Source organism: Cibotium barometz, chromosome 27 (assembly GCF_041138505.1).
Source record: "Cibotium barometz isolate CiBa-2024 chromosome 27, ASM4113850v1, whole genome shotgun sequence".
Taxonomy (NCBI): domain Eukaryota; kingdom Viridiplantae; phylum Streptophyta; class Polypodiopsida; order Cyatheales; family Cibotiaceae; genus Cibotium; species Cibotium barometz.
The window spans coordinates 28877216-28949304 of record NC_141072.1 but is presented as its reverse complement, the minus strand read 5'-3'; the positions used below and the strand labels follow the sequence as shown (position 1 = coordinate 28949304).

The following is a 72089-nucleotide window of genomic DNA, read 5'->3' as shown; positions in this document are numbered from 1 at the left end:
GTACTGGAGAACTATCTTTATTTGTAATTCACCATAACGTAAGAGGCGTTGCCAAAGGATGATAAAGTCGTCATGTTGCGGTGAATCAATTCACCATAACGCGAGCGAAGGTCCCATAGGAAGCACAATATTCCTCCTCGCATTATGGTGAATCGATTCACCGTAACGCGAGAAGAGGTCCTTGACTTAGCTGCAATTTTATTTGCGTTAGGGAAAATAGATTCACTACAACGCGAGGAGGAATACCTGGATTCCTCTGGCATCTCCTCTCGCATTATGTTGAATCCATTCACACCACACAGAGATTTGTTGTTTAAGATCGACTGTCTCTTGATTCATTGCTTGAACTAATATTTTCCATGTCTTATCTACACCCTTGAATTCAGCCATGGTGCAAGTTCATCAAGTCGAGTTTGATGTGGATGAAGAGATTAAAGAAACACCTGCAACTCTATTATATGACTTCCTCTACAAATGTCGACATCATGATTTGGACCGTGCAATTTCGTTGATGTTCAATTGCAATTTTTCTCTGGAGGATACATTTTCTAGCCATCATGGATACTTTGAAGAGGCAAAGCAAGAGTTTGACGAGCTCACAAATGAAGAACCAATGATGATTGATGGGAAAAATCACATTCATTTTAATCTCAAGGTGTCGCCCGGAGAAGAAGCAGAGGTTAAACAGGGATTGGCACAAGGTGCCATGTGATAAGAAGAGAGCTTTGCTATGCCCTTTTCACAAAAGAAAATGCCGCTTGATGGAATACTCTTATGCCTTCTTATGCTTCTTGCACATGAACGTGCAATTAACAGATGAAGAATGTACAGAGCCGCATGCAACAAATGAAAGTGAAGACACGATTTCTCGTCAGGCTAGTCCCACCGTTGAGGATGTTGCTGAAGAGGAGGACACTCCTCATGTGATTGAGGAGTTCAATGTTGAAGAAGAGAGGAAGCTCAGTTCGGCGGTTGATATTGAGGCAGTTAGAGAACAAAACAGTGATATAGGTCAGCTTGTGATTGAATCAGATGACTCCTCCCCCATTCCAACGCCATTACTCCCCTCCTACCAAGTAGGAGATTCAGAGTATATATTGCTGACAGACATACAACATGTATTTAACTTAAGGGAGGACCATTGCATAGCTTTCATAGCCCAAAATCTGGAGGTCGATGACAATTTCGTAGATGATGATGGGATAGACAAGTACTTACTAGTGGATAGCCATGTGAAAGACACCGAGTTCCTATCTGCCTGCAGCAGCAACACTAAAGATGATCTATGCTGATGCCCTTAGATATGAAGGAAAAGATGCCACAGAGGAAGAGCTACAAGAAGCAAGGGACAGACTGAATATCACCAACATGGGAGGGTTTAGGGATGTGCCAAATAAGTCAGTGGAAACCGTTCCTAGTTCGAGCACTAATTTATGGCAAGACGCCTTGCTTGAAGCAGATGAGAACCAAGAGGTTAGTTTTTTTTTGTTGTGGATTTGGCTTTATCAACTTTGTCCTGAAATGTTTGGTGATGTTGTTTCTGGCTAATGCTCCTTTATTTTTTCAGTTGGAAATATATGAAGACACATTCCTCAAACGTGCTTCAGGCAAGCGTATGGCAGGATTGGGCCACGATTCGACACTAGGAACATATATACATCGCCTAAAATTCCCTCAAATTGTGATATTTCACGCTAGCTTCTCTAAGGACAATGCCAGTTTTCCTCTGATGGCGATAAAGACTCTATCCAGGTATTTAGGTGGCTATCACTTAAGGCTGAATGCAAACAAGGCAATACTTCTGGAGCGGCAAGCAGCTGTTCGAATTTTTGGAGAGGGACCTGGAGTATATTCGTTAAGATGTAAATATTATTTAACATATGCTGCTTACGGGTTGGCATGTGGAATCACAGATCCTAATCTGTTGAGTGATTGCAGGAAGAAGCATCTTCTTAGAACAGCAAGGCCAAAGGTCCCTGTTGTGCCATTGATAGAGGATGAAGAAGATGATGCAGAAACGTCATCAAAAAAGGCTCGGCTGGGGGAAGTCTCTGCTCCAAATTAACAAATTTAGATTGTTCCAGTTGCTAAGAAGTTTTGTCATATTTCTCAATACTCTTCTTGTTTACCATTACAAACTATGAAATGTATATATATTGGAAACATTTATATGGGACATAGATGAAAGCTCTTGTTCTTTTAAAATCTTTCACAGTTACATCATTGTTTTACAATATATATTTCAATGATCAATTTTCTTCCACACTCTGCCCTGTCTTTGTCGTTGTCTTAGCCATTCAGCATGATTCTGCTTTCCCTGTGAGTGAGGAGACATATATTGAACGTCTCCATTCAGCCTGAACCTTTCTTATTGCACATGACACAGCTGATTCAGCATGTTTGATCTTCACACGAGCCCTCACTTGAATCCACCTATACCACCACTGACATAGTTGCTTCATGGGATTACTTTTATTTATTCCTCCTCCATGTTGAGTGGCCCTTTGATAGGCACAACGTGCTTGCCAATGAGATCTTTCCATGCCTTGGGTAGACCAAATCCCAAGGCTTCCAAACTCTTCCGCAAAAAAGGTTCCATGTGCATGCAAAATGTGCTACAAATGCTCAACAACAACAAGACATTTAGTATCGTACAATATTTTTTGAACAACAAAAAAAACTCAAAGCTGTAGGTTTTCAAGTAATAACCATGTATTGTGTCAAGTTTGTCGCACCCCATGCCTTTTCATAGCTAGTGTAGAACTCTGTCACAACTGCCTCAAATTTCTCAACATCCCCATCTTCAAACCTTGCTTTTTGCAACAAAGGTGCTAGGCGATCAAGTGCCAACCACGCTTTGGCCTTTGCCACCCTTGCTTGTCCTGAAGAGCCTCGATCAGGTACAGCTGCATGAAGCTTCCTCCACACCTCAAAATCTGTACCCAGATGACCTCTCTGGGTATGATTAGATAAAAACTTTTTGGCTTTTGTACCTCCAAAACATGGTTTGCTAGGAACATTTCCGGTCTTCCCTGATCTTCTCAAGTCCTTCTCAATCTTCACTTAACCACAATGTAAACCTGCATCTGAAAGCACTTGCTCTATTTTTTTAATATTTCTTTCACTCTCTACTGCTGGTTTCATATTCCATGAAAATTCGATGTACATGTAGACTAGTTTCTTAATTATCCTAACCAGCGCATGCAAAACACAAATATGAACTCTGATCAAAGGGATAGGAAGAATTGGATCCCAATTAGGATCCACTCCTGGAGCATCAGGATTTGGGGGTTCACGCCTATTACTGATTGCATTTAGGCATTTCCATTCTCTCTCTTTTCCTCCTTTGGAGACACCTCGTTCGGTCATACAATACAGGCAAGGATACTTGGCCATTGCTCCTTGGGAAATACCAAACATGCATTTCAAGGTTTTAAGATCTGCAGCCAGGTGCCATTCAACCTCATATTCACCATATCCTTCTACATAAAGCTTTTTGCCATTCGATTGCTGGATAGTGGAAGGAAGCTCAGTCTAGTTGAAGTACCACTTCAGAATTTCATGGGTCTCTGTTGGAACCTGTTAACAACAACTGTTAGATTGTCTACAACATCATAACAAGAGGATAGCAACATAATATTCTTTTTTTAAAAATGGATAGCACGTCACCTCAAATGCAGCCAGCCACCAAATCTCATTTTCGGATTGTACACTAAAGTGCTTCTCATCAGCATTACTGATACTTGCATCCAAAGCTCTATTCATTAAAGTAATGCTAACCCTTTCCAGCTTCTATCCTTTAATCACCTCACTCTCATCAAGTTTCAAAACAAATTTCAGCCTTCCATTGCACTCATGTACACTGATGTCATAAAATTTCACCATAGCCATTTGTAATTTCCGAACATCCATGATGAAATTGTTGAACTCTGTAAGCTCTATAATTTTCTGTTCCCCGCTCTTTTTAGTCACTGTCAATGAAATTGTTGAACTCTGTAAGCTCTATGATTTTCTGTTCCCCGCTCTTTTTAGTCACTGTCAATGTGCTAGACACGTGACAAGGCTCTCCAACAAGTTCGACCATTCCCAAGTTGAGAATATTTCGAGCTTTGTTCACGTGAAATGGTTTTGGAATGGGAATTACTATTTTTTTTCCAAGCTTACAATTGAAACCCTCTTTAACTTTATTAAACAACATCCTGTAAGACTTTGTGCTTATACCAGCCATGTCACATATACCTTGTGCATCTGCAGGCGTGAATGCTTCACTCACCTCCTGCAAGGATTGCTTTGCTATGTCTGATCGAAGTCTTGCAAACTTAGGATGCTGTATTGCTAACTCCACGATGTCTTTTGTCAAAACTTTGCCAAATATATCAGAACCTTGCTCTTTTGGACCCACAACATCTGTGACCATCCTGAAGCAACAACGATAGCTATTTCAGTCCACCATTCATCTAACTATACCACCCCCACACCCAATCCCCCATCTCCAAAAAAGGAACTAAAGATGAAAATGAAAGTGAGTGCTCAAAGAAATTTAAGCTCAAAGAAATTATAGATCCCAATACCTGCAAGCTTTTACACGACGCTTCCATTGGCCACCTCCAACATTGAGTTCTTCCAATGGTTTGATCTGTCTCTTGCGTAATCGAGCACCCAATGGCGTGTCTTTCAAATATTGCAATTTTCTGTTGAACTTTTCAAGTTGTTTTCGAAGGTGTGCATTCTCACTCTCCAATGTGAAATTGTTGATTTCTCGAACTGCCAAAATTTCATTCTTCTCCTTAATAGTGTCCTGCATCTTACAAATAGTCTGCTGCAAATGATCAAACTCTTTTTGTAACCCAGCACAAACTTTTGCTTTGTCCTCGTTTGAAGCTTGCAAAGCTATTGTGATCGATGCCAAGTAAAAATTCACACCTTCAAGCATTTTTATCCTGGCATCTTGTTAAAACCCTAAGATCTCTCTAGATAATTGTTATGCATAAAACATGCATAGAACAGGCATAAACTCAACCACCCAACCACCCCCGAGCCCAAGGGATGCACACATGAATAATGAATGAAATACATCATACCTCTACCTTGATGTCCCATACCATCAAGAGGTATAACACAATCCAATAGCATGTAGCTATAGTGTGAAATGGTAGGTGAGAAGATATGGACCTCTACACAAGAGACCATAGCATAAGCCTCCAAGCCTTCAAGCCTCCAAGCTCCAAGCCCCCTTGAGTGTGCCCCATGCCCCTATTATATAGGAGGGCCCTCAAGTGACTCTTGACTTTCCATTCCTCATGTGTGACCCTTGGATGCCTGACCCTAACCTTAAACCTTAAGGTTAGTCCTAACCCATGCTCCACTAGAGCTTGTTCCCATGCTCCCATGCTCACAAGCCTAATGTGGGTTAGCCTCCTAGTATATGCACACATAATGTGTATATAACATAGCACACATAATGTACATATAACATACTTCCCCTCTCTCAAAACATTGCACTCTTGCAATGAAAAGAAGAAGAACTGCGCTGAACAATCTCAACCGACTCCCAAGTCGAATTCTTAATTTCCCTATCTTTCCACCTTATTTTAACCTCAGGGATTAGTCAACTACAAAGTTTCCTTTCCCTGAATTCAAGTACCTTATCAGGTTCATGTGGAACATAGGATAATTCATCGACTTCTACGAGTTCTTGAGGAGTAACTGTGTCATCCTCACCTCCCAGTTTCCCTTTCAATCTATCGATATGAAAGACTGGATGAACCCTAACAATTGGAGGTAGTCTTAGTTCATACGCAACCGTGCCAATCCGATATATAACTCGAAATGGACCACAATATCTAGGAGATAAATTCGAGCATTTTCCCATTGACAAAGTCTGAAAATCTTTAGGAACATTAAAATAAACCAACGCTCCTGGTTCAAAAGACCGAGATGAGCGTCCCCTATCAGCATAAAACTGTGCCCTATCATGAGCACTCCTGATAGAATCCCGAGCTTCGGTCAGAATTTCCTACATATCACGCAAGAAATCCCTCGATGCATCAAGCTCGATGTCCTTAAGACTGACATCAATAGGTGCCCTGAGTTGATACCCATACATAAGTATGCACGGACTAAAATAATAGCCGTAAATTTAGAACTGTCATAGGCAAATTCCATCATTGGAAGATATTTCCCAATATGATGATTTTCTAGAGACATGCACGAAGCATATCCTCTACAAACTGATTCATACACTCTGTTTCAGACTACTGCGGATGATCAGAACAATTCACATTCAAAGTAACTTCCTCGTTGTAAACCTTTCGGAATAAAGTAGGAAAACATGGCATTATAACAGCAGAAACCAGGGATTCATCGGCGCCCCGACATACCCACATCTGCATATGGAATAATCGACGTCTCGAGTTACCCATATCAACATAGAAAGTCATCAACGTCTCGATGAGTTACATATGTCCATCCGTAAAGCTATCAGGTTGATTGTGTAAATCACCTAAAGTACGGAACTAAAGAAAGAAATGCCAACAAAGGAAGAATCCAAATTTCCTTATCCAAACACAACAAGATAAACTTGTTTGAACTCTAAAGAAATAGATTTCAACAAGTGAAAATGCCGACGAGATTTCCCTCATCAAAACATGCAGGCTATAAATAAAAGAAATTTATTCAGAGAATTCCCACAATATAACTTCTAGTGAATTTAGAAAATAAGATTGTCTTTGAATGTTGAGTTCAACATGCTAAGTGATGTAAGCAAAGCAACAATCTTGAGCCCAAATTATCCCATAAGATAATATATGTGAGGGATCCCTAGCGTCCCATACCACCATGATACCACCCATACATACCTTAACAATTTGAAACTCTCTAGTATGCCGTCTAGGAAAATATAAATAAATTCCTGTGTAAAAGGAATAAGATGGCCTTATCCAGACTTTCACATACTAAACCTGTCTCTATATACTTGAGACTACATCAAGGAATAATTCCTTATGAGTACATCATTAGAAAAGAAATTGAATTATTGGCGCCTTTCTAATGATAACTACCCAAAACACAATAAAGTTAGGGTAGAAAAATAACTCACCTAGATATATAAGCAACTAGGTATCCGAGTTGGAATATGTACAAGAGTATAAGAAATATACTCCAAAATTATGTGCAAAAAACGAAGGCAAATGCTACCTTCAAAGCACATGTAATATTCAAAAGATCAAAAGATCCTTCTAAAACCATGGATAAAAGCATAGAAGCCCCTCCAATCCATAAACACCATAGTTGATCATAAAAGTCAATGCATACCATCTAATGGACATAAATCATGCCAAAAGAAGCATTAAAATTGGTGGCCAACTCATCAATCCAGAGTATATGAACGTTGTGTTGTTCAAATAAAACTCCAAAGTAAGAAAGTGAAACACATGTGTGTAACACTCAATAAGAAAATCCTAGACATAAGTGATCTAGGCAAAACCTGATGAGTCCATATAAAACTTGGAAAACATCCAATAAAAATCCACCAAAATAAACCGATCAACTAACCCATGATAGAGGCTTAAGAAATTAAGCACAAGCCACACTTAAATAAGTGCAAAATAAATTATCATGGAAAAGTGTCAAAGGGTGAAACACACTTTGAACAAAAATTATAGCCATCAAAAGAAATTAAGGAATATGTCCAAAAAGAATGGCTAAAAAATGGTAAAAAATCATGAATACATCGTTTAGAATTAATCCAAACATAATTATCCATTAATACGAGATATAATCGTATTAATAATATGCGATTAACACGCATCTATCTAATGTCAGCACGAGTAAACGTACTTCAACATTAAATAACTCTCGAAAATTTTAAATTCTCGAGAAAAAGAATTATCATGATTTTTTCTAATTTTCCCAAATTTTACAGGGCCTCAAAATATAATAATTTTGAATTCCACCAAATCATGGCATTCCAAACCTATATTTTTCCAGAAAATTTTTAGCAATTTAATTTGCCAAAATACCATTGATATTTTAAAAATACCAAAATTTTAGGATTTCTAAATATAATATCTAGAATATTCCTAATTTTCCCTGAGAATCCCATCGTTCACGAAATTTCCAATTCCGCCCGATAATTCTCAAATCCAAAAAATTTTCAATTTTAATGGATTTTTCTAATTTTCTGGGTCAAAAAATATAATTTTAAAGGAATTTGAATGGTCACGGGCGCCCGAATGGACACACCACATGCCAAACACCAATCCCACATTTACCCGAAATTTAAAATAACCTTTGTCTAATTTTCCACTAATTTTCAGGAATTTTTTGAAATTTTTAATCAACCCCGAACGCATTTAGAATACGAACGGTCAAAAAATTTCGAAATTCCAACGGTTTTCCCGGAATACGGAAAGCCAAAAGTTTTGGGAAAATGAAAAGACAAAAAAAAATTCGGAATGTGAAAGGTCAAAGGTTTCCGGAATACGGAAGGTCAAAAGTTTTTCCGGAATTCGGAAAGCCAAAAGGTTTTGGGAAAACGGAAAGCCAAAGGTTTTCCGGAAGATGAAAAGCCAAAATTTGTCAATAAGAAAATTCCAGGAATTTTTCAGAGATTTTTTTACCTCAAATTCCAAATTTTCTGAATTTTTCAGGCTTTTTTTTCAAGCTTTTTCCTTGAAAAATATCAAAAAGCTCTTTTTTTAAAATAAAAAACTCATTTTTTTAAAAAATGAAAAAAAATAAGCTTTTTTTTTAAGCTTATAGGATTTTGATTTTTTAGGGGGGGGGGGGGGCGATTTTTCGCCGGCGGCTGCTGCGCAGCCCCCCCCTCCCGTCGTCGCCTGCTGCGTGTAAGAGAGAGAGAGAGATGAACTTCTCTCTTCTCCCCTCTCTCCTCCCTTTCCTCCTCTCCTCCAATCTGTCCACTCCCATCTCTTCACTCTCTCTGTTAATTACAGAGATTAGCTTAATCTTTGATTAAGCTTTTTAATTAAACTTAATCATAATTATGATTAATTATGATTTATGCTTAAAAAATATCATTTTAAAGAGATTTTTCACAGAAAAATGAAGGAAATATCAGATTTGAGAGGCGGAGAGAACCCCACGCACACGGGAGAGCAATTCATGCATCAACACGCTGTCCCCTACTGAATTTCAGTAGAAATTGACAGAAATTTGATCGCATTTCCGCGGAAAAACCCGCAAAAAATGTATAAAAATACATTTTAAATCAAAAAAATGCTCAAAAAATTCCTAAAAAATTAGGAAAAAATTTCTAAAAATTCTAGAAATTCAGGGAATCCATCCTACAAAAATATCCACCATAAACTTTATGGTATTTTTGTAAAAAATTCCATTAATGCTTGATTTTAACCATAAAGAATAGGGAAAAATAGCATTAACTCACGGTATTCCCCCGCAACGTCGATTCGTCCATTGAATTGTAGTTACACACGTTCCAATCACCATATCGATGATCCACGTGCAATCCATCAACACAAATCAACAAAAAAATAACATTTTATTAGTAAATATTAAAATTTACTAAAAAAATCAACAACAATTAAATAGAGATTGCTCTGATACCACTGTTAAAACCCTAAGATCTCTCTAGATAATTGTTATGCATAAAACATGCATAGAACAGGCATAAACTCAACCACCCAACCACCCCCGAGCCCAAGGGATGCACACATGAATAATGAATGAAATACATCATACCTCTACCTTGATGTCCCATACCATCAAGAGGTATAACACAATCCAATAGCATGTAGCTATAGTGTGAAATGGTAGGTGAGAAGATATGGACCTCTACACAAGAGACCTTAGCATAAGCCTCCAAGCCTTCAAGCCTCCAAGCTCCAAGCCCCCTTGAGTGTGCCCCATGCCCCTATTATATAGGAGGGCCCTCAAGTGACTCTTGACTTTCCATTCCTCATGTGTGACCCTTGGATGCCTGACCCTAACCTTAAACCTTAAGGTTAGTCCTAACCCATGCTCCACTAGAGCTTGTTCCCATGCTCCCATGCTCACAAGCCTAATGTGGGTTAGCCTCCTAGTATATGCACACATAATGTGTATATAACATAGCACACATAATGTACATATAACACATCTCTATCACTCAAATGTCTTTCAAAGATACTTTGACATTGGCCAAACAGTCTTTTGCAATACCCAAGCAATCCATTTTCACCCTCACACACAAACTTGAAGAAACTTGTCAACCCAAAGAATGATGGAGATTGAGAGGAGGTTGGATCTGGTGGAAATACTACCATCCAACCATAGGTCCATATTTTTCTTTCCTTCATTTCGAAGCTCAGTAATGCGGGTTTCGCATGCTGGCCTAGACCAATTTCTCTTACAGCAGCAGGGAGCATAATCGGGTTCTACTTGGAAGTGGATGTCCACCTTTTTCCTCTTTTGCTGCACAGGTTCCATTGCATTGTTCTGTGCTTTAACAACACCAAAAAGCATCATGAACTCACACTTTAACCAAAAAAAACCAAAGATATTACACTTATCTCCCGTGAAGAAGATTGCTTCATTAAAACCAAAAGACAACATCACTAAATAATACCTCCTTGTCCATCAAACAAACTTGTTGGTATCCTGGATGAACCAAAATGTACAGAGTACTTGTAAGCACAACCCTCACTTGAAAAAGGTAAGAAATGGGATTGTTATTCATGCACGACATGAAACATTAAATACTTCACGACGTAAATGATTTATATTTCACGGTGTGAACTGTTTCAGTGCATCTCACGACGTGAACCAATTTCCTTTCATAGTGAACCAATTCCACTTCACGACGTGAACTAGATAGGAGCTCTCACGATGTGAACGGTTTCCACTTCATGACATGGGCTATTTTTGGTGTCATGATTTAACTAGATCTAGCTCACGAGCCTAGTATTATCAGATTAAGGTTAAGGAAGTGCTTGAGACTAGTAAAAATTATAACAAGGTAATGTGGATTTCTGAGTCCAAAAGCAAAAATTTGTTCACGACGTTCATGGTTCTCTAACTTTTCATGCCGTGAACTGTTCTCTGCATTCTCACGGCCTCAGAAAACAAATCGACAGTATCTTACCAGAATTTAATTAGGAACACCATATTAGATAATTTGATTTCCATTTGAAAAATGGGAGCATGGTGAAGTTGTCCAAAAGTTTGTCAAAACCCCCTCATGTGATATATCATCGGAAAGAGAGTAGAATCTAAATCTATGATCTCTGACAAATTTGGAGTTAGTATGTTTAAGATATGTCCAAAACTATATGGGTAATTAATTCCCAAAATGTGAGATTTTTCCCAAATTACCTAATATTGACTTTAGGGTAGAAAATTAGCTTATCAAATCATATTCACATGTACTTGAGATCTAGAAAGCTCATCGGAGGACAACCTCACTCCTGAGTGATGATAGTGCATCAAATCACCCAGGATCTTCTATCAAAAAAGTGTTGGTTCAGGCCGATGAGCACTCAATTGAGTGTCTTAAGGAATCCAACCACTGTCAAGACTAGTAGTGAAGAATCCATGGAAGAAGGGCTACGATACTCTGGGTTTGGGAAAGAGGAGAAACCACCCTCCCCTACCAGATCTAGTGGTATCATTGGTATAGCCCATGGATTTTTTGGCCTCTAAACCAGCACAACGATGAGGAGACGCAATCCATGAGCACAGGTCTGTCAACCAGTGTGCTAGAATTGGTCCAAGGTAAGAATTACCAATCTAGCCTTCAGATTCTAGGCTGTTGAACACTGGCACCCCCCGAATGAGAAGGGATGTGGAAAGCGCAACCCAGGATAAGTCAATTATTCTTCCCAACCTCAAAGGAAGTTAGATCTGAAAAGGATTGAAGAAGAACGACACCTATGAGAATTGAGCTTAAGGAAATAAGAGCTCAATACTCGAAGGGCTAGGGCGGCCGAACAAAAGGAGATGGGAAATGTGAACCTATTTCAATCACATGGCAAAGAGCTGGAAATAGTCATGGGCAGGAGTGAGGGAGAAATTCCAAACTTAGAGCCCATTAATGAAGAGCCAAGAGCGGAGGAAGGGTTTGTAACCCAAGATGAAGGGGATAATCTACCAAGGGAAACGAGTGAAGTAGAAAACCACATGTACACCAAGAAGGACATCGAGCAAATGATCAATCATCCCACATTCTTATAAGACATGGAGCTCTTAATTCTACAAAGGCGTACAGAGGCGACTAATGATGAGCCAATCCAGAAAGAAGTGGCCAGACCCTCCTATAGACCGGAAATACCTAGAAGAGCCAATGTTGAAAGAGGATGAGGTCTAGGTAGGGGGGAGTAGCTCCTCAAAGACCAAGGTCAGATCCAAACATAGATCTTAATGTGGCCACAAGGACGACCTTGTTGAATATGGCTGCGGAAATAGGCCAAAGAATGGTTGAGGAACTAGGTACTGCTCTAGAATCTAGACCATCCCAAATGAAGCCACACATCATTTCAAAGCTCATACAAAAACTCTATGGGGATGGGGAGCCGATTCAACATGTAGAGATCTTTAAGTCCACATACAAAACCTGTGGGCCAGTAAGTGATGTAACCATGATTTATGCCTTCTCAGTGACCCTAGAAGGAAAAGCTCATTAATGGTTCCGAACCCTCAAGCCATAAGATAAGATTAATTTCACATAGCTCAAGAATGTGTTTATGCTAAGCTTTGCTAGAAGGAGTCGATGCAAAACTATGTGCCTCGGCTAAAGCACAAGAGAGTCTAATTGTTGATGATCAGTTATTATTGCCTTGCTTTCGGAGAGGAGTACGAGACCACAAGATGCATGATTATCTAGTATTAGCCTGATCGGCTACTCTGAATGCATGTTGTAAGCTAGCAATTGAATATGAAGACAATCTACTGGAATTGCCACAACCAGAAGATGTCAAAATATCTTCGACATCAATGACTTCGCGAGTTTTGAGTCACCCAGAAATTGGAACTCAGAGTAAGCAAGTTGGGAACATGACTGTGGATGTACTCATAATGCCATACTAGAAAAATTGAAGGTGAAGGATGGAAGAGAAACATCTGGGCATGGGCATACCCATCTTTACCCTCGTAGAGATTTGGTGTGGTGTTCTATGTGCAGATTGAATCACACTGCCAATGAATGCCTATAGTTAAGAGCAAGACCATTACTCTATTGTGCACACTATATAAAATTAGGGAATCATGACATCTCCATGTGTAGGTATCCATGGTTCCAACCCGTAGCACAGCTGCCTGCCGACACCTAAAGCCCCACTAGCCTTACCAACACCACCCGTGCAAATCACTGCAGCTCTGCAGGACAACCAAACCCTTCCTATTTACCTATTCCTATTTACCTAGGGGGATGTTTTGGGTACAAGACACTTCATCTCTTCCGCCACCTGTTCTACCACCACAACCACCACAGGCTAAAATCAACCAAGTATTGATTGAAGAGACATTAGAGGATATGGATATAGTGCGTGAAGTAGAAATCAATGGTGAGTACTATGAGGAAGCTATGGAGATTGCACCATAATTTTATGTCTTACAGAATAACACGCCAGTACCTGTGTTTCAAACCACGGTACAATGGAAGGGTAAGGACACAAATGCAAATATGAGGAGAGGACCACTATAATGTTTTGGTTGCAGTGGACCACATCAAATTGCTGAATGTCCTAACAAGAATGTGGTTCATACACATCAACCTCAACAATTGACTGCACCACCGAATGACATACCAGTACTTACTTGTACTAAATGTGGAATTGATCATTTGATCAAAGATTGTCCATACTACGCAAGTGATTTGACTTTCATGTCTAACGTCTAATCAGTCCATCATCCGGACCATAAGTGTGCGAGAAGTGTGCAATGTGGAAATATCATGCCACTCAATGTCCTAACACGAGCCCAAGCCCAATTAGGGGACAAAGGGAAGAATCCAACATCTGCAACCACTTCTAGAACTGGCAGGAGAAGGAGGGTGAAAAAAGTGGGTAAGAGTGACACCAAAGTTATAATTCAAGATGGATCTGAAGAAGATACGATTGACACCGAATCCACTCAATCAAGAGAAGAGAGGGATTAAGCACTCAAACCAAATGAGCATAACCAAGAAATGCAAGGGGAAAGACCATCAACTCTTCAAGGAGTCGGTGAATACCCAAATGCTGAAGAGGAGATAAGGAATCTTGAAGAAGCTAGGGCCCTAGAGTAGAAGAGTGCTCAACAACTTCACGAAGCCAAGTTACGGGCTAATCGGGTCAGAGATACAATGTATCCAAGAAACAAACCAACAAGGGAAAGGAAATTAGACGTACCTACTCCAATTCCAAAAGAGTCAGAAGAGGGATTGCAAAGGAAACATGATGTCAAAGATTATTTGAGGAGGTTGCGCAGGATGAGTCCATCCATTCATTCCCTAGGGATGGATACAAGATGCACACATGGAAGGAACTCTCAATTGCCAGAGAACCCAAAGACATAGGCAGTCTCATAGTTGTACTGCGCCCACTTCTGTGCAAATGCCATTGGGGAAACTACGTCGTTCACCAACATTGTGGGCAGATGTTAATCAATTGGGGAGTTATTAAGAAAGTCCTAATTCATCATAAAACGAATACCAAGCACTGGCTATCCTAGATGGTGGGGTAGGGGGGTTAGCATCATCACAAAACAATATTGGGAAAATTGGGGAAGACCCAATCTAAAAAGAGCAGATCTTATTGTTAAAATGGCAAACGAAACATCTTCAAGACCCATTGGGCTTTTAGAGAATGTGTGACTCAAAATCTTTATGTTTCACTACCATCATACATTTGTAGTAATGGACTTTTGCACCAACCAGACTTTTGCACCAACCAGACTCATATGACATAATATTAGGGAGACCCTTCATGAGGAAATCCAAATTAGTGCATGATTGGGCATTAGAACATGTGTATGTTCACAGGGATTCACAAATTCTAAAGATAGATCTGAGAACATGGAAAGCACACCCCATGGAAGGGCAATTGTTCGGTAATGATTTGGTCATAACAACCAAGCGAACCACATCCATACAAATATGCCAGCCCATGGTGAAAATTTCCAAAGAGGAAGAGGAAACGGCCTCTGACAAAAAAGATCCATGTTACATGGATCGAGAATCCAAGCACTCTCATTGGTTGGCCGTATTCTATTTTAATGGGCTCTAAAAGGGCCCATTTGGAGCTCGAATTTCCCCTAATACATGGGAGGAGCTACAACAAATCTACAAGGCCATGGAATAATTGGAGCAGCTACAGAAATCAAACACCATTACACTTTCATCAAGGGAGAAGAGGGTGTTCACCCCCTATACGTGGTAGAGATCTTTAGACTACAGGTTGAAGGAGAAGGGGAGATCAAGCCAGCCTCCAATAAAGAAAACCTTATCAAGGAGTTTGGTATGTTGGAAGGTAAGGCCAAAGAATTTAAAATTATAAGAACTCTAGATGAGGATAGGTAGAAGCATATGTGCTTCCTGGTGGAGATAATCAATCTCACCCACAAGCCATACTGCATGTCTAGGAAAGCCTTCACATTGGTAAAGGCAGCAAATGTAGGGATGAAGGTGGCTTGGGCGCAGAGGTGCTTTACAATAACCTAAAAGACCAGATCGGGAAGGTCACTCGCCCAAACACCAAGACAAGGATCGACCCCTTCCTAACATCACTTTTAAAAGCACAACCAGAAGCTAAAAAGGAGGAGGAGAGCCAAAAGAAGGAGGCAAGCATCAAAGAAAACACAGGATGAAGGAAGGAGATAGAGGCAAGATCCCAGCAAGAAGAGAGCTCCAGACAGGACAATGTTCAAAAAGAAGAGGATTTTTTAGTTTGGGGAGAAGAAGAAGGGCACAAAGGGGAGGTTAGTGGAAGAAAAGAGCAGCAAGAAGTTAAAAGAGGACTTTGCCAAAATTAGCAAGTCAATACTCACACAGAAGGTGGAAACAACAACCTCGAAATGCCAGCAGCCCGAACAAACGCATCAAGAGGCCATAGCAACAAAATGCCTACAACAACTAGGACAGGCACCACAAAAGATTGTGGTCATGGAACCACTGCAAATTGAAGCACAAGTTGAGCTCCCTGCACCCCGTTCTGTAAGTTTACTGGAGTCCTTTAACACAGACTGGTGCAGGGATGCCTCAATTATTTGCAAAGATGTATGGAAGATGGGCTAAAGGAAATCACTAAGCTGTAGGCAGTGATCAGGGAGGAGCAGGATGCAATCATCCAGACCATGAGGAGCCAGTCAAAACCTTTGCAAAAGAAGAATTAAACAGAATGAGGAGACAAGCAGGCAAGGTTGAGGAAATACAAAGACAACTATTCGGCTCCAAAAAGAGGAAGAAGGGACAAAAAAAGACATGGCGCTGGTAAAAGGGACTCTATCTAGGAACGAGCAGCAAGCCAACAGGGAGCTAAAGGAAGTGATGGACAGGGCCAAGGAAATACAAGCTAGGGCAGAGGGCCAAATCCTCTTGATCAAAGAAGAGCACATCATAATCATAAGCGAGGTGCAGGAGAGAGGTGCAGGCTAGGATAGATAGAGACAAAGTGGAGCTAGTCAAGGCAGCATCTCGACTAGCAGTCTTATGCCCCGAGGAGTTCCCAGAAGTTTATGAACTGGAATCAAAAAAATGAAACAATGGGAAAGCCACCCCATGGAGGACCTAAAGGAGGTGTGGGGTGGATATCTAGAAAAATGGACAGCACGGCAATGCATTCCCCCACACCTACCTACAGGAGGCAGATAGTTCCAAACATAGGAAAGATGAAAATTTGAAGGGAGGATTCGAAAATCCAAACATAGGAAAGCTAACAGGAGTTGTCCCTACTACAAGAGTCCTAGAGACTGCTTCCCACAACCAAGGAGACAAGGAGGCAAGACACAACAGAGTAGACACCAATAAGGAAAAGGAACCGCAAGATCAAAATGACCAGCTTAAACTGAAAATAGAGACATGGAAGAAAAACTTCACCCAAAAGGTGATGGGAAGAGGATGCAGGAGCAGCTTGAGAGAAAGGGAAAGGAGCTAGTATTATACAAAGGATCGTCAATGGATATAATCCCGGATGATGAGCTGCGAGAGCATGCCTGGGAAGCCACAAAAAAGCTAGAAGAAAGAGTTGGAGATGAGGCTGCTCTTAGAGCACAAATTGAAGAGCTAGATGGCCTGGTGCCAAAGTACAAGGAGCAACAAAGGCAGGATGGGTTGACAATAGAAGCCCTCAAGAAGAAGATTGATCCCACAAGCCATGCCAAGAACACAAGAGGAAAAGGGGGGAAAATGATGGTCAATGAGCTAAATGTTGCCCTAACAATAGCCCATGTCAATCTAAAGAAAAGGCAAGATCAGCACGATGCCACAAGGAGAACACACACGCAGAAGAGATAAAGGCATCTAGATCTAAACTCAGGAAAAAGACAAGAGCAGGTGGAGACCATAAGGAAGGCCCATGCTGCCAAAATGTAGAACAAAGATAAAATGATTGAAGATTTCTAAGGGTGGGAAAAATACAAGAGCAGGTGGAGACCATAAGGAAGGCCCATGCTGCCAAAATGCAGAACAAAGATAAAATGATTGAAGATTTCTAAGGGTGGGAAAAAAGGGGGTGGTCAAAAAGCGAGCCAAGAGCAGCGAGCACAAAGCAATGAGTAGAGCTCATGTTCTTGTGAAAGTGAGCAGGTAGGGGCATGGTATGATGTTAAGCGAACATGAAATGTTAAAGAGAAGAGTGGAACCACAGTGCAATTCTGTAGCAATCAAACAAAGAAGACATGAAATGTTCTAAAATGACCATTGCAATAATTTTTTTTTCGAACCAATGGTGCAGATAAGAAAAATCACTATTAAACCCATATTGCTTGGTTCGCTAAAAAGATATTGAATCTATAGTATTCACAATGTTGGAGAGCCATTAGCAAACAAAAGACAATAGACAGGAAAATTTATAAAATAACCAAAACATTTCCAAAACAAGTACTACGGTTCAGCTGGTATGAGATGACCCCCATACATATTTCAACTAAAGTGGGTTGCAGGTTCCTAAAGCTGTTGAGGATGACTTCTAATAGACTTAGTTAGCATGTCTTTTACAATTCTCTCAGAAATACAAACTTGATGAATATTCATATTGTTGTTCACATCCTGTCCAAGAATCATTAAGAACACAAAGTATATGTGCTTGCATGCAAGATATGGTCTTTTCTTGGCCACTCTATCTCTGAACTCCACACATGAACACATTGGATTCTTCTGAATAGTGACCTCTATCAGAGGTGTGTCTTAGCTCCCATTGGTCAATCGATTAATACTAAATGTTTCCTTTACCCCTTCTATATATATATGGCTGCCTACAACTTCTGCATGCATATCTAAGGCTGCAGTGATTTGACCAAATGCAGCCTTTGAAATTCCTCGTCGATATGGAAATTGTTTCACCTCCTTGTTTGTCTCGCTAGTGCCTTTTGCAAGCTCCTTTTCTAGAAAAAACTCAAGAGGAATACCAATGTCATATCCTGCTCTAATAAGCTTGCAGGCTTCTTTCACTTGTAACTTGGTACCTTTAGCAATGGGCCAAACACAAGGGACATCCTCTGGTGGATGTAATATTGTCTTTGTAATTTTCCAAGTGTGCCTAACATCTGTATTACAAAAATAGCAATACTTCTCCTTTTCACAGGAGGATAGTTGACAATCACTCCAAAAACAAGGACTGACATCACCCCCTCGCAACCTTGAGCTACACTTTTTCCCTGATGCCCAGTGGTTGCACTCAACTCGATTCACTGTTGGTATCCTCCGCAAGGCCCACTTTGTATCATGCACATCACTTTCAAGGCTCTCTAAAACTTTGCATTGCTCATCGACCTCTATTGCAGGCTCTAACCTCTCTCTTGTCACATAGTTAAACTCAGGCCTATGGCTAGAGTTGCCAAAGTTTTCTTCTGTCGAGTCGTGTAGTGACCTTTTGGCTCGAATAGTTTTATTCTCACCCTTGAATTTTACCCTATTTGAAAACATAGGGGTCCCTGCCCACTGCATCATCCACTGCTCGTGAGGTAGCTATTGGGGATGGACTTGCTTTCTGTCGAGAAAGAGCTCTCTCAACCAAAAGCTCCAATGTAGGCCCACAACCTGTGTATTTTCCTTCCAAGAAAGCCAGTTGTCTGGCACATTGGAAGTAAGCATTGATTAGATCTGTCACACAAGCATCATAAAGACTAATCTTTTGCCTATACCCCTCCCCTGCCAACCAGCTTGCATGCTTGGTCTCTGACATATTTTTCCTTGGGACAAGAGCATTGACAATAGGCTCTCCATCCTACAAGAGAGTGGTAGAAATTTATTAAAAACAATGCAGTGCACATAAGTAGAGGCACACAATAATACAATGAATAATCTCTTACAAACATTACCTTTAAAATGAAATGACCCCATCGACTAACCCTATAGTGCCACCAACTCAACCAGCTAAGAAGCTTAGGGATGTTTCTATCAGCTGCCTTGCCAGTTGCCCACCGTGCTCGTATCCTGCAAAATTGCTGAAGGGCACTTTCTTTGTTTGGGGCAGTCCTCCACTTCTCACACATCTCCCTGTGCTTTTCTTGATGTGGGCTATAGATGTACCTCTACGTGTGGACACGAAGGTTGTCTTCCCAATGCCATAAACATGACCTTTCCCTTTCAATCATCTCCTTTCCGTCGTTGAAGACACGTCTCACTGTATTCCAGTTAGCGCCAGCCTCATCCGCCATAAACCCAAAAAAATTTGCTACCTTCCCTGTGTGCTCCACCATTACCAAATTCATATTTTCCCAAAACATGACTTGAGCATCCTCATCCTCTTCTCTAAATTCACAAGTTGCTATTGTCAATAGCTCACCAATCCTGCATGCCACAAATGGAAACAGAGTTATATTAAAGACACAAATTAAGCAATGCTCTCTACCGCTTGTAACTTACATGTGGTCATAAACATGTGCTCCATGCCATCCAGTATCCACTCGATGCACATGATCAAAGCAGACCCATGCTTGATTAAGATTTCCATTACCATCCTTTTCCATTCGCCGAACAATGTCAATCCCAGAACCAGGTCCAGTAGTAGACATCTTAAAGATAAAGCAATGCTCAGTAGTAGTGGTGGCTTGCAATGGAAATCGAGAACCATGGAAGAACTCAAAATGGCATGTTCTTTTTAGATTAAGAATGGCTTCATATCCTTCACCCAGAGGCCGTGTTGTTTTTCGTGTTTGCATTACCATCTGCTTCACCCTGCATTCATAAAGCATACTTAGTGTATTAAAGATGATAATTGCATACTATTCTTTGCTAAATTGCACTTCCTACGTACTTTTTGACATTTATCAAACTTTGCAACTCTTGCGACATCTCCTGTAGCTCCCTCTCTGTCACATGAATTCTCCCTATGCATTGTCACATCATCAGTGAATGCTCTTAGAACCACCTCCCTTGCCACAATCATTTGTACCTTTCTGGGCCCAGCGTTGTGGTCGATGCCCACTGCACGTGCTACAAAGGCCTTGATATTTCGTATCGATGCTCGGCACATTCCCTTGGAAACCATGTGTGTATGTTTGCCATAATGAATAAATAGTCTGCTATGCATTGATTCTTTTGGCATAAAATAATAGACACAGGCAGGACATTCTTTAAGACACATTGGCACATGCTTGCAGAAAAAACACTCAAGGTTCCCAAAGCTCCCAATTGCTAAATTCCCATATTTTGGAGATTTTATCAGCTGCCCATTCCAATGGAGTTTGTTTGGTTGATTCATGTTACCATATTATAGTAGTGATGTGTGTGAACACACTTAGGACCGCCGGGGCACTTTTTCCCTCACTAGGAGGTTTTTTCCCCCGTGCATTGTATATACGCCCATTATCTTCTAGGGCTTGTTATCTTTCTTTTTTGGCACTCATAATACACTACTGTGTTGTGCTCAAGCTTCCTCATCTTCTTGAAGTTGTGTGTGCATTCCTGCAACCCTAATTCCAACAATTGGTATCAGAGCAGGCTTCCTCCTCCCGGGCAGCATCACCGGCACCTGCCGCTTCATCTCCTCCGATTGTGACGAGGTTTCACGAGCGTCTGCAGGTTAGTATATGCCGTGGGCGAGCCCGTAGGGCTCGGTCATTTCAGAATTTTGATCTGACGTCATTTCGCCCTCCGTTTTTGCATTCCAAGTACTGCGCAGGCAAAATCGTCCTACTGTGCAGATTTTCTGTCAAGATTAAAATCTGCAGGACAGGTGCCCATTCGTCTGTTTTGGGCTGTGCTACATAGCACAGGTCGATTTTATACAGGTTTACCTCTTACAGACAGCATTTACATCTAGTAGTACAGTCATTGGCCATGGCTGACAACAATGATGTATTCCGCATGGTGGCTGCTGAGGATAAGTTGGATGGCACCAACTATCCATTGTGGGCATATATGATGCGACATGTATTGGTAGCAAAGGGGTTATGGAACATTGTGCAGGGTATTGATGCACGTCCTATTGTGGCTGGGAATGCTGCAAACACATCAGAAACAGGTACTGTTGATGATGGTGCAGGCACAAGTGCTGTAGCAGCTGTTCGAGAACCACCACTTTCAGCAGAGCAGATTCGTTGGGATGGTAGAGATGCGCAGGCTCATGCCTTGATTGCGCTATCTGTCAAACGTACCATTATCCCACATATTCGCTCTTGCAGGACTTCTAAGGATGCTTGGGATGTACTTGCCACATTGTATCAGGCAAGAAATGAGGCTCGTGTTGCTTACCTCCGAAAACAGTTAGAGAGTGAGCATATGAACGAAGGTGATTCTATGGATAGCTTTTTGACAAAGATCAAGGATTTCAAAGAGCAACTCATTTCTGCAGATGAAATCCTGTCAGACAGTTCACTTGTGCAGACTGTTTTGAATGGTCTACTAGATTCTTATCAGGGTTTTGCTTCCACTCTTCGCTTGATGATGAAAGGCAATCCCAATGCCTTATCATTTGAGGAGTTAGTTTCTGTTTTGCTGCAAGAAGACCAGTCAAGGCAAAACAGGAATATTATGCGTGTCGCAGATCAAGCTTTCGTTGCTAGTCAGAGAAGCGGGAAAGGTAAAGCTGGCTTTTCTTCTAGTAAGCAGAAATCTGCAAATGCTGCGTAACCAAAGAAGGAAGACAAAGATGAGAAGAAGGGTGACAAACAGAAGACATTTTGCAAGTACTGTAAGGGAAATGATCATGTCATCAAAGCGTGTCCTAAGCTGGCTGCGAAAGAGGCTAAGAAGAAAGAGGCTGGTATGGCTGTTGCAGATGCCTCTCCTTCTAACAATGAATCTGCTAATGTTGTGCTAGATACAGAATGGGCATTCAATGTGCAGTGCAGTTATGACCCATCTTTGCATGACACATGTATGTCTGCAGTAGATTCAGATGTATGGTACTTTGACAGTGGTGCCACTAAGCATATCACCTCGCAGCGCAGTTTATTCACTTTCCTTGAGTCTGCTCCCACAGGGAATACTGTCACTTGTGCCAATAACTCCTCTTATCCCGTTGAAGGAGTTGGACAGATTGTGCTGAATGTTGCAAATGGCAACACCTTTACACTTTTTGATGCATTGTATGTGCCAGGGATCAAAAAGAATCTTCTGTCAGTCTCCGCATTTGCCAAAACAGGTTTGGTTGTAAAATTTGTGGATGACAGATGTACTGTTCATGATCTCTCTTGTGGTGACATAATTGTAGCATCTGGTTCACTATGTCGAGGGCTGTATAAGCTCAATATGGATGGCAAATGTGTAGAGGATTCAGCATGTGCTATTATGGATACGCAGGCTATTTCAAATGCAAAACTGTGGCATGCACGTTTTGGTCATCTGAATTTTGCAAGTTTGCTGCGCCTGCAGAAATCTGAAATGGTGTCTTCTTTGCCTAAGCTTGAGGCACCTGTCAAGCATGTTTGTGAGGGCTGCATATTGGGTAAAATGCAGCGTGCTTCCTTTCCCAAAGATGGATCAGTGAGAGCTGAATGCCGATTGCAACTTGTTCACAGTGATGTTTGTGGTCCCATGCAAACTCCATCATTTGGAAACTACCTTTACTTCGTGACTTTCATTGATGATTTTACCAGGCATGCATGGGTATATCCTTTGAAGGCAAAGTCCGAAGTGTTTTTGTGCTTCAAACAGTTTTTGGTTATGGCTGAAAATGTGTCAGAAAGTAAGATGGGCACCCTCCGTTCAGATCGAGGGGGGGAGTATATGTCTTCAGAATTTAATGCATTTCTGGCTGAGCGTGGGATAAAACACCAATGTACAGTGCCGTATACACCACAGCAAAATGGTGTGGCTGAGAGAAAAAACAGGTCTCTCATGGAAATGGCAAGATGTATGGTTAAGAGTCAAAGTCTACCACATGGTTTTTGGCTTGAGGCTGTCATGTGTGCCACTTATGTACTAAACAGGTGTCCCACCAAAGCATTACAGGTTGTCACTCCATATGAGGCTTGGCATAGCCGCAAGCCATCTGTTGGCCATTTACGTGTTTTTGGTTGCCTGGCATATGCATTAGTGCCTGTGCAACATCGCAGAAAATTGGATGACAAAGCTGTCAAATGTATTTTTGTTGGATATAGTGCTGAGAGCAAAGGCTATCGTTTGTATCATCCACAGACAAAGCGCATTTTGGTTAGCCGTGATGTTGTATTTGTGGAAGATGCAGTTCAGCCCTTGGTTTCATGTACTAAGGAGACAGATATCAGCTCACGTGATGTCTATGATACATTGTTGCCTCTTTTCAGTGGTGCACAGTCAAGTGCAATACCTCATGAGGCAGTTTTTCAGCCTATGCAGGTTTTAAATGATGGCACAGATCAGCCTATATCTGATGCAGATGTGCATGATGCACTTGAGGATGAGAGACAAGAGATTGAGGGCTCTAGGAATATGCCTAGATGGCTGGTGCAGACTTTGCGTGACAGCAAGTTGGATGCCCCTTTGTCTAGTCGCACTCGTTCTGGCTCTCATGGTGCCTCTTATGCGTCAGATTGTTATGCATTGGCTGTTTCTAGTATGTGCGATGAAAGTGAGCCTGTTTCATTTGATGAGGCACAAAGTTCAGAAAATTGGATGGCTGCTATGCAAGCAGAATACGATGCTATTATGAAGAATGGTACATGGTCTTTATGTGACTTGCCCCCTGGCAAGAAGGCCATTGGCACTAAGTGGGTATACAAATTGAAGCGTAAGCCTGATGGCACAGTGGATCGCCATAAGGCTAGGCTTGTTGCAAAAGGTTATGCTCAAGAGAAGGGCATTGATTTTGATGAGACTTTTGCTCCCACATGTCGTATGACCACTGTTCGTAGCATCTGTGCATTAGCAGCTCATAATGGTTGGAATGTACATCAGCTGGACAATGATAAAGACTGCGTTCTTAAATGGAGATTTGCATGAGGAGGTGTATGTATCGCAGCCTCGTGGTTTTGTTCAAAGAGGGCAGGAAAACAAAGTGTGCAGGTTAAAAAAGGCTTTATATGGTTTAAAGCAAGCTCCACGAGCTTGGTATGAAAAAATACATGCATATTTGACTGCACATGGGTTTCAGAATAGTCCAACAGAAAGCACTTTGTATGTTAAACGTGTGGATGGTGTACATCTAATCATTGCTCTCTATGTCGATGACATGCTGCTCACAGGACCAAATGAGAGTCATATTGCTGATTTTAAGGCTGATTTGAATGCCTCTTTTGAGATGTCAGATTTGGGGCATTTGCATCATTATTTGGGGATACAATTTAAGCAGTGTGATGGAGGTATTGCTTTGTGTCAGACAAAGTATATTGAAACATTGTTGCGGAGATTTGGCCTTGAAGACTGCAAGCCTATTACTACTCCAATGGAGACAGGTTTGAAGTTGAGTCTTCATGATGCTGGAGATCACTTTGATGTCACACTCTATCAGACAGCTGTTGGTTGCCTCATTTATGTATGCATTACGAGGCCAGACATTCAGTTTGCAGTCTCACAGGTGAGCAGATTTATGCATAGCCCAGGCATTAAGCATTGGCAGGCAGTGAAGCGTATCTTTCGCTATTTGAGTGGTACTCGGCATCTTGGGTTGTTTTATCCCAAGGGGGGATCATTGCCGCCAGATTTACATGTTTTTTCAGATTCTGACTGGGCTGGTTGTTATGACACACGCGTGTCCACGAGTGGTTTTTGCTTCATGCTTGGAAGCTCATGCATATCATGGTTGAGCAAGAAGCAGCCTACTGTGGCCACTTCTAGTTGTGAAGCTGAGTACAGGGCAGCTTTCACAGCTACGGTTGAGTGTGTGTGGCTCAGACGCCTTATGGCTGATTTGGGTGTTGGGCAGCCATCTGCCACCACCATCTTCACTGACAGTCAGAGCGCATTGGCAGTTGCGCGGAACCCAGTGTTCCATGCTCGTACGAAGCACATTGAGGTGCACTACCATTATGTCAGGGAGAGACTCTCTGCAGGAGAGATCAGTTTGGCTTATGTGCCAACACAGGATAACCTTGCAGACCTTTTCACAAAGGCTCTGCCTCGTGAGAAGTTCGAAGCTTTTCGCAAAGCTTTGGGCTTACTCCCTTTTGTGGATTCGTCCACATAGCTAGACACTTCCCTATACATGAGTGCTAGCTCTTGTTCACCGCATCACTCCAGGGGGGATTTGTTACCATATTATAGTAGTGATGTGTGTGAACACACTTAGGACCGCCGGGGCACTTTTTCCCTCACTAGGAGGTTTTTTCCCCCGTGCATTGTATATACGCCCATTATCTTCTAGGGCTTGTTATCTTTCTTTTTTGGCACTCATAATACACTACTGTGTTGTGCTCAAGCTTCCTCATCTTCTTGAAGTTGTGTGTGCATTCCTGCAACCCTAATTCCAACAATTCATACGTGTCCTAAAGGAGCAGTGCTCATTCATGCACTGGAAGGTTCCCCCGCCACCACAGAAGCTCTTCCTAAGAACAAAAGTTTTATTGGCCCTAGTTTGCGTTTGTGGCTTTGTCCAAATGTTGCCCTCGTATTTTTGCTCCATCCCTTCCATACCTTTCCCACCTTCAAGCTCATATGTACTGAACTCTGGGTACACCTTGGGAAGCTCTTTTACCTTGCCTTTGTAATCACAATCATGGATTAAAGTGTGCAAGACATCAGTAAGAGGTAACATGCGGATTATTTGAAAGTAAGAGACTGCAGTATCAAACTGAACATCTTCCTCTTCCAAATGTTGAAAGCACTTTTCCACAGGAGAGACCTCTATCTCCTCTTGCAATGACCCATGTGCTTGGACATTGATTTCTTCTATCTCTTCAGTGTCCAAGTCACTATAAAGCACAACGCTCTCTAATTCAATGCACAATGCAAAACAGAAAATGTCAAAGTCAAAGTTAATGCCACTTACATTGGAGTACTCTTTCGAGAACCGGGAGGAAATATAGTTGAGGGGCCTTGTTCTGGGGTCTCAAAATAATTCTCTGATTTGGCAATATATACAGAGGACAATGAATGCTCCAGGATAAAATATGCCTCGTCTCCAATCCCTGCATACAAGTGTAAAGGACAAATGGGCTCATACTCTCCTCCAATTTCAAGTAAGGCCTCCACATTTATCCCACCAATAGTTCCAAGCTTCCCCCGGATCATGTTGATTGACACAAGACATTTGCCATTCAAGAAGGGGACTCGGATGCATGCACCCATTGTAGAATGGAGGAAAACACGAGCCTCCCTGCATAATGCAATCACAGCAACAATTAAGGAATTTACATTGAATATTAGCCAAAAATATTTTAATACTAGATGTTCTTGCTCTAATCAATAGCATATACTAGCCATAATACAATTTTACCAGGCTCATTTTAAGACTATGGGTAGAAGCAAATAAAAATATTTATTGTAAAAATAGTCATAATGAAGGGTATCAAAAAGAGTACATGTATATATGTATATATGTTTGTGTGTGTGTGTGTATGTATACACACACACACGCACACACACACACACACACATATTTGCTTTGTGTTAGTTCTTGCGCTTTTTCATAATCTCCTGTTAGATTTCAAAAACTCTACCAGTCGGATGCCATAGCATAACTATGCTATAGATTTAAAAAAATCGGAAAAATATTGACCAAACCCTTAAATTTTAGTGTTGAAATTCATTAGTGTTAGGATAAAAAAATTTGTCCAGTGCCTAACTTAGGGTTTTTAGTAGTCGGCTACTTCTTATGAAGCAATTACTTAAGGCTTTTAGTCGTCCTCCACACAGAAGCATCTTCCCTCGAACACACACGCAGAGAAGCGATCATGAAGCATCATACGTCTCCCCAGCAAAGAAACGCTGATCTCATGCGTAGGGCCCTCTCCCCACTCCAATCTTTCTCCCCAACAAAGAGACACAGAAAGGTATCATCATCCATGAATTTGTGCTATCTTGCCTGAATGAATTTGTGCGCTCAGCGCATAAAATAATAGGATGTTTTGCTGCTGCCACACTCCACACACAGTAGTATGAGATGTGCGGCGTTACTTCTTGCTATTTTTCTTGAATGAATTTGTGCTCAGCGCACAAAATAATAGGATGTTTTGCTGCTGCCACACTCCACACACAGTATGAGATGTGCGGCGTTAGCTCTTGCTATTTTTCTTGAATGAATTTGTGCGCTCAGCGCACAAAATAAGAGGATGTTTTGCTGGCTGCCACACTCCACACACAGTATGAGATGTGCGGCGTTACCTCTTGCTATTTTTCTTGAATTAATTTGTGCGCTCAGCGCACAAAATAATAGGATGTTTTGCTGCCGAGCATTGAAAAAATCATCATGATTTTGAGTTCGTTTAAAGCTTCGGGGGCACTGCCCCCGAACTCCCCCGCCAAGGGGGGCCTAAATGGCTGCCGCCGCCGCCGGCCCCCCTTGGATCCCCTCGGCGGCAAAAATTTGGAGAGAGTAGTGTAAGAACATGCTATCTATATGGTGCTGTCTCAAACACATTGCATAGACTGTCTCTCTTACTACTGTCTATATTATGCAGACTTTGTGTATACAAGAAGCTCAAAAAACTCACATTTGATGTCTTCTTGGTTGAGAAACGGCTCACACAGTCGAGAGAGGAGACCAGCAAACATGTGCATCTAAAGAACAATAGCACAAAAAGAAAAAAGTTTGTCCTTAAAAAAGTGTTGGATTGCGAAATATCACTTCTAAAGTTTATTAGTACTCAATATTGAATGCCTTCAGATTTGGGCTACCGAATCTTTATATATTTTCCAATAAATTTGAATGCCTTGAATTGAACACCTGAAAAGGGCTCCGTAAATATTTTCCAATGGAGATTTTTTTAAAGTATTCAATACGGCTTTGAATGCCTTGGAATTTGGGCCAAAGCACTCCATATGATAATCTCAAAGATATTCTGTTCGTTAATGAGTTGGCCGTTTTGTTGGATAGTGAATGTGCCACCTTTGTTTGATGATTGTGTTGCAGTACTGAATTTAATCTCTTTAGTGAATGTGCCACCTTTTCTTTAAGTTTGTGTCGTATTTCTGAATTTGCTATTAAAATAATCAATTAATAATTATACAATACGAGTAGAATACTATTTGAAGATTTGTTCTTGTATTTTTGCATGGCTATCTGGTTTTCAAATGAGTTCGAGTCATTTCACTAGAGCATCTTGCTTGAAAGGTTCTTGTTGTGCAACAATGGATGAGTTACCTCTTGCTAAGCGGAAAAAGAGTGTGCAGGTTGGCCCAGGTGAGAGCTCATCGAGACACACAAGGAGGCAAGCTGATTTTTCTAGCACTTTGGAGCAAGCCGCCTCCTCAAACCCTACTACAGAGCATGCGGTACATATCATAGATGACACTAACCTGGAGGTGGATATGGATAGGCAGCATCTACATAGTGATGAAAGAAATGAGGAGGATGGACAAAATGTAGTGGGGGCAATTGAGGAAAATAAAGGTGATCAAAATGAGGGTGAGAATACTCAAGGTGGTGATAATGAGGATGAAGGTGAGAATACTGAGGATACCGGGAGAGAGATAGAGGGGGAAGAGAACACACATCCACTAGAGGATCAAGAAGAAACAATTGTCACAACCCAAACTGAAGGAAGCAAGCAGAAAAAAGTTAAGGTTGATATTTTTGGGAAGATTCTTGAGACATCTACTCCACAAGCCTTTTTAGATAGGATAGGAGTCAAATTTAGGTCTCCACCTCCACGTGTTCCTCTCTGTAGGATGATCCAGACGGAGGCAATCCGAAAGGTTTCTCCCTCAACAGATAAGTCTCTTACTCGAAGCTTCAAAAAACTAGGTGGGTACATTGAGAGCATGGGAGCTTTCACAGTATCAATTATGGACTTGGAAGGGGAGGAGACACCATTGACACAAGAGAGGGAGGAATCTTGGGATGAGCATTGGAGGACTGTGGATCAACAATTTGAGGAAACTCTTGCACTTGACCCCGATTGGGGTCCGTACTTGAGCCGAAAAATGGTGCATATTCTTGATGGTAATAATCAACACAATGCTTGGATGGACTGCATTTCTACAGGTGAGTTCTCATTGGGATGTTATAGTTTCTTATGCTTCTTTGTCCTTCCTAATTTTGTGTTTTATTACAGGGTTTCAAGGGGATTTGTCCATGCATTGTTGTGTTCTCTGTAAATTTTATGTGTTCGAGCGGAGGGATGTGGGTGAGCTTTTGTTTTCATTGTCCAGGTTGAACAAGTAAGTTAATTTGTTATCAGAGTCTCCTTCTATGTCAAGTAAGTTGTTTGTACTCAAGAATATTAACATATTTTTTCTTTTTTTGTAGGACGCATGATTATGCATTTGTGCCAACCACATTTGGTGATCGTCTATTTCAACTAAGAAGATTGGGAGAGTCCGACCTAACAACTCTCATGGCACATTTGGACAATGAGGACAAGCTATGGGTTGAGAGAGAGATGCAGAGTGCATCTACCAGAGGAAGGCCTAGTTGGCTTCATTTGCCAATCCAGATTATGACTTGGCTCTTGTTCAAGGATGAGATGGAGCGAAAAATTGATGAGGCATCAAATGGACCACTTGCCGAGTCTGCTAGGGAGAATGTGCCGTTTTGCATGTAGACCCCACCATGGATACTATCCATGGAATTGCTTTGCCGCATGGTCATGTTGGCGTGTCCATAGAAGATGTTGAAGTGGGAGAAGTTCCTCTTCCTTTTCCCCTCCAAGAAAGTGATATCAACAAGTTAAATCAAACCAAAGGATACTATCCATGGAATTGCTTTGCCGCATGGTCATGTTGGCGTGTCCATAGAAGATGTTGAAGTGGGAGAAGTTCCTCTTCCTTTTCCCCTCCAAGAAAGTGATATCAACAAGTTAAATCAAACCAAAGGATACATCATTGTGTGGCCAGCCAGAGATTGTATAAGTCTTATTTTATCTCTCTCCAATTTTCTAATTATGCTCTTTTTTAGTTTTTTTTTAGAGAAATATGTCTTGTATATGTCAATGTGTTTAGATTGTTACAAACACATCAAAGGAAACCCCAAATCCAAAGCGTGCAAAACATGTGGAGAGCACACCTGCCCACAGGCAACAAAGCCAAGAAGTGACAAGTACTAAGAAGAGGAAGAAAGTGCAAGAGGAAGATAATGATTGGACTTTTACATCATTATCTTGGAGATTGTCTACTAGTTCTATTGCCTTGTGAGGCAACACTCATCAAAATGTATTATCTAGACCTGTAGAGATGGTCATGAAGCCTCTTCAAAGGAATCCAAGTCAAGTTGCTAAGTCTTCAAAGAAAGGTGCTTCTTCAAAAATCATTAAAGAAACTAAGGAAGTAGGAGAGGTGGACGAGGAATTGAAAAAGAAGGCGAGAATGAAAAGAGTTTCATGGTGTCTCCTGCGACTCGCTTGTGATTCGAATTCCTACAAGACATTCTTAACAGAGTGAAGGTAATTCTTTTATCAAATCTTACATAAGGTCTCTTTTGAATTACCAAGCATAAGGTGTGTGTGTGCGTGCATTGAAGGTGGTGAAATCCACTCCTTTGCGACCTATTCCCTTGTGTAGACTTGTACATACCTAACCCCTCTATATGAAGAGTGCAGTTTAGGTACAAGAAGCTCAAGGGAATTTTATATGAATGGCTATGTTGCCAATAGATGCAGGTTCATTTGCTCTATCTCCTCATCCCATAATCGTGTTAGGGAATTGACTCAAGATTATGTTATTGACATCAAGAGATTGAAAAACGAGGAGTTTGAGGATATGATCAAAGACACAGAGTTAAAATTTATGAGCAACAAGATGTTGTATGCGTGGGGACGGCAATCATCGAGTTGTGGCATGGATGGAGGAGATTAATAAATGTGAGTCTACTTAAATTGCCTACTTTTTTAAATGCGGTCTTTTGTTTAATAAAATAGTTTTGGGACTAATTAGATTTGTACTATCTAACTGTAGCATTCAAGAATGTTGCATCGACATCATTGTGTTGAAGCTATCCTTATTGAATTCAATGAGGATAGTGAGGGGGAGGTTCTCATCACAGTAGTGATCGCTCTCTTAAACAGGTAAGAGAATATATGTTTTAAGACTCTTTGAATTAGGAATATTCGACGTGCTATATTTCAATCTTTCATCATAACATTAAATTTTGTTATCGTAGGATGAATGAAGTGGGCTATGTTTTTTCTTCCCTTGTGGACAAAGTGTGCCTCATTAGGGCACTTGGGCTGGCAAACAAAGAAACAATTATGAAGTACACTAGAGAGATGAACAAGGCATGGATGAACAAGCATATCTCGACACAGAAAAACAAGGGCCACCCATCTTGGTATAACTGCGAGCTTTCAAAACTGTCCCAAATAGTATTCCAAGTAAACCTCCAATCTTTAGACACTTGCAATATATGATAAACATTTTCATATCATCCACTAATGTTACAATTCGTGAATAATAGGATGAGTACCATGCAGCCACCCGAGATATTGACCCCCTAGTAGATATTGACCCCCTAGTAGATAGTTTGTTTGCGCACAAGAGTTTGAAGAGATATGGAGAACATCATTTTATAAAGAGATATGGAGAACGCCATTTTATAAAGATGAAATAAAGTGGAGGCATGCTACAAGGCGGCTAGCGGTGATTGGAAACCTTGCACAAGGGGGCGTTTTCTTTGAGTAAGAAATCCTACACTATTTCCTCTGTTTATTTCGTAGGCAACAACACTTTATGGTTTTAATGTTGTGGTTTAATTATGGTGTTGTGTTGCAGATGACTAGTGAAAGTTAGTTGGGACAAGAAACCAGATTGTTTGACAAAGGATAGGCTATACAACTTGGCCGCTAGCTCATTGCCAAATGACCACAAAGCACAGATTTTGGATATTTTGATTGAAGGTGATTTGCAGAGACTAAATGATTCACAAATCCCTAAAAGTATGTAATAATAACTTTTCCTATCTTCTTGATCTTTACAAAGTTCTCTATTTTGTTTGAATAACAATTTCAATGCAGTAAATGCAAGTTTATTCAGGGACTGGATTCGAAGAGAAGTCATATGGCATGAGATTGGAGCACAGGGTGTAGCCGTCCTTGCACAGAAATATCAAAAAAGTACAAGAGGTAATTTTTTCATATACATTCCTTGATGACCTTGCCAATCTTAAGATAATGTAGTTTGGGAAGCTTTTCGAGAAAGTGGTGGAATCCCTAAAGAAACAAGGTGTGGTAGCTTCGAACCCTGCTGTCGTGAAGGCCACCAAGAGACAGCATGGCGAGGTATGGAGTTAACTCTTCATGTGCTCCTAAATAAGGGCCTTACATTTTTGGATAGAATTAAGAGATATTTTCTTTGCAGGTGGATCTCAGCGTGGATATGACTTTTCGGGATAGCTTGTTGAGCCGTCATGCAAGTGTTAGTAGAGCTTTATGCTAGATATGGAGATTGTGCTATGGTAGCAAAAAAATAGGCATGAACATTGTTGTATTGACCCCGATGAGGATTTAGTGGAGAGTGTCTTATGAAGATTTCATTGTAGTGCAGTAAACATATTTATTTGTGAATATTCAAGTGACTAGGTCATGATCTTATTTGTAACAATTGTTTATGATTTTGTCATGATCTTATGATTGTGTCAAGAGAAAGAGGGCGAGAGCAATGCATGTTGGTTTTTTGCAACGATGTTTATATACGTACAAACCGATAAAGAATCGACATTTTATGTATTGTGTGGATGAATAAGGTAGTGACGCGTTTGTAGACTCGAGGATCTGTACACAAAACATAAGCTAAGTAAGCTTTGTTGGAAAATGAGAAAGAAATATAGAGAGACTAAGCAAAGAGAAGGACACAAAGAGAGAGAGAGAGAGAGAGAGAGAGAGGATAAAGAGAGTGAGCAAAGAAAGAGACTACAAGAGTGAGAGAGAAGGGTAGAGAGGAAAGATAAAGAGAGATCTTGTCTTCTGAGGAGGTTCCTAAGCAACCAAGAACAAAATGAGGAGTTTGAGAAAATGAGAGAGAGAGAGAGAGAGAGAGAGAGAGAGAGAGAGAGAGGGGGGGGGGAGGTGAGAGTGAGCAAAGAGAAGGACTGAAAGAGTGAGAGACTCACAGAGAGAGAGAGCTTTTAGAAGGGTAGAGAGAGAGGGGGGGATGCGAGAGTGAGCAAAGAGAAGGACTGAAGAGTTAGCAAAGAGAAGGATAGAGAGGGAGAAGGAGAGCCAAGAGAAGGATAGAGCGAGAGTTAGCAGAGAGAGAGAGATGAATAGAGAGAGTGAGCAATAAGATGCATAGAGAGAGAGAGATGAGGATATATAGAGAGCGAAAGAGGGAAGGAGGATATGAGGTGAGAGAGAGAGAGAGAGAGAGAGAGAGAGAGAGAGAGAGAGAGAGAGAGAGAGCCAAGAGAAGGATAGAGAGAGGGGGAGGACATAGAGAGAGAGAGAAAGAGAGAGAGAGAGAGAGAGAGAGAGAGAGAGAGAAGGATAGAGAGAGTGAGAAAAGAGATGGATAGAGAGAGAGAGAGAGAGAGAGGAGGTTATAAAGAGCAAGAGAGGGAAGGGTCATAAGAGGTAAGAGAAAGATAGAGAGGGAGAGGAGGATATAGAGACCGAGAGAGGGAAGGAGGATAGGAGGTAAGAGAAGGATAGAGAGGGAGGGTGGGAGAGTGAAAGGGAGGGAGAGAAATGGACGGTGGTAATAGAAGAGAGAGAAGGATGGAGAGGGTGGGAGAGGGAAAGGGAGGGAAGAGAGAGGGGGAGGGAAGAGGGTGGGAGAAGGAGAGAAAGGGAGGGTGGGAGAGTGAAAGGGAGGGAGAGAGAGGGTGGGTGGGAGAGTAAAAGGGAGAGAGAGAGGGAGGGTGGACAAGGAGAGAGGAGGATCTCCTAGAGAGAGTGAGGGAGGGAAGAGAGAGAGTGGGAGAGGGAAGAGGTTGGGAGAAGGAGAGAGAGGGTGGTGTGGGCTGGGCTGGGTGGTGATGGGCGGAGATGGTGGTGGCAATAGTTAGAGAGAGATTTTTCAAGTAGAGACAGGGAAGCCAAGAAAAGCTCCTTCCACCAAGCTCACTCAATGACCATCCCCGTGAGGTTGAGGTGGCATGGGAAGACGAGGAAGTCCAAGAGAGCTTAGTGAAGTCTTTAAATACACCTAATCTGGACGATCTAACTTGCATTCATGTGCATTCATATAGCTCTTGTGCATAATAATAATGTTTTATAGGTTGAGGATCCAATCAATATGGAACTTAATGAGATCATTTTTTATGATGTCATGTGTGATAAAGATGTGATTGCATTAATGTGCATTCATGTAGCTCTTGTGCATATAATAATGCATTAATGTGCATTCATGTAGCTCTTGTGCATATAATAATGTTTTATAGGTTGAGGATCCAATCAAAATGGAACTTAAATGAGATCATTTTTTATGATGTCATGTGTGATAAAGATGTGATTGCATGTAGTGACATGATTTATGATGATGCCTATAATGCCATGGCATAGAAGAAGCAGTGCATATGCCTATGTAGCTAAAATAATCTCTATGCATAGAGAAGCATGTTGCATGGATATAGAACATGGATAGAGAAGTCATATAGAGAATACCCAAAAAAAAACTAAACTCATAAAGAATGCAAAAAGCTGTCTACGAGCTCTATTCATGCATAGAGATCTCTATGAGCTCTATGCATGGATAGAGAGCTTAGAGAGAATGCATAAAACTCTCTATGAATTCTATCCATGGATAGAGAATGCATAGAACTCTCTATGAGCTCTTTGCATGGATCAAGAGCTCTATGCATGCAAGGCTTTCTATGAGCTCTATGCATGGATAGAGAGCTATGTTGCATGCATAGAGCTCTCTATGAGCTTTATTCATGCATAGGTCTTTCTATGGGCTCAATTAGGGTTATCATAGAGAGCATGCATAGGGATCTCTATGTTAACCCTAACCAGCAAGCTCTTTTTTTTGGAAGTCTATCCATGTCTAACCATATGTCGTATGTGTGATGTAAATCATGTCAACACTCCTATTGTCCCATAATCGTGCCACACTCACTATCTCGGGATATGATCTAGTTCCTTTTATCGTGATGGCGTGAGCCCATGACACAGGAGGAGAGGCAGACCTTGGTATTTTGCAATAGGTCTCTACGAGGGAGGACGAGCTTTTCCTTAGACTTCTTATCAGGAAGCTCATCATGTAATAGCTCTTGTATAGTAGATCCAGCCCCTACTCATAGTATGGGCGCCATGTCGAGTCTTGCCCACCTTCACCCTCCCCACCACCTGGTGATTGGGGTCATGGTTTGTCGGTCAGGAGGCAGTGGTAGTGCTTAGTCAAGGCATGCGTGAACGACACCATGTCTAGCATATTCTCATAGTCAGGGTTATGCTCAGGCATGAGGCTCTAGCATCCCACACTTGCCACCTGGTGCTCAGATACAACAAGAAGCTAGACAACACCTTAGTGAATATCAGAGTTGTGGGAGGTCAAGACTGACCTGGGAGGATAGCTAGTGGAGTCAGGTGAATCGGTTTGTCACCTGCTCCACACACTCCAATGACACCTTTGGTGCTTATGGATTGGATTTTGATTTTGATTTTGATGTCAAGCCGATAGGATGTTATTATAGTATAGATAGGAGCACCGGTAGTGCCATATTACAAAGGCGCTCAGCTACATTCAGGCCTGAAACTTGCAATGGGCATCAAAGCCATTTTAGCCTTCAGGTGAAGGCTACTACTAAAAAAAATCTTACAAATAAAGGCCATTACAACAATTTTTCCATAATTGTGGGCTTCAAATGAAGGCCAAGATAGCACTTAGGCCTTCAATTTTGAAAATTTCGAAGTCTAGGGTAGGGTTGCAAATTTCAGGCCTGGCTACATCACAATGTAATAACGTGCTCATGAAGGGGGGAAAAAATATTAATATGTAGATTTTTCAAACCCTGAAGGGTGGAAGTTATCACATCAGAGATCTCTCACCTATGGGGCTATCGCAAGAGGAGAAGGACACTCATTACAGATTAGCTAAAAGAGGGAGATTCGAAGAGCTAGATAAGTATCAATAGAAAAGAGATGCTACTATTGTGTGACAACAAAGAGTGGGGCCGAATCGGTAGGGGGCAAGGGTTGGTTCAAAGCCCATTTTGTCAAATACTCTCGTCGTAGCAATTTTGACACCAAATGTGTTTATTTTTTTAATACCATGTTGAAAAGAATGTGTTTTATTATGATAGAAATCCATTGCACCACACCACTCAAAAGCTCTTTTTAACAAGCTTGAGGAGGAGGAGGGTGTACCTTTGCATGAGAGCCTAAACTTGTGGATAGATTTTCCCTAATTTGAGGAGGAGGAGGGTGTACCTTTGCATGAGAGCCTAAACTTGTGGATAGATTTTCCCTAATTTGAATTGCTTTTTGTTTTTGCATATACAACCAAGAGGGCGAAAGGAGACAAACAGGAGGCTAAAGAGATGAGCAAGAGGCTGAGGATGAAGAGGCGTCTGGGGATGAAGAGGCGTCTGGGGATGAAGAGGGGCCCGGAGAAAATATGTAGATGCATAGAAGAACCTCAACATAGTGACACTTGCTCCGCCACCATTGGTGTCATTTTGTAAAGCTTGGATTTTTTATATATATATTTTTTGTAAATCTTGGTTTTTGGATATACAATATTTATTTATTTAAGTCCCCTTAATATGAATTACCTTTGTTTCTTGGGCAATCCCTCTTGGTTACATTTTAAAAAAATGCATCCAAAACCTACCTAGGCATAATGGAATAGGCTACAACTTCTTGTTTCATTCTACCCAAAATAATAATAATAATAATAATAATAATAATAATAATAACTTACGCATCACAATAGTCGATGTTATGAGCGTCACAATTATGTAGAGATTTTATACAAACCATCCTAGTAGTCGTCAAAATAGATATCGTAGTATGCGTCGTAATTATGATGTATTTTACGATGTCTATTGTGACTATCATTATATGTGACACAATTATGACACATATTATAATGCATCGACTGTGGCGTTTATTGTGATGCTATATGGATTGTTATTGTTTTTTTCCCAAGTGTCAATAAACGTCATCGTGCCCCTACCCTATTCTAGTAAGAGGTGCCTTTCCTAAAGATGAAACCGAGAAAAAATAGCTAAAACAAAAAACACAACCAAGAAAAAAATACTTAAAACAAAAAACATTTAAGTGAGCTACTACTAAAAAGGACCCCTCCCACCATGAAGGGAGCTTAACATTGTACACACAAAGTACTAAATCATTTTACATAGAGATTGAGAAGATAATCAAAAACAGACTAAGAAAATACATGCCAAGATTATTATGGGCGCAATTAAAAGCAAAATAGTAAGAAATGTTGTAAGCATGCATCTCTTGTAGACAATCTTTCAATCTTGTAAGCATGCATCTCTTGTAAGCATGCATCTCTTGTAGACAATCTTTCAAATTAAAAGAGCTCATAACTTTGCCCAAAGCTTCAGGTATGAGGAGCCAAATTATGTCACAAGGAAGTCATATCTTAGGTGAAAACAAAAAATCCAAGCCAAATAACACAATAAAGCCTAACTTGTAGAGTAGGCACAGTGGCATGTTATAAAATTTTACACAAGCACAAGATGAGATTAAAAACCAAAATAGAAAAGCACCCAAGAGGCCAAAGTATGCCATCACTTGATTAGAGATGGCTTTAAATGAATCAATTTAACCTACTTGAATACCAAAACCATTCTCATCATCATGATTAGCGAGCACAGTCTAATCATGGGCTTAATGAGTGTGAGTAATCAGGTAGTAAATTCACATAAGAGAGCCATGTACTACATGACAGAGATAGCTAAAATTAGCATGCAAAATTTACATGTGAATGATCACAAACAAAAAGATTTTATAGCTTTCAATAGAGAAGCACCCACAAAACTGAGCAAGGCCTTGTAACTTGCGACTCCGAGCATAGTTGCTTTTTGATAGGCGCCACGCCCATTTTTTAGCATTTTGGCTATAAAATACTTGCAAATTCATAAAATGCTCGTCAAAAATTACACTAAAATACCAAAAAAAAACTTGCTATATTTTACCAAACCGGTCAATTTTGAAGGGCAAGAGTGCTTGTCAAAAATCAAGCCTACAGGATATGAGGCTTAAACAAAGTAGTAAAACAAATAGAAATTGAAACCTAACAATTGTCGATGTTTACAATCAAGTGGGTAAGATTCAAGAGGCCTTACTTGAAGTACAATATGATTGTGTGCTTGATAGCAAGCAGTTTTTATGGCATGCCTACCACGGTTTGGTGGTTATAGAGTGCATATATGTGTTCCCTCATAGCAGTATATTAACACCTTAAGTATGTTGTAGAGGAACTGAGGGTGATTTGAAAATTGCATGAAGAGAAAATACAAAATGTACCTTAGAGCTATGTTTTTCCAAAGGTTATTTTAAACTATATACTTATTCATAGTTAAACGCAAGGATTGTTCATCCATCAATTGAACTCAAATCCAAGACCCTTATGTATTATTATATTGCCTTGGGTTTGATTGACCATCAAAAAAGAGTTCAAAAATGTTTTATAGCCATTATGTAATCTAGCACTTCATGAGCACCTCTCAAGCATGTAATACCAAGTGAGTATTGAATCAAAACTTATAAAATTGAATAACAAGACAAGTTTTTATGTTACTATGTTTTCACCCATGGCTCGACACACGACTCGTACTAATAAAGAACTCATAGAAATCAACCATGGTGAATTCATCAATTTGAATAGTGAATCATGGGAATTAGAAAATGCAAGCTATGCCTGATAAAAGGAGAGAGAAAAAAGCCCACAAGGGGATATGTGTGTGTCTGTTGCATGTCTTGTGTGTGTGTGTGCGCGCGCGTATGCATGCACATGATGTGTGGGGGGGGCGCGGAGATTAGCCCGTGTTAGAGCACACACTAGGTGAGACAATAGGTCATCACCTACTGTGATGACCTATTGTCTACCCATTAAGTGGACAAGTTTATAAGATGACCATGTAAGCCCTACAAAAATCATTGTTAGAAAAGCACGAAGGAACGAAAGAAATTGTTTTAAAATGAGATGGTTTTATTGATAGTCAATGAAAAACATGAGGCAAAAATGATACAAAAATCATTTGTCATAAAAGTGTTCCTATGGCAAGAATTGTGTGCGCATGTTACTTTTTACGACCCCACCATAGGATAGTTTTATTGCAATACAAACAACAAGAGAATGAACATGAATAGCCATAGAACATAACGTGCAACAATGAAGACAAATGTTTATTGGCAATAAAACTAAGTTGTATTCAATGTAGGAGCTACAAATGGCAATCCAACAACCAAAGGCTCAAGCAAAGTACTACTAGAATTAGCTTTTTTGTGAACTTGATTATTGAAGGTGAAGAGTTGTTACCTGCACCATCCAAACAAAGACATGCATTAGTATAGCGGTCAACCCCCCATGAAGGGAGCTTAAAATGCATCTTCTTTTTATCATTTAAATGAGTCACTATCAAAAAAGACCCCTCCCCATGAAGGAAGCTTAACATTGTGCATACATAATCCGTCCAACTTAGAGTCATTGAGCTCAAGTGGTCTAATGCCCTTGGGTGAACCCAAGATCCAAGATCCATAGTCAAAGCCTTGCCCTAAAACTTGTGTAAACAATCAAGATGTGGAAGCAATGTGTGGAAGTGGAAGCAAAAGTGAGAATAAAACTAAGATGGAAGTGGAAGTGGAGTTGGAGAAGTGAAAATGGAAATGGAAGTGTTAGTGGCAATGGCAATGGCAATGGAAGCGGAATGTTCACCCAATAAGGCAGCCTTGCTTGAATAGATATTTGCATCATAATTGCATGAAGATGATGGTGGATAGTGGTAAAAATTAGCTTCAATTGTTGACATGGGAGGGCAAAGAATCTGATTCTATCTATAATATGAACTTAGCTAAGATCTTGGAGCCTTTTCAGTATGGGCTTCCGTGTGCTTGGCATGACTAAATTGGTGTGCATGAGGGTGGTCTTTTGATCGTTATTTTGAATAAGATACTGTACATCCGCAGGAAAAGAAAACGCTTGCTCAATTTTCCACCTTTGACATGGAGAACCTTATCTAACGCTCACTCAATTTTCCACCAATACCATTAGAATGATCAGAAAACTACTTGCATATACCCCACAAGGGAAAATGTCAATTATATGCCCTAAGACTGAAAGAGACTCATGCAACATCAGTTAACAAGCATGGAGACCTGTGAATGTAGGAACCTGCAGCGTGACTCGCATGGATACAAGGAGAGAGAGAGTAAAGTTTTGAGGCTCCAGAGAGACAAACTGGGCATCCTGTTTTAAGGAACAAGCTCATCAAATCCCATCAAGCCACCAGGAAATGAAAGATGCAATGTAGACCTCATGACCATCCGTTTCTGTAGTGATTCTACATAATATTTTGCCAATACTAATGCCATCCGCCTCCCGACACCAAAAATGTTATTCAAGTTTCATGGTATTGACGTTTCATCTCATCGTCCTATATAACACAAATGCACCCCAGCATACTGCACGTCAGCAATGCTTCAGAGCAATTTGACCATGTCACAAGCAACTTTCATTACTCAAGATCCATCCGAGTGAAATCCAAAAACACCATGTCAATCAAGAGTCCTTTAGTGCCAGCACTTGATTTCAATTCGTTCCAGCTTGTATTCAAAGAACGGCATGTTTTGATTACTAATGCCAAGAGCCTCCATTCTTTGAGGGGATCGATACACTATCAATGCTACACATTGCATGTGGTGAGATGAGAGAACACCCTTCTAGTGGTGCAAACATAATGCAACAATCATTGTACACACACAATTTGAGGGGTGGGACGACGACCCATTCCACATGGCATTATTGAGGCCCACAGATCCAAAACAAGAAATGACAATCTGCTCCAATATCAGTATCCTTTTGACACCAAAGCAAAGCATAAAAGGACGAGCACTCCAATATTAACAATCTTAGATCCGAGCAGCATCAGCTAAAAAGGTATTTTTAAGTCGATACATATCATGATGATTATTTCAAAAATATATTTCATCAAGTCTTATGATTAACAAATAGCTTGACGATAAATCCATTGCGGTTGGTGCTAAGCGCCTTCCCACACACACGAACTCTGTATATGCTTAGATGTTTGTTCATATGTTTCTGACTTGAAGGTTGCTAACACCATTTGAAAAAGAGGCAGAGAATGCAATTTTCAGAGCAGTGCCAATGATTTCCAAGGCACCCTAGCCTGCCTTGGTCCTGCTATACACAAAAGCTATGCAGGGATTGCAAAGCTTGGTTGACACCATTGAGTGCCATCCGCGATCGCACAAGGATCTGACTTGTCAAATTCTGCCACCTGCAAAAAATTATATATCAAAAATGCTTACATGGTTCTTTATCCTAAAAAGCATCCCCTTTTTATGTGCTGTACTACATGCAGCCCCAGATCTCAACTTTGCATGAATTGTAGGTTCACAAAGGTGTACCTTCTGTCCACAGCTTGGACAAAAATGCTGCTTATGCCAGAGGCAATCAGAACATGGGCATATGAAGCAGACGCCGACTACTGACACCATGCATGCAACACAGGCTGCAAGACTTGGCTTAGACCTGCAGTGAATCAACAAAAAAGGTACACGGTAAACATTGCACATTGGACATAGGAAAGGCTCAAGAATTATAATACATTTAAGAATGATCTAAAAACAAGCTCCTCTGAAGGCTGAGAAAGAGGAGGAGGAGAGGGGGGGGGAGGGGGGGGGGGTGCAAGACACACCAAGCTGAACAACCTGAAGGCCAGCACTAGGGAAACATCCAACACATGAATGTGTTTTTCCCCAAATACATGTGCTTTCCCCCTAGAACACCACCCTGGCCTCTACCTAACCCATGGATGCCTTCCCATGGCTGGTTTTGGTCCCCATGTGGCATGGGCTGTAAACGGCCCTGCCAAAAACCTGTACCATTCCTGCCCACATCATGACCCCACCACCCCAAAACAAAAAATCCAGGAAAAGAAAAATTTTTGACCACTCACACCCACGCATTTACACAAAAAGCACTCGTGTGTCCAAACCACCCACCCGCTGCAGACACCGCCCAAAAATTAAATAAATTAATAATAATACTAATAAATAAAATTGACCACTCATGCCCAATGCATTCACACACATTGACGACCCATGTGTCCACACTGACTGCCCACTGTGTCCACAGTCCATGCCCAAAAAAAAAAAAATCGAAAAAAATTACACCAATTACCCCCACACCTTCACACACAAAAACCACTCCCGGCAGAGCATTCTACAACACCCGATGGTTCATGGATCATCGACAGTGGAGCATGCCGACACACGACCAATCAATGGTGGGTTTCTTCACTGATAACTCATGATCAGTGTGACGTTTTAATGTCAATTTGTGTCACATACAACATCATTATTTGTGATGCTTAACGACTTTCATCACTTGCTTTAGAAAACTGATGATGTGTGATGCTTGGTTTATATTGCTTGAGCTCTTTTGTCGTAGTGATCTATCGGATCCAAGTGACCTTTCACTTGGCAGCTTTAGGCCAAAGACACAAGGATGCTCCCCCACAATAGTGGTTGTAGAGACCATGTATGAGGTCATAGATGCAGCACCTACACATTGACTCCTTTCTCCTAGACAAGAACTTGTACTAGAGATGTCTACCACCTCACATGCCTCAGCCTTCCTATGGTACTCCTGGTGGAAGAAACCCTCCACGAGCCAAACGGCTTCATGAGTGCCTCGGTCTCTGAACTTTGTGTAGAATTGTCTGATTCTTTGACTAGAACCATGCTTTTACTTATGGAGGAGAATCTGCTTGGGCTTGATGACTTCGGATTCGTCGACCACTTCAGGCTGCTACTCATTCAGAAACTCTTGTAAGGATGGTCCAATATATGGCTTTAACCATGAGACGTGGAAGACATCATGCATAGTCCAACTATCTAGCAACTTCAACTTCATGGAGACATCACAGAGCTTCTTTACAATAGGGAACAGGCTGAAACTTGAGAAAGAGAGCTTGGGACAATGCCCACTTGCTTTCACAGTTGCTTCATGATGTGGATCGTGTTGCTTCATGATGCGGAGAAATACCCAATCTCCCTCCTTGTAATTGACATCTCTACAAGACTTGTTGGCTAGCCTGGTGTATGCTGCCTATGCTTTGGTTAGGTGCTCCTTTACTGAATCAATGATCTCTGAGAATGTCTCTGTGGTCTTGTTGGCCTCTAATGATGGCGACACCATCCTCATAAGAAGAGACAAGAAACAGTGACCAAATGCTACCTCATATGGAGTCCTGCCAATACAAATGAATGAGTGTCGTTGAGGATTGCCTATACCAAAGGAAGATAATGTTCTCATTTTGAGACTGCTTTTCATGGCAATACGATTTGAGAACATCGAAGGACAGCTGATTGTATATCTATGTCTAACCATCTATCTATGGATGAAAAGCACTAGAAAACTACAAATTTACTCCCAAAGTTATCAAACAATGCTCTCCAAAAATGAGAAGTAAACTTTGGATATCTATATGAAGTAATTGTCCTTGGAAAACCACAAATTGGGTTCCAAAGTTGAATGAACAAGCGGGTAATATCTTCAGCTGTGGCCATCTCCTTGCAGGGAATGAGCATGCAAAATTTGCAGAACCGGTCAACAATGGTCAAACGTTGTGTATTCCTCGTTCCCGTGGACTACTAGAAGAGGACTACGAAGTCCATACTAATGTCCTGAAAAGGTCCCTCTGCGATAGGCAAAGGTGTCCTTAGAGCTACCCATATCAAATAGGACAATGAACCGTTATCCCTTTGTTGTGCCATAAGCACGGATCAGAGCTATTATTTGCCCTTCAGCCTCACCCTCCTGCTTATAATCAAGTACCACTAGAGGTACTAGATTCAAAGAGGGTAACAATTGTACAACGTTCATATTTGAAGGTGGAGGGGTGGGTGTAGCTTCAGTGGCCGCCACTATAAGAGTTGATGCTTTGGTGGCTTTCTCGGCTTGCAACTTGGTGCAATCCTTTTTACCATGGACTACTAGATGGCAAAAGAAACAACGACTCTCTACCTGGTACCACTTTTGCTCATCCAGCTAGAGATAAACTCCAGTAATGCCCTCCTTGACCTTCTCCTCAAGCGTCTTTTTAGGCTTGGCCTCTATGTTTTTCTTGCCGCTTGAGTTCCTCTAAGACTTATTGTCCTTACTGTCTTTATTGTTCTGAGTACCCTTACCCAACTGGGATGAAGACTACTGTTGCTGTTGCTGCTCGGGTTTGGGACTAGACTAGACCTCCTTGGACTTACCTCCATTCAACATCATTTGATTCTACACCAGAGCCCGGTCATAAGACTCTGTCATAAGACTCTGAGGCTCGAAATTTCAAACGGGAAACCTAATGTTTGTATCTAACCCCTGAGAAACTATTTCAACTTCTTGTCTTGCATCTTATCCAATCGTTGTGCCATGGTTATTGTTGCATTATATCATCTCCAGAGGGTCTACATAACCTCTTTTCATGCTTGTATTGGCCATTTATGAGGCCCTGCATTGGCATATCTTAGCAGAGATTATTCAGCATTTTTCTACCATTTTTTGGTATTTTTTGGTATTTTTAGGCATTTTATGTAACATTTTATGCTACTGCCATGCTCTCGGCCTACTACAGCTCGCCGACCAGCATCCTGGGGGAGTATATAAGGGCTGGCTCCCTTTCCCCCAGTTCATCTCATTTTTTCAGCATTCAGTTGAGGTCATTAGCAGCTGCTACTGCTTCTCACCATTGTACAGGACCTACGGGCTTCCCTCGTGCTCAGATTTCAGCAATAAACATCAATTTCCAGCATTTACAGGTCTTGTACCTGGGCCTACATCTGTGTTTTATATTTGCTTCACTTTCTTTCATGGTATCAAAGCAAAACGCTGACCTGTGAGCATAAGAAAGCTGTGTTTTCTGTTTTGGAGCAGAGGCTTCGACAGTTTGCTGCGTTTTCTGCAGATTTCAGCGTAGAAGGTGCTGAGTTTTCTTCCGGGAGCATAGGCTTCCTCAAGAGTGCTGCATTTTTCTTCATCTGACACTTGGGACTGTTGTATTTCCGAATTTTCAGCAAAGATTGATGATTTTTCTGATTGCTGAAGCCCACTTCTAGGTGCAGAGGACAGGGAACTACATATTGGAGAGATCTTCTTCCTCTCCTTTCAGATTCCCACCCTCCCCTCCCTTGCTGTGCACAGCCTGAGAGGAGGACTTGCTGATTTTTTTCAGCCCCTTTCTTCAGAGAAGGTTTCTTGTCAGAGTACATGGCTTCACAAGATTTCTCCACTGCTGCTCTTGTAGATTCTCCAGTACCATCACAACCAGGATCCCCTCCTCCCGCAGCTCCACAGGTGGTTCCTATTCCCAATCTTTCCTCTCTGAGTTTCTCTCATCCCGGTCTTGCTCCCACCCCTACCCACATACCATCCTACAACCTCCCCAAGCCAGTGACTCCATGAAGCTTTCCGCAACCAACCATCATACTTGGTTTCTACACTCAGTTATTGCTGGAAGGAGCCGGTGTGTGGATGGCTATCTCCACACCTCACTTGGTGGACCCTGCTTTGAGAAGCATATTGGATGCTCGAGCTCGTCTTATCATCATCCACTGCATGACTCCATCCATATAGGCACAGTTTGTCTCCTCCCCCTCATCAGATGTGGACAGAGATCCAGAGGAGGTATGGGAGAGTTTCCACAGTGAAGATTGCCAAATTGGAGTCAGATCTGGAGAAGCTTACCATCACTGAGTCAGATAACCTGATTGAGAAGATTGGAGAGTTTTCCCATATCAAGCTGCAACTTGAGGAGTACGGGAGCAACATCAACAATCCCATCCATAAACTTCTTGGTAAGTTGCCTGCTTACTTTGATTCTTTCAGGGATAGTATTTATTTCCGTGATCCTCTCCCCCCTTTTGAGGAAGTTGTGTCTCCACGACAAGTGCATGCTTCACGAAAAAGGCAAGTCGGAGTCTGCTTTTGTAGGGCAAAGGCAAAGGCGGAAAAAGGAACTCCAACAACAACAAAAACAAAGGCAAAGGCAAGGGTAAACAGGATTCTAAGGAATTCAAGGACAAAAGCAATGAATGTGATTATTGTGGCAGGACAAGTCATATTGAGGCTCGCTACTTTGCTCGTCGTGATGATTCTCGAGCAACAAAAGCCAAGTATAAAGCCCAGGATGCTTCTAAAGCATCTGACAAGGACAACACCAAAGATAAAGGCAAAGTTTCAGAGGAGGGATCTACCAAAGTTGCATACACGGCAATCACAAATTCATCCACTTCTTCAAAGGATTCATTCCTCGTGATCACAGATATGACTTCTCCTAGAAGAGGTTAGTGTCACACCTGAAGCGGTGGAATGGGTTGGTGATAGTGGTGCTTCTGCCCACATGACCAATCAGGCCCATATCTTAGAGGACTACCAGACTATCTCTTCTTCAGTTCGTATTGGTGACAACTCTTCGCTTTCTATCACCGGTGTTGGTAATGTTTCTTTGGGTTCCTATGCCATCTTACATGATGTTCTGCATGTACCACAAATTTCCAAAAATCTGTTTTCAGTATACAAAGCTTCTCAGAAGGGACTTGGTGTGTACTTTGATGATGAGGTCATCGAAGTAATCGACATGAAGACTCTCTCGGTTGTTGCCAATGGAGTCCATGATGGGACCAATTTTTCTTCCCAGATTGCTCAAACAGCGCCTCCCTCATTAGTAGCATCCATTACATCTTCAGTCCCTCAGTTAGCAGACCTCCTATCCAGACACCAGGACATTATGCTTAGGGACGATCTCCCACCCTCTCGCCTTGAGGACCATCACATTGGGATCAGACCCTCCTAGCAGGTTTCCCTATCGTCTTTCCAAGACTTTAGAGGGCGAGTTGGAAAAGCAGTTATCTGAGCTTCTCCGAGCCAGATTCATTCGGCCTTCTTCCTCCCCATTTGCTGCACCTATCCTATTTGTCCAAAAGAAGGACAAGTCTGCACGCCTTTGTGTAGACTACAGGGCATTAAACAAACTCACTCTCAAGAATAAGTTTCCTGTGCCCAGGATAGAGTACATTTTGGAGCGTTTAGACGGTGCTAAGTTTTTCACTAAGATCGACCTCAAGAGTGGTTACCATCAGGTCCGCATTTTTGAAGCTGACATTCCAAAAACAGCTTTCAGGACAGAGCGTGGTCACTACGAGTTCGTAGTCATGCCTTTTGGGCTTACAAATGCACCCGCAACGTTCAATAAGATGATGTCTAGGATTTTCGTAGTCCACATTGGGAAGTGTGTTTTCATATTCCTTGATGACATACTAGTCTTCTCAGCCACTGCAGTGCAGCATGAGAAAGATGTGGAGAAAGTCTTGCAACTTTTGCGAGATAATCAGCTCTACATAAACGCCAAAAAGTCTATCTTTGGTGTTAAGGCAGTTCAGTATTTGGGCTACATCATCGGTTCCGATGGGATTAGACTGGACCCCTCAAAGGTTCAAGACATCTTAGATTGGGATATTCCTAAGACCGCCCAAGAAATCCGTTCATTCGTAGGTCTTTGTCAGGCCTATAGCACACATGTCCATCAGTTTTCCAACCTTGCAGCACCTCTTACCGACTTGCTCAAGGGGGTGAAGACTCGCAAGCAGAAAGTCTCAGTTACAGGTAAGGCACTTGATGCATTCCATGCACTCCAGAAAGCTGCCTCAGAAGCACCTGTATTAAAGTTAGCATCATGGGACGAACCTTTCGAGGTCATCACCGATGCCAGCAATGTAGCCATAGGTGCAGTCCTCTAGTAGGACAATAGAGCCGTGGCATATCACAACAGAAAGTTGGATGTCGCCGAAAAGAATTATTCGGTATATGACAAAGAGCTTTTGGGTGTGATCACAGCGCTCAGACATTGGAAGCCTTTTCTTTATGGCCAGGCTTTCACAGTGAAAACAGACCACCAAGCACTTAAGTGGCTTCAGACTGTGCCAAATGCCCAGTGGAGTGATCGACAGGCCAGGTGGAGTCAAATCTTCCAACAGTTTGGAGGTATGATTGAATACATCCCTGGTAAGCATAACCCAGTAGCAGATGCTCTCAGTCGAAAGTCCAGCATCCAGGCAGTCCAAGAAGCTACCATTCTCGAAATCACGGGGAAGGACTTGGATAGTATGAAAGACCAATATGTCGACTCCCCTGAGTTTGGTACTCAGTATAGTTTGGCCCTCACTTCTGAGCCTGGCCACTATTCAGTACAAAACGGTTGGTTGTTCTACAAGAACCGTCTCTGTGTTACTCGAGAAAAGCGTTCCGCTCTTCTCCACGATGCCCATGACTCCTTAGTTGGAGGACATAGAGGTATCAACAGTACCCTCGAGAAATTAGAACGGTCCTTTTATTGGCCAAAGATGAGACGTGATGTCTATGCACATGTACAAGCCTGTAAGATTTGTCAAAAAGTCAAGGTTCCCCATACAAAGAAGGCAGGTTTACTTCAACCTTTGCCTATTCCCGACGGACCTTTTATCGACATATCTATGGACTTTGTAGGGCCTCTACAAGCATCCACTGGATCCCGTAACACTCAGTGTTTTACCATTGTGGATCGCTTTAGTAAATTCTGCATGCTCATCCCATGCAAGCATACGGCCACAACCGAGGACGTAGCCCGTCTGTTTCTCAAGCATTGGTATCCAATTTGTGGTTTGCCTAGCACCATAACATCAGACAGAGATTCCAAGTTTACCTCGCATTTTTGGAGGACATTATTTGAAAACTTTGGAACTAAGTTGCAGTTGTCTAGTGCATTCCATCCCCAAACAGATGGCCAGACAGAAATTTATAATCAGTTGGCCTTTGATGTCCCCAAACGCAAGATCTCGGAGGATCGAAGGCGGCTGATCTGTACACTGCTATAGAAACACCTCAATGACTTGATCTCGAGTCTATGCACTCCTCCCAAGGGCATGAGGAAGGGCTGCACACCTGAGGCTCAAAGAAGAAGAAGGTGGACTGTTCTACACACTGTTAGAATGCTGAAAACACATATGAATGCTGTGTTACCTTCACCAGATGACTGCTGAATGTGTTGATGATGCATAGAAGGCTGGACACTGATGCAAACAACAGTTTCAGGGCTGGAAACTGCTGTAGACTGTTGCTTCAGGGCTGGAATATGCTGTGGACAGAAACGCTGAGGTGTGGAGGATGCTGTGGACTGAAACGCATGTGAATCAAGGACTGCAGCTGCTGCTGCTGTACGGCTGGGACAGAAACGCAGCACTGCTGCTGCTGGATCAGAAAACGCAGGTATATGCAGGCTGCAAACTGTTGGTTTCTGGCGTTGAACTGAGGGTGAAGGGTATGCTGAATCTAGGCCTGAACTGAGTGCTGAATTCAGGGCTGAATGCAAGCACCTAGGGCTGAATGAAGCTAGGGTTTTTCAAGGGCTGGAGAAGCAAGCTTATGGGCTCTAGGGTTGGATTAGTCTTGGGCTGAAAGCAAGAGAGAGGAGAGCTCTTAGCACAATGAAGACTGAATGAGCAAAAGAGGCTCTAGGCAAGCCTATTTATACTAACTGGAGGTTGGTCATTGCACAGGCATATGAATGCATATTATGCAGGATGCAGAGTGCTTTCTGATGCAAACCCTAAGGCTTCTACTGACTCTACATGCATGAATGATTCTCTCCAAGTGGGCTAAGGGACTTGACTGACTGACTAACCCACTAAGGCTGAGGAATGACCTACGTAGCTCGTGCCTGACTTATCCTGGACTGAGGATGTACAATAGAGTCACGGCGTACGACAATTATCATCCTATTGGGTTCTAAAACTGTACAACTGTTGCACTTCTGATGATGAGCCATCGTGTCACCATGCACTGAGTGCAGAGTGCATGTGACATTCCCTCCTGATTAGCTTGGCGGCAGGTTCATGGCTTCCAAGTAGTCTGCCAATAACTGGGGGTACTCCTGGAAGAACTCCTCGTCGAGCCATACGGCTCCGTGGGTACCTCGATCTCGGAATTTCGTATAGAACTGACGAATCCGTCGACCGGAACCATGCTTCCATCGATGAAGAAGGATCTACTCAGGCTCAATCACTTCTGCCTCGTCTACCACGTCTGGCTGCTGTTCATCTGAAACATCAAGCACTTCTCGACCAACATATGGTTTTAGCCAAGAAACATGGAAAACATCATGCATTGTCCAACTGGCAGGCAACTTTAACTTCATTGAGACATCACTTATCTTCTTAACTATTGGAAAAGGGCCAAAACTACGGAATGAAAGCTTGGGACAACGTTTGCCCACTTGTTTCAATCTCTGCTTCATGATACGCAAATAGACCCAATCCCCTTCCTTGAAGTGGACATCTCGTCTAGATTTATTTGCCTGTCTGCTATATGCTTCCTGAGCTTTGGTCAAGTGGTCCTTGACTGACTCAATGATCTCGGAAAATGCTTCCGTGGTTTTATTAGCCTCTAAAGATGGAGACACCATTCTCGTCAAAAGAGAAGAAAAACGGCGACCAAAGGCTGCTTCATATGGAGTCCGTCCGACACTGGATGAATAAGTGTCGTTCAAGATAGCTTGGACCAACGGAAGATAGTGCTCCCATTTGGACTGCTGGTCATGACAATATGACTTGAGGACATCAAAGGCCAACTGGTTATAAATTTCTGTCTGGCCATCTGTCTGGGGATGGAATGCACTAGACAACTGCAACTTAGTTCCAAAGTTTTCAAATAATGCCCTCCAGAAATGCGAGGTAAACTTGGAATCTCTGTCTAATGTTATGGTGCTAGGCAAACCACAAATTGGATACCAATGCTTGAGAAACAGACGGGCTACGTCCTCGGCTGTGGCCGTATGCTTGCATGGAATGAGCATGCAGAATTTACTAAAGCGATCCACGATGGTAAAACACTGAGTGTTACGGGATCCAGTGGATGCTGGTAGAGGCCCTACAAAGTCCATAGATATGTCGATGCAAGGTCCGTCGGGGATAGGCAAAGGTTGAAGTAAACCTGCCTTCTTTGTATGGGGAACCTTGACTTTTTGACAAATCTTACAGGCTTGTACATGTGCATAGACATCACGCCTCATCTTTGGCCAATAAAAGGACCGTTCTAATTTCTCGAGGGTGCTGTTGATACCCCTATGTCCTCCAACTAAGGAGTCATGGGCATCGTGGAGAAGAGCGGAACGCTTTTCTTGAGTAACACAGAGACGATTCTTGTAGAACAACCAACCGTTTTGTACTGAATAGTGGCCAGGCTCAGAAGTGAGGGCCAAACTATACTGAGTACCAAACTCAGGGGAGTCGACATATTGGTCTTTCATACTATCCAAGTCCTTCCCCGTGATTTCGAGAATGGTAGCTTCTTGGACTGCCTGGATGCTGGACTTTCGACTGAGAGCATCTGCTACTGGGTTATGCTTACCAGGGATGTATTCAATCATACCTCCAAACTGTTGGAAGATTTGACTCCACCTGGCCTGTCGATCACTCCACTGGGCATTTGGCACAGTCTGAAGCCACTTAAGTGCTTGGTGGTCTGTTTTCATTGTGAAAGCTTGGCCATAAAGAAAAGGCTTCCAATGTCTGAGCGCTGTGATCACACCCAAAAGCTCTTTGTCATATACCGAATAATTCTTTTCGACGACATCCAACTTTCTGTTGTGATATGCCACGGCTCTATTGTCCTACTAGAGGACTGCACCTATGGCTACATTGCTGGCATCGGTGATGACCTCGAAAGGTTCGTCCCATGATGCTAACTTTAATACAGGTGCTTCTGAGGCAGCTTTCTGGAGTGCATGGAATGCATCAAGTGCCTTACCTGTAACTGAGACTTTCTGCTTGCGAGTCTTCACCCCCTTGAGCAAGTCGGTAAGAGGTGCTGCAAGGTTAGAAAACTGATGGACATGTGTGCTATAGGCCTGACAAAGACCTACGAATGAACGGATTTCTTGGGCGGTCTTAGGAATATCCCAATCTAAGATCTCTTGAACCTTTGAGGGGTCCAGTCTAATCCCATCGGAACCGATGATGTAGCCCAAATACTGAACTTCCTTAACACCAAAGATAGACTTTTTGGCGTTTATGTAGAGCTGATTATCTCGCAAAAGTTGCAAGACTTTCTCCACATCTTTCTCATGCTGCTCCGTAGTGGCTAAGAAGACTAGTATGTCATCAAGGAATATGAAGACACACTTCCCAATGTGGACTGCGAAAATCCTAGACATCATCTTATTGAACGTTGCGGGTGCATTTGTAAGCCCAAAAGGCATGACTACGAACTCGTAGTGACCACGCTCTGTCCTGAAAGCTGTTTTTGGAATGTCAGCTTCAAAAATGCGGACCTGATGGTAACCACTCTTGAGGTCGATCTTAGTGAAAAACTTAGCACCGTCTAAACGCTCCAAAATGTACTCTATCCTGGGCATAGGAAACTTATTCTTGATAGTGAGTTTGTTTAATGCCCTGTAGTCTACACAAAGGCGTGCAGACTTGTCCTTCTTTTGGACAAATAGGATAGGTGCAGCAAATGGGGAGGAAGAAGGCCGAATGAATCCAGCTCGAAGAAGCTCAGATAACTGCTTTTCCAACTCGCCCTCTAAAGTCTTGGAAAGACGATAGGGAAACCTGCTAGGAGGGTCTGATCCAGGGACCAAATCAATGTGATGGTCCTCAAGGCGAGAGGGTGGGAGACTGGGTGGGAGATCGTCCCTAAGCATAATGTCCTGGTGTCTGGATAGGAGGTCTGCTAACTGAGGGACTGAAGATGTAATGGATGCTACTAATGAGGGAGGGGCTGTTTGAGCACGAACATACAGGAGTGCTCCTTCTGCTCCCTTGCCGATAGCTCGTGGCCTGGAGATGCGAAATCAATGGGATGCCAAGAATGCTTCTATCCCCCCGAATCATGACAGGCTCAGGAAAACCTTTACAAATAGTAAAAGTGTCCTGCCCCCAATTGGGAATAGGCTCATACTGACGGAACCACTGAATTCCTAAGATCATGTCACACCCTAACAGAGGGGAGACGATGAAATCTCATTGGAATGAGGCCTTCTGAACTTCAAAGGCAAACTGTTGTGCCTTCTGGGAAATGTGGGTGCGAAGACCAGGTGTAAACCCGTCCACATCCAGATGATATGGGACTAAAGTGCAGTTCAATTTATTAGCCAACTGGGGAGAGATGGCGTCTTCAGAACTGCCCATATCGAAAAGGACTACAAACTATCGGCCCTGGGTAGAGCCATAAGCTCGGATAAGGCTCTTCTGAGCAGCATCGCTCTCACCCTCCTGCTTAGCATCAAATACTACGGATGGCATAGGATGCATGAAAGGTAAAAGTTGAACTGCATTTGAGGTAGTAGGCAGGGCTGGAGGAGCTGGGGAAGCTGTGGCAACTGTGGCAGAAGGAGCTTTGGCAGCTTGTGTCGCTTGCCATTTGTGGCAATCCTTCTTACCATGCCCTATAATATGACAGAAAAAACATCTATTTTTTGACTGGTACTTCTTTTGCTCCTCTGGAGGAAGATAACCTCCAGTAATGCCTGCTTTAGCCTTTTCATAAGGGGTTTTCTTAGGTTCCTTATCCTTCTTACCCCCTGAGCTGGAGCTATTACTGCTGTCCTTCTTAGCATCTTTAGAAGATACGTTACCTTTCCCTGTCTGTGCAGCGGATTGTTGCTGCTGGGGTTTGGTACTGGACTGCGATGCCTGCTTGGGCTTTCCCCCGTTGAGCTTCATTTCTTCATTCTGAGCGAGAGTCAAAGCCCGGTCATATGTACTTGGTTCAAAGTTACGAACTGTGAACCGAATGTTGGAGTCCAATCCACGAATGAATTGCTCCATCTTGGCCTGCTCAGATAACCCTAACTGCTGTGCTAAAGTAATAACCTTACCGGAAAACTGAAGCACTAGGAACCGTTCTGTCTGAGTCCATAGAACTCGTCTTTCAGACCGGTCATGTACTGGGGCGGGAGAAATCTGGTCTTCAGGTCATGGACAAAGATGTCCCAGTCAAAGGCTGTGACACCTGTGGCCTGGTCTGTATGAATACTAGACCAATGCTGCCACCAAGTGACTGCCTCACCAGTGAGATGGGGAGCCTCTAAGTGGACTTTGTCTTGTGGGTCTGTGATCCTAGCTAATGGAAAATGAGCATTAAACTGATGAATAAACTGATTAACTGAAGAATGATCACACTTACCATCATACTTGCTGAAATTCGGTTGACTGCGAATGATGGTGGTTGATGCTGCTGCGGGATGCTGGCTGGTGACACCTATGACTCGGGAGACTGAGGAGAGCTGCTGATACCTCAAGTGTATGGCCTCCTTTTCCCGTTGGTGTTCGAGTAACATACGTTCTCGATCAAGCTCACGTTGGTGTTCCCGAGCGGCGAGTTCAGCCTGACGCCGGTCTTCGTCGATCCTGCGTTGGGCTTTCTCATAGTCCCGTCTTTCTTCTTTTTCTCTTCGCCTTCGGGCCTCGTCCTCTCTCCTTTGTTGTTCCATCTGAAAGAAGAGGGAGATGTAGTCGGATGCTGCTGGAGGTGTAGAAGGACGTGCTGCTGCTGCCTCCAAGAGTTGGAGACGCTCCATGAGTAGCTGGTTCTGAGCTCTAAGAAGAGCTATGGTGTCTGCTGTAGGCGAAAGAACAAGGTCTCCTTCGGAGGAGACGTCTTCCGGCTGATGAGTACTCTCTCCTGTAGACATGATGCTGAAGTCGGTGGTCGTGCCAGAACGCAATCTAACCATCCGAGGATGCCCCCACGCTAGGATACGGTGTGTGTGGACTATCCTGAGTTTCGTGAGTTTAGCAATCCATTTCATTTTCTTCAAACTTTAAAGAGATGAGAGAGAGAGATATGATAACTGTACACCAGATTGGGTCCCGAATTACCCACTGAAGGGCCCCCTATCCCGATAACGAGATAGTATTTGCTTTATTACTTTAGAGAGAATGACTTTGGACTGTAGATAAGCCGAACGCAAGATCTCAGAGGATCGGAGAGCGGCTGATCTGTACACTGCTGTAGAAACACCTCAATGACTTGATCTCGAGCCTATGCACTCCTCCCAAGGGCATGAGGAAGGGCTGCACACCTGAGACTCAAAGAAGAAGAAGGTGGACTGTTCTACACACTGTTAGAATGCTGAAAACACATATGAATGCTGTGTTACCTTCACCAGATGACTGCTGAATGTGTTGATGATGCATAGAAGGCTGGACACTGATCCAAACAACAGTTTCAGGGCTGGAAACTGCTGTAGACTGTTGCTTCAGGGCTGGAATCTGTTGTGGACAGAAATGCTGAGGTGTGGAGGATGCTGTGGACTGAAACGCATGTGAATCAGGGACTGCAGGAGCTGCTGCCGTACGGCTGGGACAGAAACGCAACACTGCTGCTGCTCATGAACCTTTGATGTCACATGCACTCTGCACTCAGTGCATGGTGACAAGATGGCTCATCATCAGAAGTGCAGCAGTTGTACAGTTTTAGAACCCAATAGGATGATATTTGTTGTACGCCGTGACCCCATTGTACATCCTCAGTCCAAGATAAGTCAGGCACGAGCTACGTAGGTCATTCCTCAGCCTTAGCGGGTCAGTCAGTCAGTCAAGTCCCTTAACCCACTTGGAGAGAATCATTCATGCATGTAGAGTCAGTAGAAGCCTTAGGGTTTGCATCAGAAAGCACTCTGCATCTTGCATAATATGCATACATATGCCTGTGCATCATTTAGAACATCCCCAAAGCCTTAGGGAATTTACTGGGATTTATCTGGTATTTTTTCCATATTTATTAGTATTTATTTATCATTATTTGCATCATTGGGCATTTATAAATATTAACTTTATTAAATGACCAACCTCCAGTTAGTATAAATAGGCTTGCCTAGAGCCTCTTTTGCTCATTCAGTCTTTATTGTGCTAAGAGCTCTCCTCTCTCTTGCTTTCAGCCCAAGACTAATCCAACCCTAGAGCCCATAAGCTTGCTTCTCCAGCCCTTAAGAAACCCTAGCTTCATTCAGCCCTAGGTGCTTGCATTCAGCCCTGAATTCAGCACTCAGTTTAGGCCTAGATTCAGCATACCCTTCACCCTCAGTTCAACGCCAGAAACCAGCAGTTTGCAGCCTGCATATACCTGCGTTTTCTGATCCAGCAGCAGCAGTGCTGCGTTTCTGTCCCAGCCATACAGCAGCAGCTCCTGCAGTCCCTGATTCACATGCGTTTCAGTCCACAGCATCCTCCACACCTCAGCGTTTCTGTCCACAGCAGATTCCAGCCCTGAAGCAACAGTCTACAGCAGTTTCCAGCCCTGAAACTGTTGTTTGCATCAGTGTCCAGCCTTTTATGCATCATCAACACATTCAGCAGTCATCTGGTGAAGGTAACACAGCATTCATATGTGTTTTCAGCATTCTAACAGTGTGTAGAACAGTCCACCTTCTTCTTCTTTGAGCCTCAGGTGTGCAGCCCTTCCTCATGCCCTTGGGAGGAGTGCATAGACTCGAGATAAAGTCATTGAGGTGTTTCTACGGCAGTGTACAGATCAGCCGCTCTCCGATCCTCCGAGATCTTACGTTCGGCTTATCTACAGTCCAAAGTCATTCTCTCTAAAGTAATAAAGCAAATACTATCTCGTTATCGGGATAGGGGCCCCTTCAGTGGGTAATTCGGGACCCAATCTGGTGTACAGTTATCATATCTCTCTCTCGCATCTCTTTAAAAGTTTGAAGTATTAAAGTGGATTGCTAAACTCACGAAACTCAGGATACAGAAGACGGTGTGAGCATATTGTGTGACAGGATCAACCAATACAAAGACTTCCGCTGCATATCACACTTTTATGTTGTATGCAAAGTGATGATGGATATGTGTTAAGGCTGTGGCCATGTTTAAATGTTTTAATATGCATTGATGGTATCAACAAGTGTGTCAAAGGCCCTAGTCCCCGGGCACCCGCCGCGAGTTACATTGGTATCAAAGCCATGTCACCAGCGTGGACATTTCCCGTCTGAAAGGGGTCTGGTGGACTCCAGGATGTTTAAATATTTGGAAAGTACAAGCTTTGGGAATGGGGGATTATCCTAGAATACAAAGGACCACACTCCTAAAATTTAGGAGAGTTGCTATTTTTGGCCTGACTCCGATGGAAATTCTCTTCGGGTCATTACATCTGGAATTGAGGAGATACCAAGAGTTGGCAAAGTGCCTATGACAGAATGTCTACCAGTTGGGATATTTTTAGAGATAAAGTTTATGGAAGGACCCATCTCTTAGATTGGGACATGTGCAAGAAAGTGGACCAAAGTGAGACAAGTGGCCTGACACTTGTTAGAAAGTGGATCAAAGTGAGACAAGTGGCCTCACACTTGTCACTTCAGCTATTGTGTGGCTCTCCACTTGTCATTGTAGCCTTCTCTTGCCATTTTAGCTCATGGGAGGCCCAAATCTATAAATTGGAGCCCTCACTCTTCATTAATGGAGGCTCTCTTGCTGCACACTAGCCTCTACCACCGTTACAGGCTGCCCTAATGATGGCTACTCTCTTTCTCTCTCTCTTGAAGGCTGCCCATGAAGAATACCAGCTGTTGGGGACTGTTTTGGAGGCTTCCATCGCGAAGAAATACTGAAGGCAAGGGTATTTAATCATTTATTATGATTTCTAGCCATTGTACTTGTTGTATCAGTCCTTGTACCGACTGTACCAGCTTCTGTACTTGCTGTACCAACCACTGTACCTGCTGTTCTAGTCACTGTACATGCTGTACCAGCATTTGTACTTGCTGTACCTGCTGTACCAACCACCGTACCGGCTGTACCAACCATTGTACCTGTTGTACCGGCGGCTGAATGGAGAGTTGTACTTGCTGTACCAGCTCTATTGCATGAAGACCTGTGGTTTTTGGGAAAGAATCAGTACCCACACGGAGGTATATGGATTATGTTGTTGGCTCGGCATTTCTACAGCCTATGTTCCGGCTTGGTTGCCTCGTTTTGGGTTGTGTTATGGCATTTGTATATGGATAATCCGGCATCTCCCGTGGGGAGAGTAAGGTCCTCAAAGCTTGTACATGATATTATTCTCCTTGGGTAATAGAATACTCCAAGGGGGGGTCGGCCCATTCCGACCTCTATGCGGTGCAAGCTCCATTTTCAGTATTTGGATGTTTTGTCTAGCTTTTATGTTTTATGCAAAGTGATGATGAATATGTGTTAAGGCTGTGGCCATGTTTAAATGTTTTAATATGCATTGATGGTATCAACAAGTGTGTCAAAGGCCCTAGTCCCCCGGGCACCCGCCGCGAGTTACAGATGAAGGCATAGATGACCAACAATTGGTGCCTCCACCTTAAACTCCTTACCTAGAACCTATCTCAATTTTAATACCTCTCTCAATCTCTCTTTGAGAGAAGATTGCTCCCATCACTTTTAATGAGCTTGTGGGATTATTGCTTCAAGAGGAGCAAACAAGACCCAATTTTGTAATTTCTCGTGGTTCAGAAGAGGCATTTGTGACAAAGAACAAAGGCAAAGGAAAAGGCAAAAATTAAACCTCACCTAGTGGCAAGAAGACCACTAAGGCTAATTTTGAGGAAAAGGGTGATGCATCAAAAGCACTCAAGAAGAAACGCAAGTGTCACTATTGTCGAAAACATCGACGCTACATTGGTGAATGCAAGAAAAGGCTTACAAGTGAGAAGGACTCGGGTAATGTAGTGCCAGATGCCTCTATATCAAAACAAAAGCAACATCCCAATCTTGTTATGACAATGGAAGAGTAAGATTACACATTCTTGATTATGGAGAAGGTAAATGATGGCTTTTGCAATGTCATCTTGTCATGATGTCTCTTAGTGCTTCTGATACAGAGCACATGGTTTGGTATATTGTTAGTGGTAGCTACGAGAGCCTGTTGTTGCAGGTGGCAAAAGTGTGTCTTGTCCATATCATTCTTCTTACCAAATCAAGGGAATTGGCCATGTGCTCTTGATTCTCCCAAATGGTAAGGATAGTTACCGTTTTTTATCATGACCATTAGATTAGCTGGCACATGTCATCGCCTGATTTAATATTGGGCTAGTTTTATGTAACTAGGTTGCTTCTTTTCTATAGAACATATTGTGGAGTTCTATCTCCCCTGCTCTACCTTTCAATAAACACACCTTGGAAACCTCATATTCCATAAGGTGAATGGGATAGAACTTTGGAAGCTTTAGGAGTAAGACATTTTAGGGCTAGATTCATTTTTTGTTTAAAATAAGCTCCTAATAATAAGTCAAAATTATTGTGACTCTCCAATCTCGATCCCTATTTGAGAGGGTTAGGGGAAGTGGAAAGTCCTACACCCCCCAAAGGTGGAATACAACCCTCATGTGAGGTGTCCATCGATTGCAACGCATTTGGGATTGAACCAAAGGCCTCTCACTCCACTGTCCAATCAACTACCAACTTGACTACACACCGCAGACAACAATAAGGCATAAACATAAGGAAAGTTAAGCAAATCAAGTGAAATCGTTCTAGCTTAGTCGATATGTGTGTCTTTCTACCATTTTACACATACCATACTTTTCCACTACACCTATCCCAACCTGCCAAGAATGAGTGAGGCATCACTCGAATGCCCTCATTGCAAGTGGACATCTTGCCAAAGGTCAAAGCCTCCCTTATGTTGTTGATGATGACAACTTTATTTGCACATGTCTCCCACCAAGATGTCCCAATGTGCTTTCCCAATAGCTCGTTCCAAAAGAAGGATAGAGAAGGGGTGCAAAGGACGTGGAGGAGAGCGAGATTGCGGACGTTAGCCGGGGGGGGGGGGGGGGGGGGCCGGGGGGGTCACTCAAAACACCCCTTCATGTATCAATAAGGGACATGCAGCAAAGTGGTTGAGTGTCTCGATATGAACATACAGACCTTCAATTCAAATTGAATTTCTCACTAGAAGGCTTAGGAGGAGCTTTATCCTTAGGGTCTTGGAGCTTTATCCTTAGTCTAAAACTTAGATTAATTGTGCAAGCCTTGGTCAATTAATAGGAGACACATAGATGGAGTCAAATAGATCAATGTAATTTATTTTATTTATTTTCATGGATGGTCAATACAGAAAAACTTGAGAGGGAAAATGAGCAATCAACATAACAAGATGATTGCATATAATGCCATGGGCAACATGGACAAACATGATACACGGGGGCCAATCAGGCAATCAACATAGCCAATTCAACGTGAGCAAAGCAGACAACATAGTAAAATCAGCATGGGCAAATCAGAACAAATCAACATTAAGAAATCAAGCAATCAAAGGCGTGAGTAGATGAAGATGAGGAGCAAATGATGTTGGGGGTTTGCCTTACTTGACAGAGGTGAGGCCAGCGGTGCCACAGTGAGGGCATTCGAAAGGGGCCGGGGTGTCTCGGAAGACGGTTTCCTGAAGGGGGATGCCATGAGGGGGCACATGGAAGAGGGCATTGGGTGGGATCATGCCCTGCTGGTATGGATTCTCGCGGGCAAAGTACTGCAAGGGCACCTGCTGGTAAGGTGGCACCATCACGTGCTGCTGTCCCATACCCCTATAGCCTCCTGTTGTTGTTGATGGGTATGCGTAAGGTATGCCCATCGCGGGCTCTCCATTCTGCACCTCCTTCATCTCCTGCTCCCTGTACTGCTGCTGCTCCGACCCAGACATCATGGACGCTCTAAGAGGCACACAACAAAGTCAAGACTCGTTGCTTCCCTAACAATAAAATTTCCAAGAAATAGTTAGCTATAGACCGTTTTCGCACATTCCACCTGGCTTTTTCAATTAAAAAAACTCATTTTTTTTTAATAAATTTCCTTACATTAATCCACCTGGCTATTTTAAAAAACTAATAGCACCTCAAAATAGCTCGGAGGACCCCACTGCTTGCCTCTGCTCTCATCGCCCACATGCTCAGCCTGCCTCCCCTAGGCTCTCCTCCCACTCGTCTACCTCGCCGCCCACCCCCTCGCCCTGCTACTTGCCTAGCCTGCCCTCGCATGGGTACTCAGCCAGTCCCCTCACCCACCTCCTCGCCAGAGTGCTCCCCTCTGCTACGCGCGCACACATGCTCACCTTGCCTCCCCTAGGTTGTCCTTACCGTCGCCTCTGCTCCCCTCGCCTACTACTCGAACTTAGCTGCTAGGCTCCCCTGCATCGCCGTCTCCCCTCCCCTCCCCTCCCCTCAGCCACCTTCTCCACTCGCCTCCCTTGCCCTGACCCGTGCGCTAGCCACCCCTGCTCTCACCTGTGTGCTCGCCTCCCCTGCTGTCAGCCGTGTCCCCTACCGCCCCTCCCATCGCCTGCTCGCATCCCCTCAACCTCGCCTCGCCTCACCTCACCCGCCTGCTCATCTCCCCTCTCCTCGCCTGATCACCTAGAAGAGCAAAGCGTTAGGGGAGAAGCATGCAAATGCAAAGCACCATTTCTGTTTTCTGCAAGTTTGGAGAGCCACACGTAGTAGTTGCCCAAAAAAAAAAAAAAAAGATTTGATTATACTTTACTAAAAACTCCTAAATCCTTCCAAATAAAAACCTTTAGAATCCCTACTCCACTAAGCTCCAGAGTCGTGGGATAGCATCTTCTCGTTAATTAATAAATATAAAAAACATTTTGGTAGCTTATTAATTTACGTCTCTTTTTTTTAAATAGTTCAAAATCATCCAAAAAAAACCTTCCAAGAGCAAAAAAAAACTAAGCATCGTGCCTTTTATCAAAAGCCGTAAGAGCCCCCCCAAAAAAAAAACATAAGAAAAAAGGCAAGAACAAGAGAGCAAAAGCAACTTCCACCCATCAAAAATGCTAATCACAATAGCTACACATCAAAAACCTTGGACTGATCTATAAATTTCTGTTGCAGTAAAAACCTCATCGCCATAGCCACCACAAGCTCCAAGCTCTCACATTTTCTTCGTGTGTGAGTTTTTACAAATCTGTCAATGCCACCTAAGAGTGTTGTTGGCCTTAAGATTGGCACCGATATCTACAGCAAGTATAGTTGTTGCTTGGCAACATGGGATTAACATGGTGTTGAGTGAAAAGTGCAAGCAAGATATCTTTGGGTGCTAAGAGTTTGTTCTAACAAAGCTCTAACAAACATGTATGGTAATTGTGAAAGGCAAGATGCTAGACTTGTTCATTCCAAATATCATCACAAGAGTCAAGACATTTTGTCATCACACACGATGTTGAGGTAGGACCCTAATGAACATGCATGGTAATTGTGACGGTCATGATGCTAGACGTGCTCATTAGGGTCCTACCTCACATACAATGTTGAGGTAGGACCCTAATGAAAATGCATGGTAATTTTTAAGGTCATGATGCTAGACAGGTTCATTTCAAATATTGTCAAGGTAATATGTTATCACACTATGATGCTATGCTTTCAAATAGTGTCAAGGTAATATGTTATCACACTATGAAGCTATGGTTTCAAAAAAAATTTAATGCATAAAATGTGTGGGATTAATTAAAAACAAATGATGTCATTGATATTTTCATTTCTTATTTACATTGTTTACTTAGATTCTTACATAGTCAAAATGATATCTCACCTTGGAATTATTTTGCATGCTTTAAAGAAATGCAAAAGCACAGCCTAGCATGAAAGGCAATGCCAACATTTCCCTTTTGAAGATTGAAATGGGATAAAAAAACAACAAGATATAGTAATAGCACCTTTAAGACAAGCACAACCTAAGTATGACATTTATGTTATGTGACACTATAAAAAGAACCTATAAAAGTATTTTTCTTAATGGGGGAAGGGCACGTTCCTCTATGTTCACGAGAGACATGCCACCTTAAAAAAAGTTTTTTTCTTAATGGGAGAAGGGCACATTCCTCTTTGTTAACGAGAGACATGCCACCTCTCCTCCATACATTATGTATGGTCTTTTCTTCTTTTTTCTTCACACTCATTTACAAAGAGAGCATAGTTTATAACATTAGGGCCAAAAATTTAAAAAAAAGGGCCGTGTAAGGATTGGATTAACTATCTTAATCAAAGTGATTTAACTAAAATAATAGGGTCAAATAGCTATGTTAAATGCGTCTTTAAAGTTTACCTGTATTTAGAGGATAGTGTCTTTAATATGCAATCCATCACGTAACTATAGTATCTTTAGTTCACCTATACTTAGCATTTGTCTTACCTACGTTAGTATACTCTTGAATGTTTTCTAAAATAAGCTTATTCCAAAAATTTAAATTCATAACATACTTCTCTCTTCCATAGGGCATGACACAAGTTTCTCCCTCTCTTTTCTTTTTACTGTCTTTTTCTCCCTCCCTGCCATCTCTTGCTTTCTCTTTGAATCTTTATCATTTTGTATTCAATACTACTTTATTTCCTCTTCCTACTATGGCGACTCAAGGGGTTGACCCTCACTCAAAGAAAAGACACCATATCAACTCAGTGCTTGACAAAGACTATTGCACATGGAGGAGTATTCATCATAAAGCTCTACATGATAAGGTTAAAGCTTAAAGACTATGTGCAGAAGGGAAGAAGCATGTGGATTTATGGGTTCAAGGAGATCTATACCTTCTTGACCCATCAACTGGTAAGCCTCCATCATTTAACACTTTGCATGATCTTGTTCGATTCATTAGGGATGGTAGAGAAGGCTTACTTGGGTACTATTCAAGATTGAACAATCAAGCTACCATTTTCCATTATTAACACACACACACAAATGCTGAAACTATGCTTCGTGTGTATAAACAATCTGTTAAGGATTAGAAGACATTGTGACCTCACAAACTCAACGTGTAAATGAGTTAGAAAGACTACTTTGATCATCTCAGGAAGAGATGACAGAGCTTAGACAAACTAACAAAAAATGGAGGAACATGCACTTCAAAAAACCCAACAAAAAGCACTCCTTTTGGGTTAAGGGCAAGATCTAGGCAGCTTAAGAGTGTTACATGCCTAGCAACACATGGGGGTGCTAAGAAGAAACAGATGAAGCTTGCTCAAAGCTAATGAATAGTGTGGGAGGTTTTTGCCTGGATAGTCCTATAGATAGAATTTCTATATCAAAGTCTGCTATTCTAAACAATGACTTGATTGAAATGCTCAAGCTTCTAGAGTGTGTAGGGCTTCGAAGGAGGGTAGTCAAGGAAGTTTGCAATGACTTTCGTGACTTGGTCAAGCCTGATGAGGTGGTGGAGGAATGTGACAAGGTTTCAATAAGCAGGAAGGGATACAAAGCCATATCAAAGCTGCTCATCCAAGGTATGAAGCCTTGTTGTCTTCGTGTTTCCGTCTTACCTTGACCACATACTGTAGCAATGGCACACCACCACCAAAATTTGGCTATTCCATGGTTCATAGCGGAATACAAACACATTGACAATTTAATGATTATAGAGAAGCCCAAAAAAAAGACCTCAACATTCAAGTATGACATGTATAAAAACATATTTACGAATGTTAGAAGGGTCCAATTAGCCATGGTAAAGTTTATCAGTGCACATTAGAGGATTGTGAGGGTAATCTTATTTTTGTTATCAAGCTTAATGAGGCTCAAATCCTTAAACATCAAAAAATGGAAAGAATCATTATAGGACTAATGAATAGAGCTTTAAATTACGCTCAAGGTAAGGGACACCAGCCATTACATAGTGCATAGTCAGAGATGGAGCTATAGTGCCTAGGGGGGCAACTAGCGTAAGATGAAAGTCATGATACTCTCAAGTGGTTGTTCTAGCACACAAAAATTCCAAGCATAATTGATGCTCAAAATAAAGGTGAGAATCTTGTGGTGGATGGGATAGAAAACTTTACAGTAGAGTGGCACATGAGTACTGATTTGAAAGCATTGAAGTGCATGAATGAGGTGTGTGGTGGTCCTAGATCAGCAAACCCATACCTCTATTGCATGGTAGGCATTAAGAGTTTGGAATGGTACAACCCTAAAATGGATTGTATAAAGCCTCCATCCAGAGGCAAGACAAAGGAGGTAAATGGAGATGAAGATCAAACCAAGGCTAAATGGAAATTAAAGACCAAGAGTAAGGAAAAGTCAACAAAAAAAGTTCAAGACAAGGGTAAACCATGTATTGTGCCTAAGGATCCCAAATGGGATCCCGTACTTGCTATAAAGCTAGAGAGACTTCACATTTGTGCTTTACATGTTAAAATTAGAATACTAGATAAGCTATTAAAGCTTCATTTTGACTGTGCTCATTCCATTTTGCTATCAAAGCTATCGGATGCATGTTTATAGAAATGTGAGATATTACTCTCTAACATGGGTTTTCATGGTGGACATGTGCAACTTAAAAAGTATGACAAGCAATCAGGTGCCATTGGTGATGTTCTGGTAGATGTGTCAATGGAAGGAGCCAAAGCTAGGAGGTTCTTGTCAAACTATGAGAACAAAGAGATTACAGCAGTATGGGAAGGTTGGAAATCTCTATGCGAGCACACAGCTAACCAAGCTAGTGATCCAAGGATGACAAAGCTTTGCATGAGAGTCTGGATAGAGTTTGATAATTTTATAAAACTATTACATAAGTAAAGAACTGAAGGTGATTACACAAGTCAGTTTGAAAAGGCAATTAAGATGCTTGTGAAAATAATTGTAGCTGCATGGTGGAACAAGGACATAACCTTCTACTTAGTAAGATATTTTGATCCATGTAATTCATACATTGGTTATATAATCATCTATCAATTATTAATATGTTCTTTTTTCTTCTTCTCTATGAATCATATTTTGTTTGCACACATGGCCCATATTTTGTGAAGAACCAAGGGCCTCTTGCTCTACATGGAATACTCAAGGCATGGAACAACTTGACATAGTGGTGGGAAAACAAAAACAAATAAGAGCTCTTCAACATGTTTTACTGAAGGCAAATGCAACGATACAATGTAATTCTTAAAAACCAAGTTATTTTATACCTCACAAAAATATAATCACTATTATTAACATCAATATATTATAAACATTCATCATGCTCAATAAAGCATAACTTTATGAAAGGATGGAGAGTAAAGATGGAGAAATAGTCGTAGTGGTGGCACAAATCTTATAAATTTTTGAAGAAAGGCTTGGCTTTGAAATGAGCAACCCACACTATGTACCGAGAACTATTTTGTATTAAGATAAGCACTATGTAACCAAATTTATTTTTTCAATATAAGTAGCAAAAGTTTTCTTCTTGTTTAAAAAAGTCCTCTTTTCCCCTTCTTCCTATGTTTCTCTTCCTCATGTAGTTTTCCCTCCTTTTCAGGGTTCTCTTCCTCAGGTAGTTGTTTACCCTCCTTTTCAGGGTTGTCCTGTTTGGATAATTGTTTGCCATCATCTTCTGGATTGTCTTCCTTGGGTATCTTGCCTCTATATCTCAGTAACTTTTGGCATTGGTAGCCTCCAAGCTCATGGGTTTTTAAGTCAAGGACTGTCTTAGCGTAAGTTGCATAACATAAAATATTCCCTACCCTTGATGCCCACTACCGTGGACCATATCCAAGTATATATATTACTTCTTGCTTCTCCACCAACGTGATCTTTTCTGCATTATGTTGTATCTTAGAATATCCTAAGTGTGTTGATAAAACCTTTAAGGCCATTAATGGAATGTGTGAATCATCTAAATACTTTGAATGGTAAATGATCAACACATTTGGAGGTATCTTTGAAATATAGTGTCCGAGGGTTGAATCTCTGCCAATAAAAACATGTTTACCTCCACCTCGGCCAAGGAATCCTTCTTCATCTGCTATCTCAAGCTACAAAAAGTGGAAATATAATTACTTAACAAAAATAAAGTCCTATAGCAAATAAATTTTTAATTTATTCTTAATAAATACCTTTTTGTTTTCACCTTCAACAAGCCGTCTATCCTCCCACAAGTCACTTGAACCCTATGGAGAGATCTCTCCTTCTGAGCATGGTGTCTTTGGTGGATCTCTTCTTATATTAGCAATTCCCATGCTTTCTTGAATAGCTTCAAATTCTTCTTCTATAGGAAGAGTTTTTTCTCTTTCTTCAACCTTTTTTAGGCACATTTCTAAGCCCTTGGTGCATCAATGAGGATCCCCATTTCACGAGATACTGCGAATGAGCCAAGCCCTACCTCGAGCAAGTGTGAAAGGTGTTGAGATATCGAGCTCGTCTAGTGAGGCGGTGGACACTGATGACCCGCCCGGGGGATAGGCCCCACACTTACACCACTGGCATGGTTGGTGAGATCATGGTGATATGCGGCCAGTGGGATGACAGGCTGTGTGACAACCATTCTAGAGACTGGCATAGTTATAGCGCCAGCTCATTTAGTTGGGTTCACACTATAGAGAACCCTTGTATGTATTTGGTTGAGTACCTTTCATATTGTGTGTACTCTTATCTTTGTATATGGTGTGTTGAGTGTTGAGTGAAGAAGAAGAAGATTTTCAGCCTCTCACCTTGTGTGTTCTCTATTAGGGTTTTGTGAGTGTGTGTGTGCTTGCAAGAGCTCAAGCTCTCTTCCCCCCTACATCTTTTCAAAAGGAAAACTGTGCATGTCACCGCATTATTGTTCTTCAGTCTTCTGTATTGATAGTCAAAGAAGCATTAAAAGAGACATTCCCACATGTGAAAGTGCTGGACAAGTGAAGTTTGAACCAAATTCCAAAAGAAAGTTTTCAAGATTTTTAACACTCTTTAAAGCAGATTTTATCTTTGCGGTATTTTCCGTCCCAATCTTCTCACACATGAACATTGTTAGATTGTCTATGCGCCCTAAGCAAAGAAAAAGACACTTGCCAGGAAAGAATCCACCAAAGGAAAGAACATAGGAGGTATTATGTCATAGCATGTTTACCAAAATTCCATAATTATATTTTTGCCTACAGAAAGAAGAAGCCATTCTGTTTTACATATGATAAAGTCCCAATCCTAGATAGCAAACAATACCAACCAAAACTTGCAGGCACCCCCCATGCGCCATGCCTAGGTAGAAGAAAATTATGGAGGCATAGGGTTATATGGCATCTCCAAATCTAGTCAGAGCTTGCAATCAAGGGACAATATCTCATGGCACATTGAGATTTGCATGGTAACGATGACCAAAAAGTGCTTGGAATAACTCTACCTTTGTCAATGCTGCTTGGTGCATGAATTCATGGACATATGCATCTAGATTCAAAAACCTACAAGTACACATAATACATGTGTTTGCAGGGGAGGTATGCCTCATGTTTTGCTTCCCTCTTCTGAAAATCAGAACATGAGCAGGCTAGAAACTCTGCGAGTGTCACCACATAATGTACCCAGCTGCACGAGACCCCTCAGTGCTCACATGAAACATGTGAAACTCATTACATATGACAATATCTTCTCTTACAATGGTAGCATGAGCATCCCTTTTGCACATTCTCTTGAAATTCTTTAGTAAGCTTTGAATGCCAACACACCACCTTTGCACCTTGATACTTAGGTTGAAATGTGCTTAAGATCTTTGGTGTTGATCCCATGCTCGCTGTCACCCTTGTACTCATTCTAGTAGTGGCTTTATTTGATTCCAACAAGAAGCCAGCCCTTTTAAGACCGGCCACCTCAACCAATGAGAGATTTATTCCTTTAGCAACAGGCCACACTCCATGTGCTGGGGTCCAAGGGGAGCTATGACCCATGTTGTGTCCACATTCCAGCAATGTGTGCTTGTAGAAGCACAAAACCATACAAACCCCTCATGCACTCCATCAGGTGTGTAATTGTGGATTCAGGGTAGGCACGACACCCCCAGAAGCATGGTGATGGTACACCTCTCTCTCAAGAGTCACTCTTGAATGATTAATTAATGCACCACATCGTTGTTTTGTTTCTTCGAGTAGTCCAAAACAAGTGACCTTGGACTTGGCATCCACTCTACGAATAGCCCACAATGTCCTTGTATTGCTCTCTCCTTGATAATGGTTACTGGGCTTTCTGGCATATTCACACTTGTGCTCTTCTTTTGTTCACCGTGCATGTCACATACTTCGGCCTATGCCTATCATTGTCAAGCGCTACTCCCAGTGTTGACAAAGTAGGCCGTTTACACCGCAGTGACCTTTGCTCTTGCATAGCCTTCTCACCTTGAATACCAGCTTCATCCATTGCAACATGCGGCAAGTCAATCAACCTCTTTGCAGAGGATGACCCTGCTTGTCTTATGAGAAATCGATCCTTGATCTCTTGCAATCCAGGTCCACTTCTTGTGTACCCTCCCACCAAGTGAGCGTTACTATGGGCACTCTGAAGCACAGCCATAGTAAGATCCACGGCAGTTGCTTTGTGTAATGACAATTGTTTTCTATTTCCAACAATAGCAGCCCTCATGCTTGAGTGTTTGATCTCTGCAAGATTTGTTGTTGGCAGGAATGGGCCATCTTGTTCTTGAGTTAGAAACCATGAACTCCAATGTGCTGCTCAGACCTCCCACCAAGCAATCCATGTTTCAAGTGATGACAATTTGCTCTCAACACCATGCCCCTTCCTCCATCACTGTTGTAAGGCATATTTACAATTTGTAGCTGCTACTTCTAAACAAACATTTCTCCATTTTCTACATAACATCTTGTGCTCTTCATGGAAAGGTGACCTAATACAACGTTTTGTGTGGGCCACCATGCTTTGCTCCTAATGAAACAGACATGAGCATTCTCTATTTGGACAAGGTCTCCCTCCAAAATACATAAAGCAGATAGCAATCTAGTTTGCACTTGCCTCATCTGCCAATAAATCCTCGAAACTTAGGCTTGTCAAAACCACAATTTTGCACCACTGTTCAACATCTTCCAGAATTCTATTTGGCCAAATCTGTCCTCAACTTTGAATTCACAGGTGGCAATGGTTAGCAATTCTTGTAGAAAACGATTGTAAACATGAGCAGCCATAGTGGACCAACCAGTAACCCTATGAACATGGTCAAAGTGCACCCACATCTCTTTCAAGTTTCCACCTGGTCTCATTCTATTGACCAAGTCCACCCCACTTCCCGGGCCAAGGGTTGACATTTTGAAGACATGGGGTTGCACATCTTTTCCTAGCTGTCCCGGAAATAGAATACTATGAATAAAAGGATACTTAATTTTTTATTTCAACTCTAGGATTTCTTCAAGACCCTTATAGCCAAGCATTGAACCTCCTTTAGCTCCCTGAACACAATGCTCAATTCACTTCTTATTTGACAATGGAGTAACCACGCTAAGCAATTCATTCAACTCTTTGTCCCCAAAACCATCTTTGTGTGACTGACCTCCCTTCATCAAATGCTCCAATACCATGTCTTGGGCAATCGCTCTACCTCAATCTGAGGAGAGGCCACAGTCTTCAGGCGCACCTCTTCCTTTGCAATCTTATGCTTCACACGACTCACACCTTCTGCACAAGGATGGTTGTGAAATCCCATATGAATTGCACACTTGGTATATATTTCTTGATCTTTAGGCATACAATAATATATCACAGTTGGACATTGTTGCACACATGTTGGAGGGAACTTACAACGATGACAGAGAAGAGATCCATTACCAATAGTAACTTCACCAATAGGAGGAGCCTTCCTCAATTTACCAACCCAATGTGTTTTGTTTACAGTGGAAAAAGATATAGTATATGAGGGCAATCCACATTGTAGCATCACAAATGACCAACACAATGTCTTAGTCACATAGTGCCTGGAAAACAATCACATCTGCATGTAGCATACTCTGCCCAAACATGACCATCATACCTGTTCTCCATTCCAGCCATTAGGAAAGACATTTTGGCAGGAGGCTGCTCAAATGCAATGTATCCATCATATGTAACTGACTCATCAACAGCAACTATTATTGTTGCACTTTGGTATGCAACATGAAGGCTGTTGCCTTTTGGTTGAATTCGAAGAAGATCAAATACACTCTGTGTGGATGAAGAAGGTTTATCCTTCCGAACCTTATCGTTAAGAGGCTCATCTGCATCAATAACCACAACTTTGTCACGCTCTGCAACCTATTGAAGCTTTAATTTATAGAAGGGTGTACTCTCTACATCCAGAACAAAGCCTTCATCACCGTTTGAAAGCACTTGTGACTCAATTTTCACACCCTCACCACCCAATATGAAGCAAGATAAAGGGCAAAAGCCATGCCTCCAATATCAAAGTGTTCTTGAATCTCAAAACTTGCAATCTCATTGAGTCTTATGGATGAACGTATGATAAGTTTTGAACCAACAATAGGTCCGAATATAGTAATAGATTGTGACATATTTGCCAATAGATGAGAATGCAATAACAACAACTTTAGCTTGAGGACTATGAAGCACACAATGAGCGA

The 72089-nt window shown here is 42.0% G+C and overlaps 1 protein-coding gene across 1 annotated transcript; it reads right to left on the bottom strand.

The window, feature by feature from the left end:
• Window positions 1-41606: 41606 nt before the first annotated feature.
• Window positions 41607-61507, bottom strand: LOC147623261 (GSH-induced LITAF domain protein-like). Its single transcript, XM_086821359.1, has 3 exons — window positions 61128-61507; window positions 42163-42286; window positions 41607-42032 (listed from the first exon to the last, which is right to left on the bottom strand). Exons 1-3 carry the CDS (start codon window positions 61460-61462, stop codon window positions 41949-41951), a joined length of 543 nt encoding a protein of 180 aa, XP_086677485.1. The 5' UTR covers window positions 61463-61507; the 3' UTR covers window positions 41607-41948.
• Window positions 61508-72089: the final 10582 nt, after the last annotated feature.

Coding starts and splice junctions, on each gene's coding strand:
- LOC147623261 (XM_086821359.1), bottom strand. CDS start 61,462: ATGATGTCTGGGTCGGAGCAGCAGCAGTACAGGGAGCAGGAGATGAAG. Junction 42,287..61,127: donor GCTGGCCTCACCTCTGTCAA/GTAAGGCAAACC, acceptor GATTCACTGCAG/GTCTAAGCCAAGTCTTGCAG. Junction 42,033..42,162: donor GTCCAAGCTGTGGACAGAAG/GTACACCTTTGT, acceptor AATTTTTTGCAG/GTGGCAGAATTTGACAAGTC.